Source organism: Mytilus galloprovincialis, chromosome 1 (genome assembly GCF_965363235.1).
Source record: "Mytilus galloprovincialis chromosome 1, xbMytGall1.hap1.1, whole genome shotgun sequence".
NCBI lineage: Eukaryota > Metazoa > Mollusca > Bivalvia > Mytilida > Mytilidae > Mytilus > Mytilus galloprovincialis.
Genome location: NC_134838.1, coordinates 53,723,894 through 53,795,982, shown reverse-complemented (window position 1 = coordinate 53,795,982; position 72,089 = coordinate 53,723,894). Strand labels below are relative to the sequence as shown.

At 31.8% G+C, this 72,089-nt stretch overlaps 1 protein-coding gene and 3 long non-coding RNA genes across 4 annotated transcripts; 1 reads left to right on the top strand and 3 right to left on the bottom strand.

Moving 5' to 3' along the window:
- Positions 1–13,719: 13,719 nt before the first annotated feature.
- On the top strand, positions 13,720–15,123 carry LOC143082227 (uncharacterized). Its single transcript, XR_012980329.1, has 3 exons — positions 13,720–13,855; positions 14,225–14,308; positions 14,802–15,123. It is a non-coding gene; the product is annotated as an uncharacterized LOC143082227 (long non-coding RNA).
- A 3,067-nt stretch (positions 15,124–18,190) lies between these two features.
- Positions 18,191–28,968, bottom strand: LOC143078732 (integrin beta-like protein C). Its single transcript, XM_076253682.1, has 9 exons — positions 28,752–28,968; positions 26,378–26,622; positions 25,158–25,333; positions 24,087–24,193; positions 23,382–23,653; positions 22,448–22,609; positions 21,778–21,911; positions 20,675–20,864; positions 18,191–19,081 (listed from the first exon to the last, which is right to left on the bottom strand). Exons 1-9 carry the CDS (start codon positions 28,857–28,859, stop codon positions 19,078–19,080), a joined length of 1,398 nt encoding a protein of 465 aa, XP_076109797.1. The 5' UTR covers positions 28,860–28,968; the 3' UTR covers positions 18,191–19,077.
- A 19,076-nt stretch (positions 28,969–48,044) lies between these two features.
- On the bottom strand, positions 48,045–48,919 carry LOC143082171 (uncharacterized). The gene is made up of 2 exons (XR_012980312.1): positions 48,878–48,919; positions 48,045–48,480 (listed from the first exon to the last, which is right to left on the bottom strand). It is a non-coding gene; the product is annotated as an uncharacterized LOC143082171 (long non-coding RNA).
- A 663-nt stretch (positions 48,920–49,582) lies between these two features.
- Positions 49,583–51,366, bottom strand: LOC143082111 (uncharacterized). The gene is made up of 3 exons (XR_012980293.1): positions 51,286–51,366; positions 50,300–50,571; positions 49,583–49,739 (listed from the first exon to the last, which is right to left on the bottom strand). It is a non-coding gene; the product is annotated as an uncharacterized LOC143082111 (long non-coding RNA).
- Between the last annotated feature and the right edge of the window lie 20,723 nt (positions 51,367–72,089).

The window sequence follows — 72,089 nt, the reverse complement described above, 5'->3', positions numbered from 1 at the left end:
TAGTACATTACGAAAACATCACTTTTACAGGAAAGACCTTTCAATTGTTTTACAAACAATTGAGATACTAGTTATATGTATTTTTACTGTTTTTACGATGACGTGTTCACAATTCTAAATAGGGGTTATCAATAAATTGTCTGGTGTCTTTGTTGATTATTACCGTGGGAGGTATTGCACCTATTTTCAATGATAAAACACATATGATTATGCCTTTGGCAATATCTATATATCAATAATGAAGTGATATTTTTACTCTGGTTATAGCAAACCAATATTTACATTTAATAAATTATATATGGTGCAAGTCATATAGTTACAAATCCGACGCGGATATATAATAAAAGAAATGTATCATACATGTAATTGAAATTATAAAACTATCCACCATAGACCACATGATGCTGATAAAACCTTCTATGAACATGTAATTGAATGAAAATTCGGAAATCACTCTATAAAAAATAAATCTATTTCATATTGGTTCATACTTTAGTCAAAACAATCTATTAGTAATTAAATTTAGGGTTTATATATCCAACATAAACTCATTCCTGCAATGCTTGTAGTATGAATTTTCACATTGATTCCAAAATACACAGACAAACGGTGTTATGATCAACATGCATTAATTTAGAAAAAAAAAACAACCAGGAAGTGTTGCATTTAAACTATTATATATTAAAGTATAAGTGTAAACTTCACAGTTAAAGAATTTGAGTTGTATATATACCATTTATCCGCATTTATATAATAAATAATATAAACGGTACCAATTGTGATACAATATGATCATATATCGTTCTTATTGCATTATTTTTACACGTTTATTGATAAAAAAAAATCTATTTTGATATTAAATACTATTAAACACAACTTTGTCATTAACAATGATCAAAATAAAATAACAGAGGCACTAAGATTTTTATTTTAAGATAAGAGCGCACACTGTAATTTGACGTTCTTTAGTTAGTCTGCTTCTAATGAAAAAAAAATCATCATAACAGCTTACACACCATTTTTAATTTGGTATTGAATCTTTGGGTTCGTGTTGCTTATTCTTGAGTTTCCTATGTTGTGTCATGTGTTCTATTGTTTATATGTTTGTCTTCTTTCATTTTTAGCCAGGCGTTGTCAGTTTATTTTCGATTTATGAGTTTGACTGTCCCTCGTACCTCTTTCAAACTATTTGATCGCATGATTTTTACTGTGTAAATAGGACAATGCGTTGAACATGGTCAGGTTTACTGGTATGCTTTGTGTCGCGCGGTCTTTAACTTATGCCAACTTATCCTTATTTTTTGTCTCAAAAAGGCAGATATAAGATACAAAGGCAATATTCAAACTAATAAACCCATAGTAAAGACATATTGACACAAGACAAGCAACAGCATACAGCTTAACTCAACACTGAGACATATGAACCCCACCAACAAAAAACCGGGGTGTTATCATGTACTCGTGTAAGATTGGCAGACATTTCTCCACATGTTGAATGCGTCTTTTTGTTCATTTTAGTACAAATCCGGTGATAGCATCATTATCAAGTCATTTAGTTATTTGTGTTGGTAACCCAAGTCACGAGCGTGAACTTTATCGATTGGTGTTTGTTAATGTGAGTTGTATTTGTCATAAACTCAGCTGTTCGTTTACTCAGATGAACGTGTTCACATTTTTTTTATGTCGAAGCCTTTCATGACTAATTGTACGGTATGGGGTTCTCTCCATTGTCCTGTTTATAGCTTTCATCTACTTCATTGTAATCTCTGATTGAAAGTGATCTAATTGGCAATTATACAGCTTATTTTAATACTGTATGGAAAGTATACAATGACGAATATTTGTACATAAAAAATATGAGACTATAAAATACGCCACAAATGATTATTTACATTTTATTAATCTACACTATCATAGATACAATATGCGAATAGTGCAATTTCTATTATTTAAAAATAAACTCATCATAGATACCAGATTTGAAGTTTTGTATTTGCGCAAGACGCGCGTTTCGTCTACAAAATACTCATCAGTCAGAAAATTATTTTGTTGTTTTTCTTGTAGGTAGTTATATCAATCACAAGACATTCATTTGCCACCAAACAAATAATCTTAAGATTATTTTTTTTCAAATCACACACAAAGCAGCAGAACAATTACACAAATAATTTCATTGAACAAATAATTATAGATATTCCGTTATTTAAAAATAGTAAACAGATATAGAGTTATGACGGCATTGCAAAAGGGGATATGATTAACCAATTGCGTCCCATAAGAGCATGCAGTTAGTAAATTTGCAATTGTTTTAATAGTCGATGAATTAATAGCGAAATGTATGAAAATAAATTAAAATGCATTGAGTCAATTAATTCAATAATCTGAATATACATAGTCAAGTAAAAACAAAATACATACTCTCCATCGCAACCTGTTATTTTATATTACATTAGTAAAGGCATGTGACTTGGCTGGTGTTGTACTGACGTATTCACCTTTATAATCTAAAGTGTTAAAATTGTCTGCATTAACATTGGTATTTATCATTGACTTATCGGGTTTAAGACTGCTGGCTCATATCTGAGCTGACTTGCCCAAACCTAAAAATCGAGCAATTGCAAACGCTGATACGCCAAAAATTGATAGTCCACCGACTGCCACACCTGCAATTAACCCATTGTTAACTTCACTAGGAGGTATCACATCCACAACGGAGTCTGAAGAAGACGTGCTATTACCAGGTATATTTGTAGTTAACGTTGTTTTTGTTGATGTTGCTGTTAAGGTTTTTGTTGTTGTATTTACTTTAATGGTCGCTGTTGTTTCTGCAATATTTGCTGTAATTGTTGCTTCTGTAGATGTAGTAGTTGTTGTTTTTGATGTAACTGTTGGTGGTAAAGTTTCGCCTGCAACAATATAGATCATGAGATGAAAACAATTACTTAGCATCAGTAATTGCAAAATACTGACATTTGCATTTATTTTTAAATTATGTTAATTTGAGAAATAACAAATACCACAAACAACACTGAATGAACTTCATGTGTCCACATTGAAAGTATATGATGTTTAAGATTTCAAACAATTAAAATGATGTTTGAAGAAAAGATAAATGATCAGGACAGTCATTTTATTGAAGATGTTTTACTTTGACAAGAACATATTCAATGATATTGAAGAGGTGAGATGCAGGCCTGGCGTACGAAATAAAACTTTTTTGCGTTGAAAGGGTTAATTCTAATCACTATTTTGTTGGAAAAATTGTTAAGCTATAACTTTATTAAACAACTGTCGTGCATGGTAAAATAAATGTTAAAAATTAAACCAGGTTTAATCCATTGTTTTTTTTTCTCGACAAATTAGGAATATTGGATCTGTTTGATTTTCATTTCTCTTTTTTGAAATAACCATGATATTTTTGTTAAACCTTTTTTGCATTTATAGTGCGGCGGCTACAAGCATATTTCAGACGAATTGTGCACATCCTGCTACAAGCATGAAATTTGGCATAGACCCTTCTCAACTATTACTCTTTGATTTCAGATAGGGAAGCATTTGATAAAAATGTCTCACTTCCGGTAAAATTCAAAATGGCGGACATTATACTTAAATCATCCCAATATCGAAGGCTTGTATGTGAATAGGTGTTATTATCATGCTACTATCATAATACTTAGTACAAACCTTTATTTTGTACTACTTTTGGATATATTATATAGATTAGATGTCTTTAAAATCCCTACTTCCAGTACGGACATTGTACTAAAGTAAGCTTATGTTTTAGGGAGGGTAATTGAAGTGTGTTTTAACGTATTGCTACTATCCTTACATTGTGCAGGAACCTTTCTTTATTGCTTCTCGTGGATACAATGTATAAGACGAATATCTTTAAAACCTTTAATTCTGGTGATATAAAAAATGGCGGACATAGAAATATCAATTGATTATTTAAATATTCAACTTTTTTCAACAGGTAAAGTACATGTTGTTTCTTGTGCTGGTCATTAAACTTTTGGCATTAAAACCACTAATTCTATTCTATTGTATGTTTGTATACAAAGTTGACACTTCCGGTATAAAGTATGGCGTAAATTTCAAAGGTAAGTCCTCTATCAATATCTACGATGTAGAGTTTTGGATAGATAGATTGATTTAAACAAAATAAAATCACTAAATTACTAAAACATTTTTAAAAATACTACTATTTGGCCAAAAATACATGTTTATTCACGGTCATCACCACATGCACACAAGGCAGTGCACGGGGGATCCGATTTTCCCCATAAACAACGACCCCGACATCATTTCTTACATCCATGATGTATAAACTTCTAACAAAATGATGAAGCCTAAGAAAGAGCTTTTTAAAAGGGATCCTCTTTGTCCCTTCGCCATCCATTAGCGCCTGGACTGGTTAGCATAAGAGCCTAGCCCAAGCTCGCCCCCCTAAGCACCCGCCTGAGTTTATTGCACGTTTTACATGCTGGAAAAGACTAGACCAGGTTGAGGGAACAGCTTCAAGTAGCCTTCCCCTTTGTGCAATTAGTTATTTTCGTACTTCGTTAACCATGTTAGCCCCATCTGATAAGTTTGTGCGATCTTACAGTAAAACCCCGGTGTTTAGGCTGATCAATCATCATTCTTTATGTTAAAGTCACATCTTCAAATGCCATCAATGTCTCCCACGCAGTCTTTTTTCCTTTTCAATCAAACAGAGAACCGTATCACAACCGGTAAAGGCATGGATCATAATAAGTGTGTGTGATCACACATTACCAAGTGCATTTGAAAGGCCATTGATAGATATTAATCCAAAGTTTTTTGCCTTCCCAAACACAATGTATAGTTCGTCTACCCCTATGTCACGGAATAGCGAAACAGTAATGACAGCATCATCAGTAACGACTGTTCGAATCATGACTCGTTTAAGTTCGTGTTTCACTGCATAAGACACATACACAATGATTCTAGTGTCTGCCCTGCCTCTTAATGTGAACTTAATGCTAAACGTGAAATACATCATGTGTTGGATAAGATAGAATATCCTGAGCATTTGTTTCTACAGCTACCATACGCATCCAAGACTTCATCCACTCGTGTTATAGTTTCAAGGTATTTTTTAAGGTAAAGACAAAATACCCAATCAGGATACTCGTTAGGCCACAAATGGATGTGTATTCACAAGTTGAGAGCTGATTTTCCACATTTACAAAGACTGTGGTATTGTTTCTAACATCCATTATGTCTAACCTCCTGATAAGATGAAGAAGCCTCACAAAGAGTTGTTCAAAAGGGTTCCCATGGATCATATTTGTTCCTTCACAGCACATAAGCGTCTGAACTAGTCAGCATAGGAACCAATTCCAAGATTGTTACTCATTCACACCCGCCATGGTGTATTGCATGCTTTATATGCTAAAAAAATAATAAACCAAGTCGTTGGAATAGCCTCAGTAAGTTTTTCCTCTTCCAAAAACACATGTTTTCTTGCTTTGTTAACCCCATCTGATAAGTTTTTTTTCGATCTTACAACAAAACCACGTATCGTTTTATCAATGACATTATCATATCCATATCTGGTGATTTTGGCTGGTCAATCATCACTCTTAAAGAGGGACGAAAGATACCAAAGAGACAGTCAAACTCATAAATCAAAAATAAACTGACAACGCCTTGGCTAAAAATGAAAAAGACAAACAGACAAACAATAGTACACATGACACAACATAGGAAACTAAAGAATAAGCAACAAGAACCCCAACAAAAACTAGGGGTGATCTCAGGTGCTCCGGGAGGATAAGCAGACCCTGGTCCACATGTGGCAGCCGTCGTGTTGCTTATGTGATAACAAATCCGGTAAATAGTCTAATGCGGTAGGTCACATTCATGAAAGGGAAGGGGATTGTAGTTACGACGTAAGGAACATATCCGATATCATTTGTGAAACTAATGTTAAAGTCACATCTTCATCCATCTTACCAACGCAGTTCCTTTTCCAGCAAACGTGTAAACTCTCGATGCCTGGTGCATTTGAAAGGTCGTGGATAGATATATTTCTAAAGCTTTTCCCATTTCCAAATGCAAACCAAAGTTCGTCTGCCCCAATGTCACGGAATAGCGAAATAGCAATGACATCAGTATTGACTGTTCGACTTATGACTCAGTTAAGTTTGTGATTCACTGCATCAGACACATCCATCTTGATTCTAGTGTCAGTCTCATCATGTAAACATGGTGCTAAACTTGAAACATCAACAAGTGGTGGATAACACTGAATATTCTGAGCATTTGTTGTTACAACTACCTTTTCCTCAAAATTATATTGAGCAAGCTGCTGTGAATGAAAATAAGAAAGTTATTTTTTATTGTCGTCGACTCTCAGAAAACGTTGACAAATTTGAGGATTGTTTTTCCCCCTGGATTCGTCTGTGTATTCCTTTTCCCCTAAATGTAGCTCTTGCTTCTTAAAAGCAGCCTTCAAAATACCAGTATTGTCTATGTTTGCATCCGAGATTACATCCACTGTTGTTACAGTTTCAAGGGATTTCCTAACGAGTTTGCAGATTGAGTATTATGTCCTTACCTTAATAAAATACATGTACTTTGAAACTGTAACAAGAGTGAATGAAGTCTTGAATGAGTATGGTAGTTGTAGCAACAAATGCTCAGGATGTTCAGTGTTATCCACCACGTGATGTATTTCAAGTTTAGCATTAAGTTTACATTAAGAGTCTGACACAAGAACCATGGTGCATGTTTCTGATGCAGTGAAACACGAACTTAAACGAGTCATGATTCGAACAGTCGTTACTGATGATGCTGTCATTACTGTTTCGCTATTCCGTGACATAGGGGTAGACGAACTATGGATTGTGTTTAGGAAGGCAAAAAACTTTGGATTGATATCTATCAATGGCCTTTCAAATGCACTAGGCAATGAGTGATCACACACACTTATTGTGATCCATACCTTTACCGGTTGTGATAAGGTTATCTGTTTGCTTGAAAAGGAAAAAAGACTGCGTGGGAGACATTGATGCTATTTGAAGATGCGACTTAAAAATAAAGAATGATGATTGATCAGCCTAAACACCGCGGTTTTACTGTAAGATCGCACAACCTTATCAGATGGGGCTAACATGGTTAACGATGCAATAAAATAACTATTTGCACAAAGGAAAAGGCTACTTGAGGCTGTTCCCTCGACTTGGTTTAGTCTTTTCCAGCATGTAAAACGTGCAATAAACTCAGGGGTGTGTTTAGGGGGACGACCTTGGGATTGGCTCATATGCTAACCAGTCCAGGCGCTAATGGATATCGAAGGGACAAAGAGGATCCCTTTTAAAAAGCTCTTTCTAAGGCCTCATCATTTTGTTAGAAGTTTGTACATTATGGATGTAAGAAATGATGCTGCGGTCGTTGTTTATGGGAAAAATCGGGTCCCCCGTGCACATGTGGTGGTGACCGTGAATAAACATGTATTTTGGCCAAATAGTAGTAATTTTAAATTTTTTTTAGTAATTTAGTAATTTTTTTGTTTTCATCAATCTATCCAAAATTCTACATCGAAGATATGGATTGAGGACTATACTTTGAAATTTACGCCATATTTTTAACCGGAAGTGTTTGTATTTTAATATTTACAACACAATAGAATATAATAAAGTGGTTTTGGGGATAACTTAAAGCCAAAGTTTAATGACTAGAACAAAAAACAACATTTTCTATACATGTTGAAAAAAAGTTGAATATTTAAATAATAAATTTATATTTCTATATCCGCCCTTTTTGGATATTACCGGAAGTAAGGGTTTTAAAGATATACGTCTTATACATTGTATCCATGAGAAGCACTAAAGAAAGGTTCCTGCACAATGTAATAATAGAAACAATACGTTGAAACACACTTCAATTACCCTCCCTAAAACATAAGCTTATTTTAGTACAATGTCCGCCATGTTGGATTTTACCGGAAGAAGGTTTTTTCGGAGACAAATGCCTGTGGGCACACATCATCAGTAAAAACTCATTCTGTACAGCGTATATACATACAAATGCCAAGTTTACAAATCCAGATTTTGTTTTGATTCTCAGTGTTATAAGATGTGTATCCAGAGCAAAATTTACCCCAAAATCCATGTCTTCTCTATTAAATACAGTAAAGTGGGCCCTCTTGAATCCGTCTTATATCATTTGCATAAAATTGTCTACAGTTTTTTGTTCACAGAATGAAGTAACACAATCACGTCAAAAGTTTTTCAGTTGCTGAAAAAATAGAGTTGGTCAAGCAAATCGTTTTTCTTTTTCTTATTGGTAGATATAGATAATGAGAATAATACATGTATAAGGAAAAGACTAATTTTTTATCATAGTGCAACCTGAATAAACAAATAAATACATGTTTTAAAATACAAAATAATCAGTCAGCCAAATAGGCTTAGGATGCACTTTCTGAATAATACATGTAGTCTATTCTAATTGGATGTTCAGTGGTTGTCGTCTGTTTATGTGGTTCATATGTGTTTCTCGCTTTTATTTAGATTAGACCGTTTGTTTTCCCGTTTGAAAGGTTTTATACAAGTCATTTTTGAGCCCCTTTATAGCTTGCTGTTCGGTGTTAGCCAAGACTCTGAGTTAAAGCCCATACCTTGACCTATAATGGTTTACTTTTAAATTCTTACTTAGCCGAATGGAGAGGTTTTTTTTCATTGGCACTCATACCACATCTTCATATACATGTACGTATCCGTATCATTCCCGGAGAAAAATGAATATTGAACCGAAAAGTACAAGTATATGATTTATATATTTTGGAAGGAATTTTTCCGATTTCGAGATTGAAAAGGACAACCGCAAGTCCGATGGATTTGCCATTTTTTTTTCTATTGAGTGCGATTTTACCCAAATCCCATGCCCAACGCAAGTCCCTAAAAAGGCAGTCAGACGTCAAATCAATCTCGGACGAGCATTATGTATGTTACTTGTTGTTATATCATTTGATAAAATATGTGTATTTCCGTCTTTTTTTTTCGAGTTGATACCCCGTGGTTGATACAGGCAGGTACGTGTTACAATGAGGTTTACATATTTTAAAATTGAAGAAACCGGATCAGGACCAAGATAGTGCCCGTAACCGCTTCCATTCTAAATATTATATGACGTCATTTAGTAAACAGGGGATTCCAGTATGGCAGTAAACAGTATTTTGACATGTGGAAATGAACTTGTAGGCAAACTGTTTGAGCATGTGATCTGTTGGTTACTTGCTGTAATTTGACTGTCCCTAAATAAATTACATATTTTCTTTGCTAAATCTGTACCAACTTCTAACTTTCTCGTCGTGCATTTAATCTAAATGGTCAACCCGTTCTCTATCAACGTGGTCATGTTTCGGCGTCCAAATTGGGGGCAAACAAAATATCGCCTGCCATTTTTTATTGCTTATGAACGCTTAATGATGCCCCCCCTGTGCATCATTAAATAAATTGATTTTTAATGACACTTTAATGAACTTTTACTTCATTAAACTATTTGTACAACAGACTTAATGACACATTAGTTAATGACACGCTAATGACACTTTATTAAATGAGCCGTTAAATTTAATGAAACGTTCGTACAACCGGCTGCAGAAGAAGCCAACGTTAAATTTTAATCACAAAAATTGAAAAAATGTAATGATCAAGTTTTATATTCATATTGTTGTTGATATTACCAATTGCAACACACTTATTTCAAAAATATATCCGTCACTATCAACGTTGAATTGAGAACCAATGGATAAATTTCATAAGATGATCAGAATTTGATTACAATATTGCAATTGCTTGTTTTGTAAATCGTATTAATTGGTAAGTGTTTAGCCTTCATAAATGTGTCAACATGAAAGTAATGCAATTGCAGTAATCAATGAAACATTTAGTTCCCATCGAAATTAATATAAATCACCTATCGGTGAAAAAGATGTAGTTATCTCAAAAACGGTTAGCTTATTTCATGCTGACTGTATCGTATGGAGTTTGCTCTTTAATGAAAGCCGTATTGGAACTTAAATATAATACAAGTTCTTTATCTCTAGTATATAGTTGTCTTATTTGAATCCAGACAGCATTTCCTAAATTATATATTATCATTATTGTGTTTGATTTATAATCTTGTTATCATTTCCTGTACCCCTATATTTGACATTTTTACCTTTTATGTCTGTTTGTCGTCGTGGTCAATATAATTGAATTAAATCCTAGTGTCGTACAAGTGAAATATGGAGCTAGTTATTAAACCAGGTTTAGTCCACTTTTTCCCACTTACTATGATGATCTATGATGAGTTTATTTACTTAAGGAAATATGACAGTTGTTGTCCATTCGTTAAATGTGTTTGAGCTTTTGATTTTTTTCATTTAATTAAGGACTTTCAGATTTGAATTTTTCTAGGAGTTCAGTATTTTGTTTTTATTTTACTTTCCGTGAATTTCATTTTTTTTCTTTCATTAATTAAAAAGAAAAGGACTCGAGGAAGACCCAAGAAATTTGAAAGGGGAATGTAAATGCAATATGGGAATATATAAATCAATATTTTTTTCTGCATGATTTTGTTCTTAAAAGTCTTATAAATCAAGAATTTCAGGATGAAAGTTTAATAATATAAGAATTTTTCAAATAAACACACTTTAAGATTTTAATCTAAATAATAACATGTTTACCAAGGTAGAATATTGGGATTGATATTATTTTTGTAGCCTATTGTACTTATATTGAGGAGATGTACCTAAGAATTGCCTGTTTAAGTAGGTAAGATGTACGGTGGCCTCATTGTTTCCTTAAGGTATTCAGAAAGCATTGTATTAAAAAACTTTTTTTCTATTGATTTCCAATTTTATAATTAAGTTTACCTTCTACATGTTCTATTTAATTTTGTCTCTTTTCTCAGTATAAGACATACACAATGTGTGATGTTTGTCATATCATGTATCTTGAAAACAAGTTGTTTGACTCATCAGTCTTATTATATGGTCAACATATCACAATATAAACTGGTACTACATTTTAGACAGAGTATTGAATAATCCGGATCACTTTTCGTTTATTATATCATACCAGTGATTCGACCATCACGGATAAGTCTTGTTTAGAAGAAATGCGCGTCTAGCATATATACTGTAACGTGTCTGGGGTCCGTACCCGAGTTGATTCTCGAGATCTGAGACTTGTATATATAATTGTCTTCTATTTATAATTCCTCTTAAACTCTCTCGGCTCATTAAAGCTCCTCCAGCTCAATATATTATTCAGCCTACTGGCTTACTGACTCTATAGGTCAATTAAATAGCAAGATCTACTTGCTCACTAGCTCTGTAGCTCTTAGCTCTACAGACTCACTAGCGCTGTAGCTCCACTAGCTCACAATATTGTCGCTCTTTTCGCTATATCTCAATCAACAAAGCTCTCTTAGCTCTCTAGCTCTTCCGTTTCTCTCGATACAGCTCACTTATAGCTTAAGATAATTCTTCTACTAAGTTTCAGTTATTGGAAAGACTTGAGCAGTGAATCCAATGTTTTCAACAATAAGCAGGTATTTATCCGTGTGATCTGATCGTAATACCGACCCTGACTGACTGCTGACGGCTGTTTATATACCCCTGAATGATTGGGATATACCACTATTGGACAATACCATTACCCTGTATTGCCTAGTAATGAGGGTGTTTCAACCCTGGATGAGTCAACCTTTATTGGACTGTGCCATATTGAGCATATCATAGTAACAAGGGATGTCAAGTAATGAAACGATAATATCTTATCTCAAGGAAGATATTACGGTACCCGATGACCATAAAAATACCATTTATATTGTTATTACATCTCACGCTGAAGATTCTTCATGCAAGTTAACTCATTTGCCAGTTTATGAAATAGTCAGAGATATGCATAACTACTTGAATTGGAAAGTAGAATGTAGTCCGCAATAATGCAAGTTATCAAATGATTAACCTCACTGTAACTTTAATAACATGTAACTTATTAATACGATGAAGTTTAAGGTAAGTATTAAGTCAGATAAAGAAATTGTAACTGTACCTTTTAATTCTAATGTTTCGTTGTTTAGGGTTCAAATAGGAAAGGGAACAGTAACTACTGATTTCGCCCTTTTTAATGCATAGTCGTCCCAAAGCTTTTCGTCACAATACTCACAGTCTTAGTCACATATATGATGTAAAGTTTCTCAACCAATAATTATGAACATCTAGTTACAAATGTCTTAATTTTTGTCTAAAAATAACTTTTTCATAGCAAAAAGTAAAATCACAAAAATACTGAACTTAGAGGAAGATCAATTGGGAAAGTCCATAATCACATGGCAAAATCAAATAACAAAACGCCTCAAAAACGAATGGACAAGAACTGTCATATTCCTGACTTGGTACAGGCATTTTCAAATGTAGAAAACAGCAGTAATACGCAATCATTTAAAATTAAACATTATTTTTGGGTCTGCCTGGATGGAAATCAAGCTCAATTATCTACTGACCAAATGACGTAGATCAACCACATTTTTCACTGTAATCAAATGGACATTAACCATTAATATAACGAATACCGTATAGTCAGCTTTATAATATACTGTACTATGATAGAAGTAAATCTCTTATTATCATACGAGTATTTAGAATATTATCTGAAACCTATAATAATCAATAACGGTTTGTTTAATTTTGGTTCATTTATATGTATCTGAGTTTAGTGTGCCGTTCATATTTACTGATCAAATGAACATTTGTGTTTTGGGGTCAACTGAAACCCGGCACCGGGTTAGGATACTTCGCTCTTAGGAAGGCAAAGGAGTAAGTTCGGTAAGGGCCAGTTTTGTCCCCGATTTTAAACTTCGATGTTACAAGACAAAACATGATTTAAGTTGGCCTAAAGACATGTGAGAAAGTTAAATATAACTATTTTTGTCAAAATCTAATTCTAACTAATTAATTTTTACATCCCAAAAAGGTCAAGATATGAGAATTTATCGATATTTGGCAAAATCGACTGGATTTCAACCAATTTTTGGACCAGAAAACATAGAGCTCAGGGGTCGACAAGCTAAATATTCAAATAAGATATGTGAATTGTCTCCACAAACATTCTTTTAAAAGATCTTTGTTGTCGACGTATGCGCTCTATATGTTTCCTGTCCAATAATCAATGGAAATTAACCCGTTGTCTTTGATTTTTTCGTGGAAAATCAATATGAATACAACTTATGACGTCATAACAAAACACAGGAACGTAAATTTTCAACAAAATGGCTTATTTCCTATATAGTCAGAGTTTTAGCTATAATTTATTGTGATATTAGTCGATGAATTCAAATTTGAAATATACGCTAAAAAAGGGGCCCATTTTAGGACCTTACCGAACCTACTCCTTTGGTGACCTAGAGATGAATTCTGCTCTTTTGTCGGATTGTTGTTTCTTTGACATATTCGCCACAAGTGTTTATATTTATTTTTATATGTTTTTATTGAAAAAAGGAAAATAAACCTTATTTGCAGTACAGTAAAAGACACAAAATCATATATTTGAAATGACCTAAACTGTTTAAAACAACAAATATTGAAAAATTCCAGATATATAGCGTGTCATGTGTGCCTGCGTAGTTAATTTTCAATAACATAACACTTTTCGTAGAAAATCACATGACAAATTGACAAGGACACCAGCTGTTACTGTTTGTACCTATATTTTAACAAAAAGATGTCACGCAAGTAGCTTTTGTAAAATTGTTACCAAAAGCAAGATGATGCCAGGACTACTATACTTCTGTTTCTGTTGTATCTTTGTTTATTCACTTGCCGATAATTGTGGTAAGCATCAAATTAATTGATACATCATTCTTAGTTTGAATATTTAACGTTTATTTGAACAAATGAGCTTATTATCAAATAAATAAACAAACAATAAACTACAGATAAATGAACTAATTAATTTTCATACAATAATTTTAAGACATTTTTACAAGTGTTCCAATCTTCGAAGAAAATTGAGTCCTGACAATTTACTCTATATCTTAGTTATCAATTAGTAAAGGACTGTATATCTTTTTGTGGCTTTCTATGTTTGACATAGACGCAAGAATAGGTGTGTAGATTATATAAACATAATAATACTGACATGAATAAACAAATTAAAATACATATCCTTTACTTATATTAACTCATGTTTGACAATTGCAGGTAAAACATTGAGCATACAAGAGGACATTCTCCATGCATTAGTCAGCATGCAAAGACCCTCGTGTGGAGGAAGCAAAACAAATGGTACGATGAAGATTTAGATTTGTTACTCAACTGTTTAAAGATTTGTCGTGTTTAATCATACTGTTTAACCCCATCTCATTCTGAATTTGGTTATATGAGTGTTTCGTATTTCATAATGTATATCATACTGTGTTTTTTCGGGATTTTGTTGGTACACAAATGTGACTGTTTGAAGTGTTTACGGGACCTTAAATAGCAAACTATGCGGTATTACACTTTGTTGAATGTTGTTTGTAGACCTATAGTTGTTAAATTCTAGGTCATTTAGTCTTTGAGGTAGAATTGTTTCATTGACAATCATATAAAATGTACATTTTCTTTTTTTTTTTATAGCATGTCAAAAGCCTCTTGTAATCTTGTTTTTCTAATTTGTTTCAACTGAGATAAAAATAAAATCAAAACCAGGAATTATTTGAAGAATATTATTTATGCTAAACATAGAATTTTGAATTTTAAATCAAATGTGTAACATATTAACATTGTTTAGTTTTAGGCATCACAAACGTCATTGTTTGAGAAGCAAAGTATGTCTACCTCCGTTGTAAATATCCATTTAAAATTAAAATAAAATCCGCTATATATGGACGATCAGAGGGTAAACACATCTGTCCTGAAGGTCCTGTACAAACAACATCTTGTAAATCGAAGACATCTGATTCAAAGATTAAAGCACAGTGCAACGGGAAAGAAATATGCAGAGTTCAAGCAGACCACAGGCAGTATGGTGATCCATGTGGGGGTACATACAAATATCTCGATGTGAAATACATGTGTTCTTAGTCTGTACCGAATGCAATAAAGTCTTAAAAATTTGATGTTTGTTATTGTATTTAATTAAACACAATACATCCTTTTTATTATCTTTGGTGAGAGGTATATGTGCTTCATAAAGAATCATAGTTTGAGTTTTGGCAAGGTATGTGTACAATCCTGCATTTTGATTTTTTTGTTTTTGTTACCTATTAGTTATGTACAAATAAGAATTCTTTGCTTATGATGAAGCATATAAAACTTCATGTTAGGATGACATACATAGATAGCCCACATTCTAAATGAAAGGAACATGGAAGTGAGTGTACGTTAACAAAACGGTAATTCATCGATGAAAATACGAGAAATTATCCCAACAGTACACAATATGTCAAGCTCTTATTTAAGTGGATAACAATTGCAACGAAATTAATCAAAGATCTGCCATTAACTCGCAATTATCTTTTAATAACGACAAACATTTGGAAGATATGACATACATGAACGACAGCAATTGGCAAGGTTCCTAACTGAGGAAAGACTAACGAGTGTGTGGCGTAGTTTATTTTCTGATATATTAATTCGCTTCCTTTCCAAATAACATCTATAACGGTAATCAATTTTACTGTATTTTTCAATATCAGTTGTGGATTTTGACAATTATTGTCTCATCTGTTAAACTCGAGCAAAGAAAATGAAAAATAAACGAATAATGTGTCTAGGAGACACATCTGAGGCCTTACCTGCATCTAACGTTATAAACGGATACATGCATAAATAAAGGCAACAGTAGTATACCGCTTTTCAAAATTCATAAATCGATAGAGAAAAAACAAATCCGGGTTACAAACATAAACTGAGGGAAACGTATCAAATATAAGAGAACTACGACACAACAGAGACACAACAGCGAAATGTAACACACACAGAAACGAACTATAATGTAACACGAGAATGGTAAAAATATTCATAGAATAAACTAATTTCTAATAAGATGCAGTTTACACTTTTTGTATTAGAAGCATACATGACAATTCGAACTTGATCTGTGTTTTGTGGTAATAAGCATTGCATAGTAGTTAATAACGTTTGATCAACTTTCAAGAGATGATCAAACTGAAATGAACGTTAAATATAACCAATTCATGGAATTAAATCCTAGCTTTGCATGAGAGATAAGTTCTTTAATTCAAGTTAATCTCAAAAAATCAAAAATCAAAAACCAATACAAGAAGAAAATAAATACACTCGTAGACAACGGAATAACAACAGAAAAAAAACACTAAGCCGTATCAGAAAAGCTCAAAGTAAATCAGATTAGACTAAAGCCGCATAAAATTACTGACAAGAAACCTTGCAGTCCTACTATTTATCTGTTGTTTCGGTTTTTTTATTATATAAAAGGACAACCACATCCCCACTTCATACTAAAATAAAATAGCTAAACGAAAACCAGTAATTACGGCAATGATACTAGTACTCATAATATAATTCTTATGAGCTGACAAAACAATAGTCCCGCATTATAGGCACTTCATAAGATTCCAATAGAACATAACAAAAATAAAAATCCACAATAGGACACCAAAAATATAAATGTGTTATTGAGAAAAAAAATAGATAAATACCATCGCATAATTAGATTCTGGTTTCACATTAAATAGTATACAGCATCTCCTTATTCTTTTATTTGATTTATATCATCGAATTTAAAATTAAAAGGCGTTATTTAATTGCATGTCCAATGTGATCATTTTTTGCATGTTAGTTTTAAATAAAAACAAAGGAAACAGGGGCGGATCCATGGTTTTAGAAAGGGGATAAGTAATTGAATCTATGATTTTTGAAAGGGGGAATTGACTGCTGAAAAGGAAAATTAATATAAATACTATTTGTGTGCTATTTTTTGCTGAAAAAATCATATAAATCGTGAAGAATTTAATTTTGTTTTGCAAATTAAAAAATAGGCATTTGCCGTCTACGCACCTTTGGATTCACAATGGGAATTGTAATGATTGTAAAAAATATGAACCCAGATTACTGTGTTGATCATTTTCATAATTACCATCATATCCACACTGGCCAACTATCACAATGAACAAGCAAACGCTATTTATAAAGTCGTTAAAATTTCGAAAAGAATTATATAATATGGAATTATGAATAAGTAAAGAATAGGGATTTATTAACGAATAAGGAATAAAAAAAAGAAATAAGGATTATGTAACGAATAAGGATCAGAGAATAAGTAACAAATAAGGAATATGTACCCAAATTGGCGACTCTTGATCGTGCGCATTTTTTTGAAGCAGAAACGCTTCATAAAACATGCGATTCGGTCAACGCTTTTACACTCTTTATAAATTTATAAAAAGAAGCATCTAATTGTCAATTAAATCAAGACAATTTCAACCAAAATTGAAGAGTGACTTGCCTACATACGGAATATATATCTTCCAATGGATACCATATCCCCGGGCTTGAGTTTCCTATTATGATTTCCTTGATAGAGGATTGCTGCTCATAAGGAAGCTATTAAACCAAGAGTTTCAAATAGTGAAATTGAAATCATCCATTCGAAAATTTTACGGACGCCATCACGAGTTGGTTGACTGTTATGGGATAACCGTTTTACAGATGTAATCGGATATGTTTCTTATGTCGTAACTACAATACCCTTCCCTTTTCACGAATTTGACCTACCGAATAAAGCTATTAACCGGATTTGTATTAACATAAGCAACACGAAGGGTGCCACATGTGGAGCAGGATCTGCTTTCCCTTCCGGAGCACCCGAGATCCCCTACAGTTTTTGGTGGGGTTCATGTTGCTTAGTCTTAAGTTTTCTATGTTATGTCTTTTGTACTATTATTTGTCTGTTTGTCTTTCTATTTTTAGCCATGGTGTTGTCAGTTTATTTTCAATCTATGAGTTTGACTGCCCCTCTGGTATCTTTCGTCCCTCTTTTACATAATTGTTTCACCATATTTTGTTGCTTGTTTTCTGTCTCACTGATTGGTGTCCTATTTTTGCGTGATTATAAAATTTGACATGTTTTACGTTTGAGCGCACAAACAGCCTTTTAATTCTGCATAACACATGATCTTATTTGATAAAATTAAACAAGTCATATTGATAAATATATACCAAAAGAAGTCTTTATTCGTATAAGTATATAAACAAAAGCACTACATGTAATGAAAAGAAAGTCTTGAATATATTTAAATACAAATATGTTTGTTTTGGAGTATATACAATAGATCCATGATAGTCTGTAAAATACGCCGTAATATGTTCTCGACAGGAACAATTGATGATTCGGTCAATCCCAGCGATAAAGGACAACATGCATGGGTGTGATATTTCCCTTGTTTGAAGCTGAAACTATTTTAAACAGTATCTTTACCTTGCTTTGCACTGCTTTCTTTAATGTAAAACTCTGCTTGCATGATCTTGTAGCATTATCAGTACACAAATTTGCTGTATATCTAATTTCCATTTATTTTTCATTATTGAATTTTAATGTCCCTCGAAAGCAAAATTTAACATTAATCAGCATTGTTACCCCTCGACTCCTGTTCGTGTTCGTGTTCAGTATTTTTTTTACAAGATATGCTATGTGTTTGTTAGCAAATTCAAAAAAAAATCATAACGTCTACAATATACATGTATCAGCATTAAAACCCAAAAAAATATTTATAGTATATTCAAAACGGGAAACAAATTTATAATAATATGTTGTTTAAACTTGTTGTATAAGAATCATACAGAAATAAGAAAAGATACATTTAGAAATAATGGTCGGTTGACAAATAGCAAAAATATTATGCATATAGTTCAATGAAATCTGAATATATACTTGAGACACGCTTAAACATGTTAGATTAAAAAAAAAGACACACGCGTTAATGTTTCTATCTGTCATTAAATGATGCATAATGATCATTAGATTAGTCTAGGAAAAGCAGATATGTATTTTAACAAAAACAAAATCCGAATATATTGACAAGTCCTCTTCTTTATCTGAAAAATATTAGAAATATTTCACTGTTATTTGTATATGTTACGTATTTGGCATGATACTGCATGAGTATTTGCTTATACATATTTTCTTAATCTACCTCAAATTTATTGACTGTTACATTCTTATCTTAGTTTTAAATGAGAAATATTTTCTACGATGTCAAAACATGTTAGTATTATTGTTACAGTCACAATTAGCAACAAGAAACAGAGAACACATTCATGTTCAACTAGTGATACGTGTTATGAAAATAATTAATCATGTTAACAATATTATAACAAAACGAGAGAAATCAAAGAATGTTGCAGTTTTATCCAATACCGCGTCAGGATAGTGTTTCAAGCTTTCATCACTTTACTGACTCTTGAGAATAAACTCATCATAGATACCAGGACTAAATTTAGTATATACGCCAGACGCGCGTTTCGTCTACAAAAGACTCATCAGTGACGCTCCAATCCAAAAAAGTTAAAAAGGCCAAGAGAAGTGCGTAAGGCAAGGCAAAATATATATTCATATTCAACACACCTTCATTTTTTCGGTTACAGTCAAAAGATTCGCCATTTTGTCCTACTTAGTTAAGTCAAATTGCGTTTATTGTTAATATGTGCTCGTTCCAAATATTCATAAATACTTGCCATTGACGATGTAAGGCAAACAATAAAAAAATTAAATTGGTAACTGTTTATCTCGCTCTCCCTTAATTTTTATTGTTATTGTAAAAGAATATCGAAATAACTAATGGCTACTTCTACAGGAATAATACTATTAAGGTAGCACTCCACAGTTAGGTGTGTAGTTTCGCATTTTGGCCCCTGTGGATTTTTCAAATATAAGAGATAGTGTGCAATAAAATTCATTTTTGGATAGCGGAGTATTAAAATACCCTTCGTATTGGGTTTATATGAACATCATGATTATATAATGTATGTAATATAGGCTGTTTTCTGTATGACAGTTCGTATTTGTATGTCCATACCATACATTGGTCCGGCAATTATTGTAACGTTTTTTTTCCAACTTTGTGTCGCACGAACTTTGTGATTAGATTTTACGAACAAATGAGGCGAAAGACACCCATTTTTTATTTGATCATTACGAAGATTTATGAAAACAGTTTCTAAAAAGGTATCACTCAAAGGCATTGAAATTCTAGTTTGATCCAAATTTTAGGGATATGTGACATGTTTACCCCCCTTTTTGCAATATTTTATGGTAAATAAATGCAGAATGTTGCCACGGATACACATAAAAGGAATTATTTTTCACCCTTTTAACTTTTGAAAATCAAATCTATGGAAGATACTAATTACATACATATGCACATGTATAACACAAACATATAAGGTTAATGTATTAGAAATCAAGGAATAGGAGATGATAAAACATTTTTTGGCTCATTTTTAATTTTATTTGCTAACTGTGGAGTGCTATTTAAGCTTTTCTCCCTCTGTCTATATCCCTCTTTGATTTTCACAGGAGACAAACAGAATAAATTTACGACAATGTATATCATACATATACAATTAATTTCATTCTACATAATTTACTTTAAATCCTTAAAATACCAAACTACGAGAAAAAATACTCACCCTTCAGTCTTACAAGATCCTACGTGTACACATGTTAAAAAATGCTGGCACCATTCAGTTCCGGGAGCACAGCGCATTATATATCCAGTACCAAGCTCGGTACACTGAACGAAATTAGAAGAGCAGCTGGTTGCCAGGTAAAAGAGTTTTGGGTCGCCTGTTGTCGCTTCAATGCACTTAGTATGCACTTCTATATTTAAAATAATCAACAAAATTTATTATCAAAAGCAGTGTATAATTTCAAAAATAAAAGCAAATTTGATTTACGATATGCAAATTTTGAAAATTAATTTCTTGTCATCAAAGTATCTATGAAAGGGATTAGGCTGCGAACTAAACACAGTGTGTAAATCATTTTCCTAGATTTAAACAGCCTAGACTGAGATATAAAAAGGCACATCATTTATGTATAACTGTTTTGTTAGCAGTTTACTCTTACAACATAAATAAAATAAAAAGAAAATGTGGTATAATTGTCAAAGAGACAACTCTCCACAAGAGCCCAAATGACACAAAAATTAACAAAAATATGTCACCGTACGGCCTTCCACAATAAGCAAAGTCCATACCGCATAGTCAGATATACAAGGCCCCGAAATGACAAATGTAAAACATTTCAAACGATAAAATAATGATTGTTCTTTGAATAATTGATGCAATAGAAGTTCATATCCAACAACAGACAATGTCTGCGATTTGCTAAAGCTGAAAATCGTGGCACTAAATCGTCCTGCACTTCGGCGGTCGCGCTAGATCACTCGACCACATTAGCTCGACAAAAATCAAGCTTTCGGTGCATGTACATTATATATAAGGCATGAAAATGGATTATTACAGATCAGCTGAATGCTCTATCGTAGAGGATCTTACAAATCTATGATATATTATGATCACAGATTTGCCATAAGTTAGGCATATCAGTACATTTATCACCAATGAATGTTTGATGTGACAAATTGAATAGATAGAGATGACAAATTTTAATATGATACTTTTTCCAATATGTTGAAAGATGGATAAATAAAATAATTGATTGAAATGAATCGAGATACAATTCAAAACATTATTTGAGATAATATTTTCAAGACCAAAAGTACACTTACTTTGCGGTGTTTTGAAAGCATTGCATTCAGGATTTAGAACAATCAAATTATCGGGTTCCGGGGTATCAGTCGAGACATCATCAGCCACCTCACCGTCTACCACGAGTGTAGCGCATGTCTGATCTGAGGTTTGACTGAAATAGAAAATTCGAAATTTAAATCAGCATCAATATCAGAATTTACAATTAGTACATTGAAAAATATCAGAATATAGTGATTTACAACGTGCAATATACTTTGGCATATGTAGAAAATACTTCATACTTTGGAGCAATATGTCTTCCATAAGCTTCATTAGCATTATTCCTTATCAAAACTCTATAAAGTTCATGTATGAAATTTTTTGCTGATTCAATTGAAAATAATTGTACATTAAATTGTATGCATTGAAGTATGATTTTAAGACATTAAGCTAGAGAATAAACCTAGGAAACCAAAGAGAGGTTAAAAAAGGAATTTACAGGAGCTTGTACGGCAAATAAAATACTAAATAATCGTCTAATTGATAAATGCAAACATGTCCTTGAACTGAGAAAACAAATACTCCAGAACTGTAAATTTAAAGAATGTATAGTCAGTTCTGATGTTTGATTCTCACTCAAGAATAAAGTGATGCCTAACACTACGAGTTTAATCAAAATCTCACGTTAATACATAAAAATATGCATACCCTAGATTATCAACTGCAGTGTAACAAAACAAATGGGTGCCTATCTGGGTTTTCATTGGTTCCCAAGTCACAGTAACAAACCATTCTCTTCCAGACGTCCCATATGGAAATATTTCAGATTTGATCATTCCAATTGGAGAAACAGTGTCAATTGCTGTAATTCTAATTACATGTAATAAATCAAAAAAGAAAAATAAATAATACAATTTTTGACATATGAGTTTGAATGTCCCTTTTTATCTTTCGTATCTCTTTTATATCGTTTACAATTCTGCTTGATATACGATACAAATATATTTTGTTTTCAAAGAATGATTTAAAAAATCATATCAGGGTTTATATTTATAATTTAATGATAAGACAAAAATTATGCATTTTGCCTAATAGATACATATAGTTTATGACTAAGTAAAATATATTATGTCGATGAAACGAAGTTTGTACTAAAAGTACTATGAATATCCAGCATAATTTTTAAAATGATTATCATGTTCTGGTAAAAGCTGAACATTAATAACCTTGCAAAATACAGGATAAAAATTAATATTCAGCTATACAAAATGCAGTAAATAATTGTGTACAAAAGTGCAGATAAATTAAAAATAAGCAAGCGTAGCAACGGATGAAAATACATTGTCGATCTGCAAAAAATACAAATAATCGAAAGTAAGTAAGATTTTGAATAAAAATTTAACAATTTTTATGTATTTTATTTTTTGTTTCAATTATGGAGTTTTCAAACTTGAGACTACACGAGGTTGCATTCATGACGATTATATTACAGAACTGCTTCCTTATGATTGTTGTATTCACTGAAATTCCACAAATATAGTATTTTGCCCAAACAGAAGATACATACTAGTATTAATTTTTTGTACTTAAAATGGTCATTTTCTTTAGCTGCTCCATGTAAAGCTTACAAAATATTGCATACCTTAACGTTGCCGCACCACTCCTAGCAATAATCGACTCATTAAAAATCTTGTAGTCAGAAATATGATGAATCGAGCCATCAGTTATTATATTCGGTGGTAGAACTGGTCTGGATTCGCATGATGCGCTTGAATTAGTAACGACAATCAAAAACTGCAAAGAAACGCTGCTGAGAGGAGCTCTATCAGCAGATTTCTGGAAGTCTTCGATTTGCAAAGCTACAGCATACCAACCCATTGATCTTGTTGCATTATAGCTCAATACACAGGAACTCTAAAACATCAAATGAAATGTGTCTGTATTAGTGAATATAAAAAAGAGACACTCTAGCTGAAAATTTCTGTTGATTCAATACATTATATAATATAACTTCGTTTATAGAAAGACACGAAATTACATTAAAAAAATACATTCAAGTCTAGATTTCCTGTATTGTTCTTATTGCGTCATATTTTTTTATATTAAGTGCCTTATTCAGCTAGGTGCTATAATACGGAAAATTAATAAAGAAAGTTTATTAACCCAATGTAAGGTTTTTTGTCCGTGTTTTACTATTTTCCCCAACTTTTGATATCATTTGAATGATATCAGAATGCTCTTCAACTTTGTACTTGTTTGGCTTTATAACAATTTTGATCTGAGCGTCACTGATGTGTCTTATGCAGACGAAACGAATGTGTTTTCATCTACATTTTATAATATTTACCTCATCTAAATAAGAGCCACTTAGTGTTTCACAAACACCTCCGCATTCATCAGTTGGAGTTAATTTAGACCATCGACACTTTACAACATCACCGTCATCATCAGAAACTACAAAATGAATATAAATGTTATGCATGTAAAAGGGTATTAAAGGTACCAGGATTATAATTTATTACGCCAGACGCGTGTTTCGTCTACATAAGTGACGCTCATACCAAAATAGTTCATTTAAGCTTTGTTTGAAACTAGTTCGAATTTTCTATTTTTATAATTTGAGTCATAACTCGAAATATCCCTCGTTGTACATTTGAGTTTATGAATGATAAATAATCGGTGTGATAAGTTTGAGTCCTACCTAACGGTAGTAGAAACAAATCTGTCTAAGTGTTACAATAATTAAATTTTCCTTAAATTCTATTGTGCATTGATTGGTTGTTTATGTTAAATTGTCACTCTGTACAATCATTAATTTTTTATGTTGATATTACAATGTTCCAAGGTTAACGTAATTTTTGGGTATTCCAGATTTTCCTGACATGTAGTTTTTCACTTAATACTGCCATGTTTTATAACCGAAAAAAATATATATTTAGCAGTTTTATATGTACTTTCCAAAAATATAATCACATACACAATTATAAAATGTTAAGAACGCAGTAAAATGATTTCTTTCAAGTTTAAATTGGGATTTCTTGAAATCTTGAATGAAGTATTTGTAAGTTAATTTAGATAAAAATAGTGAAAAGGTCCACAAGAACAAAAATAAACAGCCATACTTCTTGAAGGCGTCACGCTTTACAACTCTTTTTTATATGATTTGTTTATCATAAACAATGCTTAAACTGAGAAATGATTTAGAGACACCAAACTCAATTTTAAGGACAAAATTCTTTTAGAATTCGATCTATTTTCTAAAGGTAAAAATCCATATTGTGATGCTATACGTGTACTCAATGCATTTATACCTCTATTTCTGCAAAATTGGTTGATTGTATATCTTTAAAGGTAAATGATAGAACGAATAGCGTATTCAATTTATAAAAAAAAAATGGAATATATAAGATTAACTTACCAGGTATTTTGAGTGTATAGTCACATCCATAACTGAATCTTACTACAGGCTGCATCGCAGAGATTGGAGAGGAATTTATTTTTCCAGTGTCTTGTCTTACGGTCAGATTTGCTGTAGTCCGCATCCTCCAATCTGAACCGCCTTCAACTAAAGGTATCCAACAACAGCTTGAAAAACTTTAAAGAAAAAAAATATATTACAACTTTTTTTAGGACTTAATTCCAATCGGCCATCCTCGGGTGACTCCGCTCCTCTCTGTTAGGAGAGGTACGGAATCGGCCGAGTTGTGACGAATGACTTAATTCATAATATACTCCGTTAAACATCTGATTGAAACATTTTAGCGATATCAATATGTATGTTAATATTCATATTGAATGATTATACATACCACAAAATATCAAGTTCACTTGACGACAAAAACGGCAAAGTTTACTTTTGAACGCTACACTATTTTTCTTTGACATGATTTTTGTTAGGGTCTTGAGTGGCATGGGTTTAGATATTCTCTGATGTTTTTTCATATTTTCATATTTCACAGCCGATTGTGAAAAAAATGTGTCTTTACTTGTTAAATAACTGTTCTCGGCAAACGATTGGTCGAAACTTAATTTTGACGTCTTTGACGTCAAATTGTCTTGGTTTCTTCTAAATTTACTATTGGGACGTCATGAAAAAATCATCAACTGTTCAAAAAGCTCGGCAAGCCTCTCGCTTTAAATATTAAAATATAACAGTCTCGACTAACGTAACGAGCTTGTTGCAGTGGCAGCTAAAGTGAATTGTGGGTAAATTGTACAGATAAAGATAACCAAAAAGATAAAGAATTTTCCCCTCATCATCTAGTTCCCTTTTAATTTAATCATAGTTCAAGTCTGAAGTGGTGTCTTCGTTATTATTTATGTAACTGCATTGTTAATCTTGGAAATCATCTACTGATAGCGTAAAACACGTTAAAGCCAACTTTGATCATCGATTATTTCTCAAACTGATGCTTTATCATCAAATAGTCTTTAATTTTTTCGAGTTATAGTCTAATTATATTTAATATATAACCCTGTAAGTGATAAAACAAATGACGCAAATTAACATATGTCCGTAAGTACATGTTAAGCATTAATTTTGTACGAATTTCTATTGAATACCATTATATTGATTTGGTCCTCTATATATCATTTTCCCGCTTTCCAACTTTTTCGACCAATGGCAAAAAAACATACCCAAAAGTAAACAGGTTGTTACTTGACGCTGACAGGTTATACTTTACGCTATTGGTTCCTGATGTCCAGTCTTCAGTAGCACTAAAATCAGTGCAGTAATAGGACATTGTGGTAATGGTATCACTGCATCCTTTTACACATTGTAAAGAACCTTCGCCAGATAGCAATGATCCGTTCCTTATTGTGTTTGCATCGCATGTGTGTCCAGAACTCGCACGAAAGGCAACTCTATAGTTAAGCTCTATCTGAAATACGAATACAAAGAAATTAGAAATATAAGTAAATATGACATCAAGCAAACTACAAATCGTAAGGTCATTATGACGTTGATGTAATAAACTTATCATTTATAGGAGGTTTAAAATTGTTTACACAGAGGTGCGTTTTGTGTAGAAAAGGACTTAACAGTGACACTCATATAAAAAAAATGTTATAGACCAAGATAAACTATGCGTCGATACGCTGTATTTTTTTTTGCTCGAACAATACACAAACTATGGAAAAACGGCAGGTTTTGTTACTAAAAATGTATGCTGCATAACAACTAAAACAATATATACGATCATGCAGTAAAAAAGACCTAAAATTCAGTTGAAAAAAATCGTCTTTCTTTTTTCACTTAAAGAAAAAGGAATATTTTTAAAGGATCCGTCGTGCAGAAATGATATTTTCCACACTTTGTGAAATGTGAATTTGATCATCTGGATTTTTTAAAAACCTTATTGGATAAGTTTTCGATTAAAAGTAATTACAATCCTGTATCATCCATTCAGAAGCCGTACAGGATCAATTCTGAGCACAATCTGGGGTCAAAAACAATGTTGATAAATAATTGCGCTCTGTTTAACCTCTATAATAATGTTAGGGGAAATTAAAAAAAAGAGAAATTTCTTTACAATGATAAACGATCATATCGTAAGAAAGATTTTTTTCACTTTCCTATATGGATGTTGTTTAATTGACACTTAAATTATATTTATGATTTTACAATTACACAAACGTCAATATTTTTAATTCTATACATTTATGAAAACTTATTGTACGACTTCTTGTCGAAACTTTTCTTATAGTTTGACAATATGCAAAATTTTGCCTTTCGTATACTGATAATGAGATTTCAAACTAGGTCTGTTTGATGTTTATAATTGATATTGTAATAAATACACTAACCATAGATACCAGGATTGAAAATTTGTATATGCACCAGACGCGCTGCGTTTCGTCTACAAAATACTAAAAAAAAGTTACAAAGCCAAATAAAGTACGAAGTTGAAGAGCAATGAGGACCAAAAGTTCCTACAAGTTTTGCCAATTAAGTGTGAGAGATTCACTCATAAGTTGCAATTATATTTGGACAAGGTTTCAGTATCCAGAGGCACTCTCAGATCGGATTTTTTTTTCTTTCGTCCTAATGTTAGTTACATTTTATACGCGTCATGCTTATTCGATTAATCAAGCTATTTTTAACTTAACTTGTAAGTGTATTCTTATTTTTGGCGTGAACACCACCTGTCCAAGTTGAGAGGAGGGGTTGTTGTATGCCTATAATAAGTATGGATTCTGTAATTCAGTGGTTGTCGTTGGTTGCTCTTTGTCATTTTAAATGTTTTGAGGTTGAGATTTCTCTAACTTCTGTCCACAGATTGGTTAATATGGGATATTCTATTGCTGTTAACATTTCTGCGAAAGAAATAGGAAAATATTCAGGGTCACCGGATTCGGTTTTGCTGTCTAAATAATTTTAGCTTCAGTAATGTCCGAAAATATACGATTTTGCAACGAGAGAAGTGCTTTCACGTATTGTAACTCTCAAATTGTCCATTTGGTTTTCTTTAGTTCTTCACATCTGAACAACTTGATTTCATCTGCATACTGTGATTCCATATATAATTGAAACGGATGATCTGAGAAATACCATATAATTTTTTTTTTAAATTCTGTGTATGGATAATCGAAAAATGAAAATTATATTTTATACAATTCATTGCGACAGACAAAACATATTCGATCTGTAAAGAATTACAACCTCATGTTGCAACAACCATAGATAAAGCCGACGACAACAGCTATCACTAAACTAATGAAAGCTGAATTTTATAAGGCATAATGAACCGAAATATTTAGGTCGAGAGAAATTGTGAGACAGACTTGTCTCGATAATACGATACAAAAGCATGGGTTCAAATCCAGCTGAGGGCATTGAAATTACAGAATATGTAACAACATAATTTCCAAAACTTTTATTCAAGCTGTTTTTTGTATAATTTTAATCAGTTTTTTATTATCATTATTTGTAAAAAAAAATGTTCTTTATTAACAAAAAACATACATTTTTTATCAGAGTTTTTTTAAAAAGTTGAATCTCTCCTCTCACCTGATTATTTTCTGTTGGCTTCCATGATATAATGCCTCCACGAAAATGACTGCTTTCTACCAAGTAGAATAAACAGGTATACAAAAATGTTGAAGGAAAAAGCATCATGATTAAAAGCTGATGTATTTCATATGGTTAGCCAAACCTCCGATGTCTTGGTGGTACACGTCTGTTGTTTTATATGTTCCTTTTACAACACATGGTGCCGTATTGCCAAATTGATTGGCTAACAAACCAGTTAAATATTTCATGAAAGCAAGTGTTAACCATCCTACGAGTTCCAAGAATCAAACTTGATCATACAAAAGATTTTATAAACAAGTACCTTAAGAGTATTTCACAATTCTCAAAACTGCCATTTCTTCGTAAAACTTTGTTTTTCTTAAATACGGTAACATAATTACCTGCAAATTTGCGCTTTTAACCATTGCAGCTAACAGTAATCAAATATCACAAAAGTCAATCTTTTTTAAAATTATTATGTAATAGTTCAGCCCATATCATTTGTATTCCTTTTTTAACCATCAGATCACTTTTGTATAAGAAATCAAGAAAGAAAAAACTTAAAAGTGACTTTTTTCTAACGATTTCAAACCGGACATATATATAATATAGTTAATTGCTATTAATTAGTATTGCAATGTGCATTGTGTTTAAATGTAATATCAGTATTTAGTTCTATTATAATCTTAAATCAATCCTATTTCTATCTTATTTTTTAGATATAAATTTTTAAATATGACGTCATTTGTCATTGTGCTGTTTCAGAAATTCAAATATCTGCGTGACGTAATATTGTGCCTTTTCATCACTTCGCATGTGACGTCATTGTTATGACTTTTTGCGTTCAGGCCTGGACTGAGTCGGGTGTGTCTATTTTCTGTGTTGGTCTTCAATGTATTATGTATTCGAGTTTTGTTTTCTGTAATTAGTTAAGATTTAGTTGTATCATGTAAATCTTAAATATTCATTTGATAAAATTTACTGTTTGCAATAGCATAAACTGTTCTATATAATAAGGATGTTCTTATCACAAGCATAAACCCCAGCCGTATTTGGCACAACCTTTTTCAACTTTTGATCCTCAGACCTGAACAACTTTGTACCCCCCTTGTTTTTTTTTTTTTTTTACTTTACAACTTTTATATCTGGGCGTCACTGGTAAGTCTTGTGTGGACAAGGCGTGTTTTTGACGTATTGAATTTTAAACCTGATGCCTTTTGTTATCTATTATTCATGTGTTTCTTTGCCTAATACGTTCTCCTATTTATTTGTATTGTAGTCCTGTATTATTATGTTCTCATTTTAATGTTATATTTAACAATTATTTAACAATGCCATCAAAGTGTGAGGTTTGGCATGCCACAAAACCAGGTTCAACCCCGCATTTTTTCCTTTAAAAGTGTCCTGTACCAAGTCAGGAAAATGGCCATTGTTATATCATAGTTCGTTTCTGTGTGTGTAACATTTGTACGTTGTGTTTCCGTTGTGTCGTTTGTTTTCTCCTATATTTGAGTGTGAATTCACATTACTATAAGACGTGTCACGGTACTTTTCTATCCCAAATTCATGTATTTGGTTTTTATGTTATATTGGTTATTCTCATCGGATTTTGTCTAATACTTGGTCCGTTGCTGTGTGTGTAACATTTTAATGTTGTGTCGTTGTTCTCCTCGTATTTTTAATGCGTTTCCCTGAGTTTTAGTTTGTTACCCCGATTTTGTTTTTTGTCCATAGATTTATGAGTTTTGAACAGCAGTATACTACTGTTGCCTTTATTCTATACCGTTCATTTCCCCCCATTATGACTAAATAATATGAACAGTATTAAAAAAAAACTTTTGAGTCTTTATATGAAACCAGTCTATTTAGACTCATATTGTATACCACGATAATTAGTTTTGTTTAAACTAGAATTTGGGTATGCTTGAATTCAATGAAACAAAATAAGAACATAGTGTTAAACATAAAAACAAAATCAATCAAAGTCATAGGTTTGATCTAAAATGGAGAAAAATCTCTCGACCCATTACAAGTCAAAAGCAGCTCCTAGCTAAAAAGCACACTCATAACAACATATTGGTAAGACAAATCTCATGATTGCTTTGAAATATAAATATATACTCTTAATGATTGGAATACAATCAACATTTATGGTTAAAAAAATATTGTTGTATTAAGTACTTTGAAGCTTTTAGAGAACGTTATTCAATTATGTTGTGCATACAAAAATGATCATATCATGTTTATTGTTTTCAAAACTTTCTTTAAATCAGTAAACATCATGACACTGGATATAATTTGTTTTAAATTTAGCTGCAGAAATATCACACCAATACACGTTTCTTTGTGATGAGCAATGAAAGAGTGCCAGACTTATTAAATTCTAAATTATTAAGTCGCCAGGATAAGATTAGTATTTGTAAAGATTAATGTATTGTCATGTCGAAACTTATTAATCATAAAACACAATATTACCAAAAACTATTAAAAGAATATCAAATTACTTTAAATGATTAAATCAATAATGAGGTTTTCACTCGAAAAGTTGATCTAATCTTGCTCTTTAAAGTGCCAACGGTTTAAATATGACACTTTTTTATTTGAATTGTGGCATTTTAAAATTATATAGTTTATTGCCTAAGAGACCAAAGTAACAGATTTCAGTTGCATGCATATCGGGTGTTGCAAAAGTTAACCAATCATTGACTTTAATGAGATTGCAAGTCATTTATCAAAAAATGCAGTGTAACGATACGTCTCAATACTCTTTATAAACAGATTTTGTGTCGTTCAGATTTGTTTGCAGACTTTGCAAATGAATACAAAGACTCATACATAAATAACTAATTAAAATACTTTTTGTCAGAATAAATACTCTTCTTTTTTATTTTGCATAGATATTGACGAATAACTAAATCATTCTTGCAAAACAATAAAAACATATAACACATTGGTATTGAAGGGTTTTGTAAATAACTTAAGATGTTGTTAAATAACGTGGCTTATGTTACTATACTTATTAATCCCTTTCTAGAGTTGTATTTTGATTTGATATTGAAAAAATATTAAATAATCGGATCTGTAAAACAATACCACTAGCCATCTGAGTTGTCACCAACTATTATGTGAAATACCTCCTGTTTTATTTTGAGGTTCTTTTACTGATCTTGCTGATATAATAAAAATATGATGAGATATACAACAAAATAAATAAACAATCATATGGCCATACTCATTCAACAGGTATGTAGTATACAAAAGTGTGCTAAATTTGATTATTTTCGAAAAGGCTAATCTAAGCATTTCTGTTCAATAATGGAATTAAGATAAAGTCATTTGATACTTTTAAAAATTAAAAATGAATTGCTGATGTTAACTATAAAGCAATTGTTCATGCGTTATTTAAAGACACTTAGCTTAATCTTATCAAAATATTCAGAATTGTACTGCAATACAATTATTCCCTTCCCGTACTATAATTCGCCGATTGCTTTTTCATATGAAGTGACCATAGCCATCTGACCACTATTTATTTCATCGCAATTGCGAGGGAAATCCATGATAAATAAGAAGGTCAACAAACGTGGATTTTAAAAGTGTTAATTGATTATTAAATAACAATTTTAATATACAAAAATATTAGACAAATTCTATGACAAAGTTTAATTAACAAATGGAAAATGTACCAAAAGTAGCATTGCGTTTTATTATGAAAAAAAGAAGATGTGGTATGATTGCCAATGAGACAACTCTCCACAAGAGACCAACATGGCACATAAACTAACAACTATAGGTCACCGGACGACCTTTTACAATGATATGGCATGTCTATAGTTTCAATCTTTTGTCATCTGCTTCACGATTCTTTGGTGATTGTAATATCATGCTCGGTAAACTTTGGCTATAAAACACTCACTGAACGAAATATGTTTTGACGATTACGTGTTATGCATTCTTTAAAAATATAAAGCAATCGTGCATAGAGAACTATGATTAGAATATATAATTGCATTGCTTTAAAGATTTCCTTAACATTATAAATTCAAGAAACTAGTTTCATATGACTTGTAAAACTTACCTTTGATATTTTGTATTATTTGCCAGAATTTGAAATATCTTCTTTAAGTTGGAAACGTATAGATGACATCAAACATCAAAAACATTGCAGAAACCTCTTGGCTACCAATTGTTTGGTCAATGTTTATTATATATATCGCAATATGATTCTTTATTACGATCATTGCACGTTTTAAAAAAAAATCTTCTAACTATTTTCATCAAATGTCACTATTTCAAACACATTTTGAATTTTGGCAAACATAGTCTCAATAATTGAATACCTTGTCTCTGAAAATTGATTAAAAAGCTTATAAATCGTGTAGCAATTATTTTCTGTGTACTCGACTTTATTGGTGATAAATGTAAGAAATAAGTTTAAGGAGGTATTCAAATATCGCTATCATATAATGTCTTTTTAAAATTAAATTTGCTTAACAAAACATTCAATTTGAATTTTCAACTAACATAATATTTATTCGAGGCTAAATAAATGCATCTTTTTAAAATTTTCATAACGGAGCTAAAATTGAAAGTATTGAACAAAACAGTACAGTTTCAGCCATGTTTTCTACTGAATTTTAATGCTGGCATTTTTAAAATGGTTCAAATTTTTGAATTGTCCTGCTGAATAAATCAAAATCCCTAGGTTTAACAAACCATTTTTAGGTACGAGGCAGTCGTTTTACACTTAAACTGTTGATTAGTTTTATCATTTTATTTGTACTTCCCGATTTAGATTTTGCTATGGGGTTTGTTATTTTTTATATATTTTGTTTCATTAGCAATGAAGTCGATTTTTATTTGTTGTTTCAAAATAATATTTGGATTGCAGCCTCTATACATCTTTCATTCTGAATTTTGTCAAATACATTGTTTGATCTTCAATGGTTTAAGCGCTAAAACTACTTTTTGTGAAACCCGGACCATGACACATTCAGCTATGTTAATATTTATTCTGAAAAAGAACTAAATATATATAACTCGAAAACATCACACACATGAATAGCATCGTTTATCGAGTTTTTAAAAGCTTCAAAATACCAATAGAAGTATTAGGTCCAACGACGGTTGATCAATGTATTGCAGAAGACGATTATATCCAATCGAATCACTAAGGCTCTCAGTCATTGGAATACAAAATGTATGCTAAAAAACACCAAAGCCAGTATTTTTATATTGGTAGATTTTTTAGACTAAATACGATAATCATACTCGAAGTTATTATGACCGCAAGGAATTTTTCTTGCTTCTTATTCTTCTCTTTTTCGATAAGACACCGACTAACTGGAAATTATGTCTTTCCTATGTTATCAAATGCTCATCAAGATTTAGCATTAGTGCGATTACAGGATATATTGTACCACTCACCCATTGTGCTCCTGGTATCTTTTTAACGAACTGATGCTTATCTTCTGCTTCTCAAACACATAATGAAACATAAAGTAGATATCGGTTAATTAACATTATGATCTTAGGAATTGTCACTTTGCATCAACTTTTTTGGTTCGGTACATGTAGTAGGCAAAATCAAATCTGCTAAACACGATAAAAATTCTATTGTATTTCAAATGCAATCAAATAGGCAGATAAAAATCTGCTATATAAAAACAATAACTTCAATAGTAATCGCGAACAGATTTTAATGAATCTGCCGTACTGATAGTCGATAATAGGGTCTGTCCCTTTAATATATATGTTCTATATGGTTTTAAGACTTTCCTTAACACTTTCTGTTTATCAATAAAATGGTAAGGCAACATATGTTTTGGAACACTCAAAACTAAAGTAAAAGATAGATGAAAGAAACCAGAGGCATACATGTATTCCTGAACCAAGTCAGGAATATGACAGTTGTTAACTGATCCATTCGTTTGATATGTTTGAGCTTTTGATTAAGCCATTTGATTATGGAATTTCCTTTTTGATTTTCCTAGAAGTTCGTTGTTTTTGTCATTTTCCTTTTTTTCAAACTCATAGATCGAAAAGAAACTGACACCGCCTTGGTTAAAACGGAAAAAGACAAACAGACAAACAATAGTACACAAAACACAACTACGTCAACGTAGAAAATTAAAGACTGACCAACAAGAGATGAAAGTCAAACTTATGTACTAACAAAATAAACTAAAAACAGAAACTCTGCATCAAATTGGCTTTGAAACAAATTCGAATGAAATAACCTTAATAATGAACATGTTTTGGCACATGATTGGTGTTAATACAGAAAAGGTAAAAAATAACTATAAAGTTTTGAAAAATGGGCCTTACTTTTCAATTTATCTCAATTTTGAGCAAAACTCTTCAGTGAATCGATTAATATATCATGTTTTGATAAGGTTCGAATAATCAAATCTGATATGAAAAGTGCTCTTTAAAAACACTTGATTACATATAAGATATTTTCACTGTGTGAATATTGTTATCTCATTCCGAATGCGCATAGAAAACCACTTGTCATTCTAAGTCTAATCTATTAGCAGATTCTCCCTCTCCGTCATACACAGGATTATAAACGAACAGTTTTTCAAGGTTAGATCTTGATCATCTACATACATAATTGCAACATTCACTTTTTTCTAGATGGTGAACATAAAAAAGAACATTTTCGATCATGTTAGCCATTACGGAGAAATCGCCATCACCTTCTACCTCCATGTATCTGACGCAGTGATAATTGGAGTTAAGAAAAACCTTTAAAGATTATGGATGGATGAACATGGCCTGACTCGATTCTGACATCATATGTGGTGTGACGAATTTTAAATGTCTTACATGTATGTAACTTTTCCGTAACAAATATAACAATATGGCTTCTAAGCTGTTGATTACAGCACCACCTCCTGATGTATTGTAGGTGTGTTTGTGTGACTCCACCACCCATTACAAATGATTCTTTTAAGTATCAAACTTATAAACTAAAATAATCTCTTACTTCCTATCGTATTGTAAGGTAAACTAAAGGGTAATAATTACATTAGATGTATGTTTCATTATGGTACATTATTCTGATTCAATTTGGCTAACTGCACATCACGTGTTATTCCTTAAGCAATTGCATTACACAATAAAACTTATCATTCATGATAACACGAGGTCCGACAATAAAGTGCACAGGTGAATTAAATAAAAAATTGATAAAATTCGTGTTTTCATGATCCTAGCTAAATAATGTAATTATAAGTATTGAATGCTTCTTTTTGTATCTTCATAGGGTTGTAAGAGCGTTGACCGTGCGCACATTTTTACAATAAAGCGCTTCCGCGCTTCATACAAAATGTACTTCGGTCAACGCTTTTACACCCCAATGAAGTTACAAAAAGAAGCATTCAATTCTTAAATGAAAACAACGCCAAGATGATTATAAAATTTTAGATTATCCCACTTTGATTTTTAAATGAAAATATTTCCGCAAACTAAAATGTCTGGATTGCTTTAATGACTGTTGTTTAAACTAAAAACATAAATGTTTTTTTTTTATACAAAAGACTATCGTATGTGTTCATTTTATTCATATAAATTATGTTGGCTTTGAATAAAATACTTTTCTGTGTTTTAGTTAGTGAAATGTCTGCTAGGGGCCTCGGTCGTCGAGTTGTTACTACGGAAATCACTAGCCAGTCAACACTGAGGTTGTGAGTTCGAACTCCGCTTGTAAGGGTGCACTCGACTCCAATCTTAATTGACAAGGATTGTCAGTTTTCCTATCGAAGGTCGGTGGTTTTCTCCGGGCGCTCCGGCTTCCTCTACCAATAAAAGTTGGCTGCCACGAAATATTCTAAATGTGGTGCTTTAAAGTGCCGTTAAAACATCACAAATCAGTCAAGCAATCTTTGCCGTTTCAATTTCTGGTTCATGATTTCTTTTGATAAAAGATTTGTAAAAATTGAAGATATGTCTTGTCAGAATGACGATGTGCCGATTGTTGATGGAACGACATACACACTCTTCATGCCTTCCCATGGTTAATTAACTTGCAAATATTATCATTTTAACATAAATTGATATATAAATCTTCATATTGTAGAGCTATTTAAGGTTTTTTTTTATTTGTTAGGATTTATACAAAAATATAGACTTAATTTGGTTAAATGATGAACGATGGAAAACCATAGTATAAAAAAAGATATTATGAAGGCAATAGTTATCTTAGATAAAACCTATCTTTGTATTATCTACTATCAGAAGAAAAATACACGAAAGAAATATTTGATAAGTCAACCTATACGATCGACATAGATACCATGTAAAAACTATTTTTTAAATTTTTATGGCGCGCTCCAACATGGCGGGTCCCTATTCCATTGCCTGCATAGTTCCGAATCTTATTGATTGTTGTATGACAATTTGATTGCTAAAGGCAACTAGTTATGTTGGAACCCTTTTCAATTATTTTTTTTACTGTCCACTGGTTCACTTCTTACTTAACATTTTCTTTCTTGAACTATGTTAACTTTTTGGAAGGAGCAAATTTTTACAAAATTTAAACAAAAGTGAAAATTTAAAACTTGGACAGTACAGAGATGCCAAAAAAAATCTTTCTTTGTTTAATTCATTAAAGAATAAATTTTACATTAAAATGTATTGTGTTGCCATTTGGTAATTTAAGTTAAACATAAACCTAAATAAACACATAAAATTGAGTATGGAAATAGGGAATGTGTCAAAGAGCCAACAACCCGACCATAAAGCAGACAACAGCCAAAGGACACCAATGGGTCTTCAATGCAGCGAGACAATCCCGCACCGAAAACGTGATTCAGCTGGCCCCTTAACAAAAATGTATGCTAGTTCAGTGATAATGGACTAAACTTCGAAATATATAAAAGAAACTAAAATTAAAACCATATAAGACTAACAAAGGCCAGAGGTTCCTGGCTTGTAACAGGCGCAGATATGCGACCGGGTTAAACATTCTACAAATGTTTTGTATTTTAGATCTCAACCCTCCTCATACCTCTAGCCTATGTATAAAAACAAACACACAACTATACGCACAGTAAAACTCAGTTTAAAAGAAACTAAACACAATGACAATGATACATAAATTAACAAAGGACTAATACAGTTGCTGAAATGCAAGCTTCAGACCTCAATTAAACTGATTGAAAGATTATGTCTTCATCATATGAATATCAAGCACAATCTCTCCCGTTAGGGGTTTAGTATTGTACCATCATAAAATATATAAGAAGAACATAATCCGTATCATGCCAACAACTGGTCTTAGAATAAACGTGTTTATTACCGATGCAAAGAATTAACAAGTGAATCAATGTTATGATTGAATCTAGCATATAATATATCAATGTTTAAAAACGCCTACTGCCTACGAAGTGCAAATTGGACACAAGATTGATTTCTTTAACATGTTTAACTTGCAGTAGTGTGTTATTATATATATTGTCGTCGACAAGCCAAGTTTTGCTTTACATTATGGGAATATATAGGCAATGATATCTTATTTGAACTGTTGTTTCCACCTAAGTTTATGAAGGACGTTCATGATTTATACTTTAAACACAGGCTGAGAGTTATGCGAAAATGCGTATGAATATACTTCATTTGGTTGAATAATGGACGATCGAAAACTAAAATGTAAACAAAGATATCTTTAGGGCGATAATTATCTTACATGATTAAGGACGAAGTGAACCAGTGGACAGTAAAAAACTAATTGAAAAGGGTTCCAACATAACTAGTTGCCTTTAGCAATCAAATTGTCCTACTCTTTTATCAGAAGAACAAAATACGAAAGAAATAATTAATAAGTAAACATATGACCTATAGTGTGTAATTATATGTATCTTCATCGATAAGCGAAGTTTTGCATTACTTATTAGGAATATATAGGCAATAGCATCTTTTTGGAACTGTTGTATCCCCCCAATAGTTTACGAAGAACGTTCATGATGTGCATTTTTAACACAGAATGAGAGATAGGTTATCAATCAAAGTCTTGTCTCCAAGTTAGATATGTCAGACATCAATCATCAGTTAAAACATCCATAGAAAGTGCTATAGAAATTCGAATGGAAGAACACCGGAAAAGGATTAAGAACGAACTTTCTAACAACACTACAGACCTGTTGCAATTACTTGCAGAAGAAAAGGCGACTCGATTAAATGGTAACTAATTCATTTGCACTTATTTTGTTAGAACATATTAATCTTTATTAGGGCCAGAGGGGTGTTCATGTTGAAATTGGAATTACAAGACAATAATTATAGATTATGAAACCTCGAACTCGTTCATCATAATCGCACATAGCTCTAGGAAAAAATAGAAGAAAAAGTATTCTAGTTTGACTTACTAGTATTCTGAATTACTAAAATTTTACAGGCTAGTACACCAGTGTATTTATTGTATATGCAAAAGTTATCTGTTATATTTTGTGCCATTTTATTTTACACTTTTCGTACTGTTTGTTTATGTAAAAGTTTATTGAAAATGGTGTTTTTGTTCCAACTTGCAAACCATCTTATATTTAGTATATTAGGACTAAATGATCAGCAATACAAAATCAACAAAACAGATTTTTTTTCATGAATTCTATTCTCTTCTCAAATGTTGGAGAATGCCCGTTGTTGAATATGCATGTACAAACACCAAATTGAGCGAAACAGCATCTTAAAAGAGCCGGTTATTTGATTTTTAAAACTGCTCTTACATATGTATGTAAGACAATATTAAGAAAATGACAATTTCAGTCGTCTGTTTAGCCTTTATATCAGATATTGAGACCAATACTGTAGTAAAATGCATAATGTATAGATAAAAGTCCTGTAAAAGGGCCAGAATTGTTCAACCCCTTTTATAAAGTGCTTACAAATAGGTCATAGGTTTGGAAACTGCTCAGTGACACACAATTTTTTCTATTTTCTTTTCCAATGAATGATATAACGGTTTAGGGTTCTATTACAAGATATACGTAAGGACATTGCTGCCCCTATTTTTTTCTATTTTGGAGCCTGCACCTTTATTTTCCTAACATATTATTACTAACTACCGTTTATATAAACCTTTATGATAAGCTTAAAATAGACAAACCGGTATTGTCTTTTTTCTAGACAAACATAAAAATAATGAACGTTTTGCTACGCTCAACACCGTAAATAAATTCATCGGTACTGTTCAGAGGCAATATATATGACTTGAAAACAAAAAATAAACAAACGTAAGAAGAGCTACGTTTATGTAATATTTTGAGGATTCAATTCAAGTGTATAGCACGTGGTACTAGTACTAGTATATAGAAACCATTCTTGTATCAAGTTTTCTATTGTTTATATAAAAATTATATGCTACTTATACTTTAATTTAGTGTTTGAAAAACATGTTTGATAGTTACTTTTCTACATCTTCTTTCAGAAAGCAGATCATTTTCAGAACTTAAAAGTGAAATTCAGTGACTGAGGATGCAACAAAGAAATGTAGTGTCTAGTTTGCATCAACGTAACAGGGATCAATTACTTTTATCTTCCCGAGTCAACACTGTTTTTGACCGCAATGCTACAAATGAATCGAAAGGTACCTGTAGGATAAGAATTTAAAAACATACTTATATTAAATAGATTACTAGAAATAGAAAAAACGCGCGATTGCGGCTTTAAGACTTCTTGAAATGTTTATGGTGATACACACAGCTTGGGTTCGTGTTTTTCAAACTGTGTGTATGTATTGATGCATTATAAATATAAAAAAGACGATGTGGTATGATTGCTAATGAGACAACTCTCCACAAATGTTTGTCATTTCTTCTTCCATAGGAGTTTTAATGTCCAATTAGTATCGTCTATCTCAGAGTTACACAGGTGCTCTTAGTACGGAGGAAATAACTCAGAGAAGAAGACAACCTAGCACACTGATGATTAACACATTTCACAGGGGTGCTAGTTTGTAGTATATCTTTTTTTTTTCGAAAGGTGCGAGTCAAGCTCTGTCTTTGTGTAATACAGGTGATCCAAGAACAGAGGAATTTAAAATAAGAGAAGACAATCTAAAACTATCTGGTTATTCAAAGCATTTCTTTGGTGGTGCGAGTTTGTAATATTATCTCTCGTGGGGTACGAGTTCTCACTCTGTGTGACACAGCTAGATAGTATCATACTACGAGAAGGAGGAACTAAGCGAAGAGGAAAACAATCTAATGAGAAAACCCATTTCTTCGAGTTTTTTTATAGTTTTTTTCTTTATTTAGTGGTGCGAGTTTGATAAAGTGATGCAAGTTGTAATAATTAGTGAATGTTTATATGGGGCCAGTTTTCTTTGGGCCGTGTTGTCATAAATTGAAAACAAATTACTTACAAAACCATTTACGCCTGCTTAAAAAACGAAGGCGATAAAGAGCCAGCTACGAAACTTTATTTGGGGTTTTATTGATTAAGCTACGCTAATTAAAGCAATTACTATATTGATATACAGTACATTACATAAACTAACTATTTATTATTTATTAATACTTCAAACGATCGTCAACTCGGAGACAAACCGCCTAAAATAATGTTGGTCTCCAAATTTACTAGTATATATATATCTTAAACTTATAATGAAAAACACAGAACGAGTCACTCATTTTCCTGTCATCACTTGTTTCCAGTAACTCCGTCTTCCGTACTGGCTTTAAAGTTTGAAGATTTTTTTAAAATACCAGTTTAAGTTACAAGGCTCCATTTATTTGGGATGGATGTATAAGTACGGAGCCACGTTCAATTATTTTACCTTATTAGATAAAACTTATTTTTCTAATTATTATTAAACTGCTATTCGTTTGGGAGGCTTAAATATGTAGTTTCTGTTGCAATTGCCCTACCGTTGTCAAATTTGAAATATTATACCAACTTGGATCGGTTAGTCCATTTTTGATTTGTTTTGTTTGAGGACTGCCCTCCATGCAGCTATAACATCTAAACTGTCACAACCTTTGAAAATTTAGAGTTGTGCCAATTCACATTGCAAATAATTATTTTTATTTGGCATATCTTTGTAATCTTTCCGCCGTGTACTGTTTGGAAATTTTAAAATTGTACCAGCGTCTGTGGTGTTCGCTTAAATTGAATAAATTTCAAGATTTTGATAGTTTCTCAGTTTAAATACATTGACATGATTCATTTGACATCGTGCTACTATTGAAGAAGGATATCTGTTATCCGAAATCTCTAATATTTGTTCATTTTATAGTTATTTTATGGTGATGTTGTACCCTTTTTGACTTAAATATATATCATAAACTTATTACATATTTCTTTTTATGTTCCCCGAAGTAATTGCGAAATCCTATGATAAATGCGTAGAACATCTGTTTTTCCGTCCTTCGGTCTGTGTGCCATCCAGACAGTAACTTGAGTTGCCTTTGTCTGATCATAATGCAACTTTTGCAAATAGAAGAACGTCGGAGGTGTCTATCGATTTGGGAGTCAATAGGTCAAATATTTCTGAATTTGTATACTCTCTGGAGCACACTTTCCTTCATCTTCGGTAGCCAAGGGTAACGATCCACGCTCCTCCTCTCCAGTGAGTTGACCGTAACCTTTGGCTAGCGAAGATGATTTTCCCTGTTTAGCCAATACTAGTTTGTTGAACAATTTAAGTACAAAACAGACCTTAAACATATTGCATTTATTTTAATCTTCTCTCAATACGTTTGCTGTTCCGTAAGCATCTATTGAGTGCCCTGAAGGTTATTACCAGATGCTTTATTGTTCTTTTTTTTTTCTTTTGTTTTATAGTTGGTTTTATTGTATTTGTACATGCTAACGCAGCTAAAATAGACAGAGGAAGCCAAATATTGTTTGACCCCGTGAGAAGCAACTATGGAGTTGATGTTTCAAGTCTGAATACATCAGGACATTTTACCTGGTCTATACCTTACATCAGCTACTATAAGGAGCGAAACAAACAGCGCTTACTTTGCCATTTTCCAAAATGATTATGCAATAGTGTATGGATATACAGCTGAACATGACAAAACTGACACGTTTCAACACAGTGGTACTATTCAGTGTGTCATATCGTTAAGTCAAGGGGATATTATTTCCGTAAAACCGCTTAACTATAGTTATGGTGAAATAAACACAAAAACTTGTTCTCATTCCATTGCATTGCCAGCTAACATCTAATTTTATTTTACTTATTTTTTTTTTCATATAAAAAAAACCTTTCAACTTTCTTGGAAACATTTTCATTAAGGGCATACAATACAGTTACAGGGGAGGTAATGACGTTGCTCATGTTGCTAACGTAAAATATTATTTTCGCAATGTCAAACTACGACTTATCGGGAAAACATTCAGTTTTTTGACTGATTTTTATCATTCAAACTTATTTAACTTCAAAACGAGTTCAGGGACCCCTCTTTTTTATAATGCCATTTGGTTTGATTACGTAAGACGATAATGTGTGCAAATTTTCATGAAAATGTAAAAAGTTTTATTTTTTAAAATTAGTTAAATATACAGCAAAAAATTATGTTTTTTTTATACATTTGTGAAGATTTGATAAATATGAGTTTCTTTTAAAAAGCAAATTGCACAAATTTAACTACATTGATATTAAACAGAACTTACGAATAATTTAACAAAAAACAGCTTGTGTTTATCTTTTAAAAGAAAAAAGTTATGTGTTTCTGTAGAAAGGAAAAATACATCCACAAATCCGAATTTTGAGCAAATGTATATATAAAATTTCGACCTCATTTTACTAAAAAAAAGTAGCACATGAAGGTATATGTTTTATTTCATATTTGATTTAATCAGGCAAAAAATTGCCTATGTGCAAATTGTCAACAAACTGTAAATATGGAATCAAAACTGTATCGTATGCCCTTAATAATTGAATTCCTAATGACTCATAAATTACCTGTTCAGGGGAACCATTGGCTTCTCTAATTATTGCAAAAACGCCTTATGCTTTATAACAGTGTAGACGATTAACAACAGTCCAAAACCACCAATAGTTCGACATACCAACATATCGAGAAAATCCTGCACGCTTAGGCTGACCTGAGCCGGCCCTCAGAAAAAATGGATATAAATTCACCGAAATAGATACCTAAACTCCGAAACATACAAATGAACCAAAATTTAAGAACAACGACACAAAAGACTAACAAAGGCTAGATGATCCTGACTTGGGACAGTCGCAAAAATGCGGTGGGTTAAACATGTTTTCTGAGATCTCAACCCTTAATGGAAAAATTACCACACAGTAATACGCACACAGTTAAAACAATCCGAGTCCTATGTTAGAATAGATAACAGAACAAACTAAGCAAATTGACAATGATACATAATTTAACAAAGGGCTAGTAACAGTAACTGACAAACCAGTCCCACACTTCAATTTAACTCAAAAACTGATTGCAAGATTATGTCTACATCAATTTAGAATCAACCATAATCTGTTCCGTCAGGGGTTTAGTATCATAGGGATTTCATGTCATCATAATAGCATAATCCGTATCATGCCAACAACTGTTTTTATGATAAATGTGTTTATTTCAGATGCAAAGGCGCAAAAAATAAATAAATATTACTTCCAAAACATCATATACTCGCCAACAGTATTGAAACTTTCATTATGAATGAGTCCATTTACAGGATATGGTTTTTTTTTATGAATAACGACATTTTTGTGCGATGTATAGAGTATTGCCATTACAGATGAAATTTGAAACGTATTTAAAAGATGTCAACACGTTAATTTATATATATTAATGATGATGAAACTGGGTAAATATTCTGACAAGTTTGTGATATCGAAAACCCTTGTGTATTAATTTTTCAGTAAGAATTTTATTTCATTGAATCAAATACGTTGTTGGATGGGAGTTCCACATACATGAGCAAATCCAAGTTGAAATGTATAAATATAAAAATTATACGGTGGTTTCAAGGAAAAGACACCAGTGTAAAACTGAAATCGTAATTATTGAGAGTCAAAATATTATCCAAATATCTATAATGCTCCTGACTTCGGACAGGTGCAAACTTTCTACTGGGTTAAATATATTTTGTGGGATCTCAACCTTCCCCTATACCTCTGGCCAATGTAGAAAAACAAACACAATGTAATTACGCACAGTAAAATTCCGAGAAGTTTGTGATATCGAAAACCCTGCTGTAATATTTTTTCAGTAAGATATTTCTTTCGTTAAACTCAAATACGTTGTTACATGTGGGTCTTACACACATACATAAAAATCATACGGTGGTGTCAATGGAACATTCAAAAGTAGTCCGAGTCCGATGTCAGAATAGGTACTGGTAACAAAAGAAACTTAGCAAAACAATGGTGCATAAATTATTTTTTACAAAAAAAAACCCTGATCAACCTCATTGTGTATGTTTACATTGTACAACAATGCCGTGTCTCTGGTCATATTTACCAAAAACTTGTGTAACTTGTGTGTAGGGTAATTATATACAACCCCGTGGTAACATTACTCAGTTACATATCTTGAAGTCCCTTGAAGAAGGAAAACGTTGGTTCAATGTTGCTATATTTTATTATCTACTTACCTATTTTTTGTGGGTTTTTTTTCAAAAATATACGAATCTGTACACGACCTGATTGAAGATTTGATTTATATTTTTGGCAACAATCAGCTGTCAATTGGCACGGATCAAACGGGAAAGGTGAGTAAAGGCGAGATGGTATGTTAAAATAAATGGAACTATTTCGCTTCGCCTCTTTTGTTTGTTCTGTAATATGTCTTTGCGGCTGTTAGTGGTAGCACGTGCAAACCCCTTATCTATATACAGTGTAACCTGTGTAACCCGACACACTGGGGGACCAGAACAAATGTTGGATAAAGCAGGGTGACGGAAAAGTCAGGTTTTTTCTGCAAGGATAGGCATCTTTTGGGACCCAAAAAATGTGTCAATTGGATCAATACTCGCAATTGTTTCTCCATAGGCGGTAATATTAACGTTTTCCATATCGTAAACTTGGATATGTGTGATTGCTCATTTCTGAGCTGAGACATTTTCACATATCTGGTTAAATTTTCGGGGCACGAAGTGAGAGTACTTCTTCCGTAAATAAGCATACCCCGAAAATCCTTTCGTGATGCGGCTCCTCGTGGTAAAAAATCCCTTTTTTAACATCATTATTATTTTGAAATTTAATACTTTGAACACATCTAATAGCTCCATAGTTTTAACACTTTAATTCTATGTTCCTCTACTTTCCAAATCAACACAAATGGTTAAGCTCAGTCACTTGTTAAAAACAGAAACATGTCCAATATCTCTACACATAGATTTTTTGTTTACACACAACTTGTAAGTTCCTCATTTTGAGGCGCATTATGGATATTGACTTAGTAAAGCAGGATGTTGGAATACTCAGGTGTCGGATTAGGCAGGTTATACTGTATATCCCATTCCTTATAAACTTTGTTTGATAAAAAAAGCCATCTCAGAGGAGCAAATTTGCTTTCAGCTCAGAACTTGACTGAACGGGATTTTTTGTACTATATACATATACATATTAATTTTGACGTCATTAAAACTGACAGATTACGCAAATTATTCACTGTGCAATATTGCTGACACATTGTTTTAGGCTACACAGCGGAATTCTTATTTTTGATTCAATAAAGACTTTGATTTCGTCAACTTAATTGGATTTATATAGCATGTTTATCTATTATCATAAAAAATCATAATATCTTATAAAATTAGTAGATTTAACTAACAAAGTCCTTATATTTGAATAAATGACATTTATTTTCAGTGGAAAATTGCTTTAACGTTAATTAGGCTTCCTTTCCAAATTCGTTTGCTATCCCCTCTCTGTGATTAAAGTGAGATAACTCTGGTCAATTTTTCTAACAAGGAGATGCTATATTTCTGTTTTCATTTATAGTCTTTTTCAGAAAAGTTAAACATGTTTTGTGTAGGTTCCAATTATAATTTTTCACTATAGCATTCGGCGTAAGTAAGAAGTCTCTGAAATAAAGTGGTGTATACGGTGTTAAGTATTTATGTGTTTGTGTGTATGTTTGTTTGTGTTAGGCGGTACTTCACTGTCTTCTTTCATGTATTTGTCTAGGGATCGAGTAAAGCAGATACATCAAGACAGGGTGTCTGTTTCATTTCACATGTTTCAGTTCTGACATAAATATATACTCCATATCATAGAAATAATTTCATTTCAGTTCTGACATAATTGTATACTCCATATCATAGAAATAAAAAAAACTATATGTAAAAGACGAAATTATAACCCTGTTCAAGGTAGAAAATCAACACATTGACTATATGAAATTTAACATAGTTCAAAGGAATATAACTCTTGTGAAATTTTTGTATATACATTGAACGACAAATATGTGTGACGTATACAAAATTTCTGACGTCAGACACGCGAATCAATGAATGTGTTTGTAGATAGATGTTTTTGTGTTCTGTTAAATTGTTCCTTTTAAAATTGTTACACGATGATGACTGATGTACCCATATTTTGACTATTTCATTTAGTATGCCTGTTTAGTTCACGCATCATTGTAAATATAACGGAATTTGATAAGACTGTCATCAAAGGGAGAGGTTTAGCACTATAAAACCAGGTTTATTCAATCATTTTCTACATTTGAAAATGCCTGTACCAAGTCAGGAATATGACAATTCTTGTCCATTCGTTTTTGATGTGTTTTTTCATTTTATTTTGCCATGTGATTATGGACTTTCCGATTAGATTTTCCTCTGAGTTCAGTATTTTTGTGATTTTACTTTTTGCATACAAATAACACATCAATCGAATTAATGAACTGCGCATTCGTGCTCCACCTTCAAGGAAGATTCTAAATTATCAATATAACCACAAGATGTTAATCTATAGGATAGTGACGACTAATGAATGCTATCAACAGTAAGGAATATCTGTTTGAATTTTATTAAATCTTACTCAGAAAAATGCTCGAACTACTTGACTTTCATAGCTCATAAGTATTGTGTTTTAATTGTTTACTCACTGATATAATATGGTTGTTAAACATTATAAACCTGTAAAAGTATAAGACGCTACACACCTCGTGCGTTGGCATTAACTTTTCCAAATAGATCTTTATTTAAATCCTAAACATTTCGACATATTCTTTACATTTTATAAAGTTTGGAATTATAATTTAATCACAAATTCCGATTAAGATTTGAATAGATACCGATATCCGGATATCGTAAGGTAAGTATACTAAATTTTATATGGCAAGTACTGAATAGAAACCATGGTTTCTTCAATCTTTTATTTACCATATACCCATTTAATGTACAATGCATTTTCGTTTTCTTCTGTTTTCTCGTGTATATTATCTATTTTTCTCTATTCAATATACAACATTAGAGAAAGCATGCGACTTTGCTGGTGTTGCACTGACGTATTCACCTTTGTAATCTAAACAGTAAAAGTTGTCGGCATTAACATTGGTATTCATCTTTGACCTCTCAGGTTTTTTACTACTGGCACATACTTTTGCTGACTTGCAACAACATAAACAAGGCGCTATGACAAAAGCCGTCAATCCAAATAGGACTAATCCACAGACTGCAAGGCCCGTTATTAACCGTTTGATTGCTTCACCATGGGGTATTTTAGTTGTCAATGGGTCATCCGGTATAGGCAGATTGGTTGTGCTGGTTATTGTTGTTGATGGTAATGTTGCACCTGCTAGATAAAAAGATGAAATTCTAAATTGTTTTTGTTTTAATCTTTTTGTTTCCTGATTATTCGGGTTGAAGTGTATTACAAAACTTACTTTGGATATTATCGTTGCTATGTAAATAAAACTGTTTGGTTAAAAAAAATCGACACCTAACTCCATTTTAAAAAATGTGTCCAGTTGAAAAAGTTTTCTTAAAGCGTTTTCGTTGTGCATTCGTCCACGCAGCAATTCAACAAATACTAGTAGTAATTTAAAATGAGATATTTTATATAGTAAAAAGACAATACTTAATATCTGATTGAAAAAACAACAAATCTTTCTCATAGTGAAAGCATCATATATGTATTATGTAGAATTTTATTATATATTAATATTTGTGAAATTTAAAACAATTGTTCTTACCATGAACTACAATTGTCCCACATACTTGGTCAGAAAATTGCCTGAAAGACAAAGGAACCATAACACATGTTTTATTAATGATTATTAGTAGGATAAACATAAACATACATTTAAATTAAGACTATTTACCGGATGTGTAATCACATAAGCAACACGACGGGTGCCACATGTGGAGCAGGATCTGCTTACCCTTCCGGAGCACCTGAGATCACCCCTAGGTTTTGGTGGGGTTCGTGTTGTTTATTCTTTAGTTTTCTATGTTGTGTCATGTGTACTATTGTTTTTCTGTTTGTCTTTTTCATTTTTAGACACGGCGTTGTCAGTTTGTTTTAGATTTAAGAGTTTGACTGTCCCTTTGGTATCTTTCGTCCCTCTTTTTTTAACAAATTATATAATATATGTATATTGATTTTAAGCAAATATTGAACAAATTTCTTTATAAAAAAAATTAATGTTAAGTCAAAAAGAAGTGAAAATATTATTTTTTTAACAATGTCATAAGCAAATTATTTGAAATACATGTTGTTTGTTGTTGTTTTCTTAACGTCCTACATTTTAAATGTATAAAGTAAATATTACATACAATTAAAGAAAATAAATCTTTTTTTTTGTATCACTTTGTCACAACAGAATAGTGTTTGTTCCTCCAGGCAATTTCACTAAAAGAATAAGAACAAAACAACTGGGATAGAATACACACCCAATATTATCAACGGCTGTAAAACAAAACACGTGGCTTCCAGTTTGGCTTAGAGTTGGTATCCAGGTTACAACAACACCCCATTCTCTTCCTATCGTGTCATGTTGATACAGTTCAGATTTTATCATTCCGAATGGCGAAACGGTATTAATTGTTCTTACCCTGCAAAGAAGTACAAATCTGACAAAATATATATATATATATATATATATATATATATGTGTGTGTAACCTGATTTAGTGTCTGCGTATTGGTTAATAAAATAATATATAAATGATGAATACAACTTTTTCTGTTATATACTAACAAATGTATGTCTCTCATGTGAATGTTCATCACATTTAAACTACTTAAATAACGATGTCTAATTTGTTACCCGGTATGACAGAAGACTAAACTATTTAAATAACGATGTCTACTTTGTTACCGGGCATGACAGAAGACGACAAATCAAACAATTTAACTTTATTAAAAACTTTATATACAACTAATCTAGGAAAATTACACAATTACAGGCCCTTTTGTTTTCCACTTAAATTAATATTATCAATAGTAACAACTTTATAATCAGCATGACTTTAAATATCACCTCATTTTTTTCTAGAATAACTGGTTCCAATATAAAGTGTAATAACGTACCTCTGATCAACTCATATGAAATTGTTGAGTGAACTGTTGGATAGTTTGCTTTTACACACCCTTGAGATAAAAAAAAATCTTACCAAAGTGTTTCTGCACCACTTCTGGCAAAAATTGAAACATTAAATATATTGTTGACAAGAATATGATGTACCGAACCATCTGTGATAATATTGGGTGGGAACAATGGTCTCGACGTACAGTTCTCCGAAGAGTTAGTCACGACAACTAAAAACTGTAAAGGTACACTGCTAAGAGGAATGGTGTCCAATGGTGAGAGAAAATCTTCTATTTGTAAAGATACTGCATACCATCCAGTCAGGCCAGTTGCGTTGTACTTTAAAACACATTCAGCCTACAAAGTATACAATCAAAATTAACTTGTTTTAAACTTCAAGCTTATTATTCTTTAAAATATTTGGCTTTGAGCGTTCTTGGTGCAGGTAATTAGATATAAGATGTGGTATGAGTGCAAATGAAATAACTCTCCTTCCGAATCACAATACATGTATGTGGGAGTAAACAACTATAGGTCAGAAATAGCGGATATTTTCCACATGTCGTCACTACAACCCCATCCCCTTTCCCCCGAATGTGGCCTTCTGATTTAGACTTAATACCGGGTTTATAATTACATGAACAACACGACTGGTGTCACATGTGGAGCAGTAACTGCATACCCTATATGGTACATAAGATCACCTGGTATTGGTGAGGCTCGTGTTGCCCAGTCAATAGCTTTTTACATGTTCTGTTTTGTGAACTGTTGTTTGTCTTTTGGTGGTTTTTTTTACAGCATTGTGTCGATACCGCTGCTGGTATACTATACAACTTCGAGGGTATCATCAGCTTAATAGTCTGTACTGCAGTACAGACAGGATTTATATCAAACGTTTCCTAAACTGTTTATATGAAAATTCATTAACCTTTAAGAAACTTGGTATCCAAAAATTCTATCATTTGTTCGATTATACTCTCATACTATATACAGCAAAAAGCACTTACACGCTTCCTGTAAAATATGCTTCATTCGTTTACATGAAAACGTACTTAATCACAAATATATCACCTCATCTAGATATGATCCGCTAAAAGTATTACAAACGTCGCTGCATTCATCGTAAGAAGTATTTCTAGCCCAACGACATCGTCGTCAGCAACTACAGCAAATAATACAAAAATATCTATTATTTCAAAAAATAGTTATAGAAGTGGAATATTGTAGCAGATGAGGGAAAAAATCTAAGACAATTAGCAAACGCTTGCGATCAGCATTGGTACAACGAAAACAGTTTTTTAATTAGAACTGTTTGCCTCTTTGTTTTACTTAAAGTTAAAACAAATTTTTACATTTGATATACCTTTACTACTATCTATCAGGAAACTGAAATTGTTTTGCCTTTTCAAATCGGATATCCGTGCTTTGTCTATACAGTAGTCTTTCAGTAATGTGATGTGGGTTTAGACATGCATGTGTTTTATTTGATTTGAGTCTCTGATGCATGATTTTTTATTATTAATTTGTTTTGGCTTTTAACTAGCTTTAAACTGCGAGTACTCTCAAAACGTATTTTCTTGTTAATTCGATCTGTTGATACTGTTTATAATGCTTTTTTGTTATTTTATATCAATATGGATCTTGTCTATATACCAGCTTTGATTATTTGGAATATCTTTTTTATTTTCACTTCTTTGTACTAAATTTGTATAAACTTCAAGATTTACCTGTATTAACCGGTTTTTTTTTTTCAAAAGTGATTATTTTCGAAGGGTTAAATATTTCGCAGTGGTGTCTTGCAATGGCTTTGTTTGGACTTGTTTGTTTGCCTTTTGGCCTTGAATGTTTGTCCCTAATATTTTATTAACTATGCATTTGCATTCAGATATCGCAGATCAAATTTATTCGTTCATAGTTTGCTAATTTACGTTTTTTGATTCAGTTAAGTCTCCTAATTGATATTTTATCGTGTGTTTTTCTATGTTGTGATGTTATGCTATTGTTTCAGAAAAAGGGAGAAGGTTTGGTACCATTAAAACGTTTAATCCCGCTGCAAATGTTTGCACCTGTCCTAAGTCAGAAATCTGATGTACAGTAGTTGTCGTTTGTTTATGTTATTTATACGTGTTTCTCGTTTCTCGTTTTTTATATAGAATAGACCGTTGGTTTTCCCGTTTGAATGGTTTTACACTAGTAATTTTGGGGACCTTTATAGCTTGTTGTTCGGTGTGAGCCAAGGCTACGTGTTGAAGGCCGTACATTGACCTATATTGGTTTACTTTTATACATTGGTATTTGGATGGAGAGTTGTTTCATTGGCACTCACACCACACCTTCCTATATCTATACAAAAAATGGCAACTTTTGCAAAATCATCTAGTATTCAGAAATACCACTTAAATGAACAAAAGCAAAACAAAGCTACAGATTTACTTTCTGAGTATATTGCTAGAAGTTATTCTCTCCCATTTAAACAGTTGCAAGTCAAAACTTTAAGAATATTATAGAAAATCTAAACACAAAATTTCAAACTCCAAGATAGAACCATCTCACAGCTGGTAAATGATACAGACTAAGGCCGAGGATGGTCGTCAACAAATAGTATGAAATTTTTTTCAGAAAGATGATCACATTTGTTTGACTGTTGATATTTTGTATCATAGGGTAATGAAAGGATTTTTAAAGTATCTATTTGATAGTCACGAAGATTTCAGAATAAATGGTGTATAAATGTTTTTTTTATTGTAAAATCTAAAAAAATGTATTATAAAGCAGTTCTTTGGCAAAGTAATTGTAATGTATAGCATCATTTTCCAAAATACATGTAAATGTAATATAATGCTAGTTTTGTCCAAGAAATTGTAATGTAATACATTATATTGCAATTTATTTGCCCCATGCCTGATATAAAGTAATGATTTACTATATTGTAGTTACTATTAAAATAACACTTTTTTGTTGGCGTCTATTTATCTTTTGTTTGTTATGTCTGTTTGGAATTTAGTTTTTGCCTTGACTGCTTGATCCTTACTTTTGGGAAAGTGTATTACAAAATTATATTTCACAATACTTTATGTACTATTAAATACGAAAAACTGTCTTTTTGTTGGCGTCTTTTTCTGATTTATTTGTAAGTCTGTTTGAATTTTTAAATCAGATCTGTATGCATGTCTGTGATGTATGTTTACACAATTTATTACTCCTGTATATCAATTGTTTTCATTGTTACACATTATGTCTGTTTTGGTTGCTCAACGAATGCTCTAAATATAATTGAACTATAAACAACTTTCATACAAGTGGGAGGTTGAACTAGCTATATAAAGACCCGGTTAAACCAACAGTTTTGTTAAAAAAAATGTCTGTTTCAAGTCAGGAATATGGCAGCTATTTTCCATTTGTTCCGTTCGATATTTCAAGTTGTATAGACGCCTCTTATTTTGATTTACATAAGAATATTTTGTATTTGTCTAATAATTTTAAAGAAAAGTATTACAAATCTGAGATAAATTTATAGTTAATCAACAATTTACTTACCTGGAATTTTGATGGTATATTCACAACCCTGGTTTAATCTAAAAACAGGTTGCATGGCAGATATAGGAGAGGAATTAATGCGCCCCGTATCACTTCTATTTGTAAGGTCTGCTCTTTTAAATTAAATTGATTTACAATGTTGACTAAGAAAATATTTTACCCACCAACCCCTATTTTCTTTTCAATTATGTAGTTTAAACAGTTATTTGTTTTGAAATCCTTGTAATTTTTATATTGAATTTTAGAGAGAAAATGAGCCTAATAACATTCGCTTGTCACCATCTTACGATGTTTATATATCCCAACTTGTACGATTCGCTCGTGTATGTAACAATGTTTTAGATTTTAACGAGAGAAATTTATGTATTACTGAAAAAGTATTACACCAGGGTTTTCGATATTACAAACTAGTCAAAACATTTCCTTAATCTTATCATCGGTATTAGGAAATCATTAGTAAATATAGCTCAACAAGCAGACTTCTTATACATTCAGGTATTTCACATCAAATATTTTATGGAAATATTCTTTATAAAGCACAAAAATGTCACCTCAGTCTTTGCATCGGAACTAAACACATTTATTTAAAAACCAGTTGTTGGCATGACACGGGTTATGTTCTTCTCATATATGTTATGATGGTATGATACTAAATCCCTAACGGGAAGGAAGGGTTGTGCCTGATATTCATATGATGCAGACATAATCTTTTAATCAGTCTAATTGAAGTCTGGAGCTGGCATGTCTGTTATATAAGTATTATTGTCATTTTGTTTATTTTCTTTGGTTACATCTTCTGACATCAGACTCGGACTTCTCTTGAACTGAATTTTAATGTGCGTATTGTTATACGTTTACTTTTCTGCATTGGCTCGAGGTAAAGGGGGAGGGTTGAGATCTCATAAACATGTTTAACCCACCGTATTTTTGCGCCTGTCCCAAGTCAGGAGCCTCTGGCCTTTGTTAATCTAGTATTATTTTTAATTTTAGTTTCTTGTGTTCAATTTGGAGTTTAGTATGGCATTCATTATCACTGAAATAGTATATATATTTGTTTAGGGGCCATCTAAAAGACGCTTCTGGGTGCGGGAATTCCTCGCTGCATTGAAGACCGGTTGGTGACCTTCTGCTGTTGTCTGCTCTATGGTCGGGTTGTTGTCTCCTTGACACATTCCCCATTTCCATCCTCAATTTTATTAATGTCTGAAAGCTGGAGAAATTATTTCCCACCAAATTTTAAGTTCTGTTTTATATAAACTTTTATATATAACAGTGTTTCAAAAAAAAATTTTCTCATTCAGAGCAGCAAACATCCATCCTGAAAACAAAAAAGTGGGCAAATATTCGAGGGTTTATAAGTAAGTAGTCATACTCGAAACAGTTCTGCTAAAAAAAACAATACCTGACAGTAAATAAGATGGATCAAATATGTAATGAATGTGCTGTTTCGTTAATCATTCGAAACAAAGATATTATATATTTGGTATTTTGATTGGTAGACGCCACTACTACATATAATGAAATTTATTGATTAAATTACTGACATATTGTAATTAGCACATAATTTAATTCATTAGCTTATTCAATCATGTGAAGGCGATTATATCAATTTAAGTATTTGTGTCATGCGCATGCTAAAATTAGAAATTTATCAAAACATTTTATTTTGATTTTTAAACACTCAATAAGATATATGTAAAATATCCGTCAATAACTTGAAATATTCCCTTAAATAAAAATGTTATCAAGCAACATGATACCGTTGAAGATTGATGTTGGAAAATGTTAAGTTATTTATGAAGGACATCTATAGTACCAAAATACATTTACTTGTATATAAAAGTATACTTTAAAATCGAAAACGTCCAATAAATTTCAGTTTTGAGCCACCTTGAGACATTTGTAAGTTGTAACTTAAATTTATGTTTTTTAAAACCTTATTGGTTAGTACTTCAAACATTATGTATGTTCTTTGAAATAAGCCAAACTGTTGTTCTTTAAGCAATGGTCTACATGTAAAATTAGTTCAGGGGGTTATGGCTCTGTCGCTTTTCAAGGTACATATCATCGTAACCTGATAAATGTTTTCCTTCATATTAAATCATAACATAACATATTATTCTTGGAATTGATGTCAATAGGACCGTTTATAGACCAGGTTATAATATCTCTTCAAGTTCTGACTGACATTAACTGATATGGAGCTTTAAGAAAGCGACTGAACCGCCAATATATCTATTTAGGCGCTCCAGGAAGGTTACGGTTAGTGTATGCTCTTGTATTGTCATACTTTGAAACTTTAACAAGAATGACAGACACTCACGTATGATTACAAAAAAAATATTCATAGAATGACTCATTCATAAACAAATTGAACATACCCAAAATGGAACGATTTTATGTTTGAAACTGGAAAATTGTACTTGACACTCCTGATGCCTATTGTCCAATCTTCAGTTTCACTGAAATCTGTACAATAATAATATACATTTGTTATAGATCCGACACACCCAGATTGACACTGTATAAATGCTCCGCCACCTAATAATGTTCGATTCTTTATTGTATTCTCGTCACAGAAAAAAAACAGCATTACTGCTTCTAGTGAAAGCAAATCTGTAAGTAATTTCAATCTGCAATATAGATATATTAATGAAATCATTCCGTACTGACATTTAAAACAAATGTAATTCGTTAACATGTTGTAATGGAAACAAATGTGTGATATACATGACTGTTCTAGGAATGTAAGATGAACCTGAATTTATATAATCATTGTTTGTAAAATATTTATTTAAGCGTATCTACATCTATTAAGCAAGCGTAATAAATATACTTAACCGTACAATAGTAAATCAACCCTGTATTAAAAAAGTCAAGTCCATATGCCTTTCATGATCAAAAGATTTACTGGTTTTAATAGGTGCCAAAATTTAGATACGTGAAATCTGGATCATTTGATATAAAAAGTACGAAACTCATAGGTAAATTTAAAAAAGTCAATAAAACATTACAAAATTAAACAAACGAATGTAACCTATACAAATCGTAACACAATGAAATCAATGGTCATATTTCTGACTTGGTACAGACATTTGATACAGAAAAAGGTAGATTGTTATAGCTAACTAAATCACCCACTTGGTTGTTAGTTTTCAAATGTTTCGCTATATTTGCTTGACCAACCCACATATACATAATGTATCAACGTTGCAATATTTGGGATCTCCTGCTAAAACGGTGTTAACAGACATTACTGACATACAAACACAACTGATTTAAAAATTCAAAACAAACATACAAAAAAATCATACATAAAACACAACAAAAAAAAAAAGTTTTTTCGTAGTTGATAGATAGTACATACAGCATAGAAAAGAATATTTTCATTTATACTCTCCAAATAATTGGTATCCACCAGATGAAACTGTGTAAACAGAGATCTCAAACATGCCCCGAAATTTGTCTTAAGATTTAAAATCATATACAGATAAATCTTCCAAATGCGCAAACATTTGTTTTGGGTAAAAGATAGTACAAACAATTTAGTAACATACTTCTTTATACACTTTTCCGACCAATTAAGTAAAATATAAACATACAGGTTACAAATATTTAAATAGTATTTTTATTTATTATTAAATAGAAAGCATATTAGTAGTCTTTCTATGGAAAAGGTAAGCCTAGATCTTTTACTACGAAATTATGTTTCTTTATGAATATTACTTTTACTGTTTATTCTGTTTTTATTGATATCCATTTGACGTGGCTCGGTACTTGTACATCCTGTCATTGTGTTATTGTTCCATGATATGCCTTTTAGTATTTCTTTGACACATTAGACGTGGCCCTGTACTTATACATCCCGTTATTGTGCTATTGTAAAACATTTTGGAATTTTTGTCTTTCATTTCTGCTAATATGCTTGGTCTATATGCCTCTTTATATTTCTTTGATATATATACTACATGGCTGTGTACTTGTACATCCCGTCATTGTGTTATTGTACTAAGGTAAAATTGAGTATGCTTGTCTTTAATTTTTGCTAATATGCTTGGTCTTTATGCCATTTTGTGCTTCTTTGTTACATATTTGTTTGTTTTAATAGTGATTAAGATTATAAAACAATGTTGACTGCTGACAATAACTATTGTCCCTATCATATATTTAAAATTCGAATACATGCTTACACTTCAAATATCAAATGATATAAAGTTAGTGCAGTTATTTTTATATTCGTACTAAAATTGTCTGCTGAAACATTGTTTAGTTAGTCTAAAAATATTTTATTGTTTAAATATGACAAATGGATTAGACACAAGTTTTTTTTCAATTTAGTAAAGTCTTCTTCATGCTATCATATACAGTATATTAATACATTTTTAAACATCAATGGAAACAGAATTGTTTCCATGTTTGTATGAAAATTAAAAGAAAAAAAAGTCATTGTACACTTCACTTAGTCGATACCTCTGCTTGTGGACTATCAGACCCCGAGAGTATCATCAGCTCAGTAGTCAATACTTCGGTATTGACATGATTTAACAAACTTTTCTAAAATTGTTCGTTTATAAGTTTTGAAATTATTCAGAAACTAAGGTTTCAACTCCCTCAGGCAAAGTTGACTTAAGACGAATCGCATTGAAATTATTTAACGTGTTGTTTTCAATTTTTTATTAATTACGACTCCTTAACCAGACTTGTTAAGACTTATAAGTCCCCATCCCCTAATCCCCAGGTTTCTCATTTTTATTGAAAAAAACCTCAAATATGTTTACATCTCACCTGACGATTTTCTGCAGGTTTCCAAAATATGATGCCCCCTCTGAAATGAGTGCATTGCACCATGAACATTGAAGCCAAAATATAAATTATGAAAGAAATTTCACACAGTGCCATTATTGACCAAACGATGTTCTATTGTAACAACAGGTACAAAATTGTAGTAAAACGATTCATTGAAAAATCTAACAAAGTTTCTTCCTTTTATAAAGAAAAGAAGATATCATAAACCTACTTTTAGAAAGTATTACGGAAGTTAAATGATTGGTGGAAAAGACATACATATTCCGTCATTAACAAACCTTATCCTTTTCCACTGTGTCATCCTGTTGCAGAAAATATAAATATTAACCAATGATCATGATGATAAATGCAAGCAGTGCAGAATTAAATTTCCCGTTATTGTTGTTTATACACAAAGGTATCACAAACTATATGTCTGAGGCATAATCATTGCATTTTATCAAACAACAATAAATTAAATGGTTTAAGTGCAATGCATAATCTTTTTATTATTTGATTTATTTTATTACTTTGCACTTCTTATTTACTATAATGGGAAATAAAGATTTCAATCAATATTAATTTGTTTTAAGCTAACCTCTTTATTACTGTTAATCTATTGTTCAGACTTTAAATTCTGTTGGTATTACATAAATTAACATAATTAATATTTGAGAATAAATACTACATGCAGATATGTAGAATTCTTATATCGTATATGTTCATGTTGTGCTATTCTGAGTAATCTTAGTAAAATTTTCCAGTTTCTCGTCTTAAATGTTTTTACTGTTCCCTTATTTTGGTGTCTACCACCTCTTTTGACAACTTTCTATTTTTTTCTGACTCTGAATACGTTCTTGGGAATGATTTAAAACTAATATAAATCTTTTCGAATGTTATTCTTTCAAGACGGGAAAATGTGTTAAATCTTATACGAATCAGTCTGAATTGTATTTGTTCATCATTACTTCGTGTTTATTAATAGAATTTTTTTTTTTAAATTTAAAAAATCAAACAGTCATAATTTACGTTGAAAACAATTTCGCAGATCATTTGAAAATCCAACATTTTCGAGATACTGAGCAAAAAAAGAAACCAACCCGAAAGCTTGACGAGGAACCAGATATATGGATTGCTGCATTTAATTGATTTCCAAAATTATGATTATGGGCAACGATTTAATCGATTTAGAGAAAACGAACCCGGCTTACAAATTAAAATCGAAGGAAACAGATCAATTACAAGAGGAAAACTAAGGAACAACTGGAACAATAAATTACAAGAAAACAAACATCAATATACACAGGCACAAACTATGTGATACCAACTTCCATATTCCTGAATTTGTACAGGACGTTTAAAGAAAAATGTTGGGTTGAACCTTGTTTTAAGGATAGCCTAAACTTTCGCTTATATGGCAATGTTTAAAAAAAATGCTACAATGACAACATAGTGTGACAGAAATACAGCATAAACACACACAAGAACACCCCTCTCAGAGAAACGCACAAACAAATTTTTAAATCTTCTGGGTTTAACAGCAAATTGCACTACTGCATGAGATATGCTGTTTTTTCATGACAGTTCCGACTAACAAGCTTGAAGCTGTTGTAACTTTGAGAACTTAGACATCAGAAAAAGTCTTGACGTGGTGGTAATTTAAAAAAAAAATATTGCGTTTGATGAACTAAGTGACAATTAATTTCTGTGCACATAAAAACATTCTGTGCACAAAAATGTCAGTATTCTCCTCAGAAACTAACAAAACCTTTAAATAGACTTATTAAAAGGGGATATAGTTACGATACTGTTGTCAGGTCATTAAAGATTGCATATTTTGGCTTTAACATTGATTCACTGATAGGGTCTTTGCATCGGAACTAAACACATTTACTTCTAAAAAAACAGTTGTTGGCATGACACGGGTTATGTTCTTCTCATATATTTTATGATAGTATGATACTAAACCCCTAACGGGAGGGATTGTACCTGATATTCATATGATGAAGACATAATCTTTCAAACAGTTTAATTGAGGTCTGGAGCTGGCATGTCAGTTAACTGCTAGTAGTCTGTTGTTATTTATGTATTATTGTCATTTTATTTATTTTCTTTTGTTACATCTTTTGACATCAGACTCGGACTTCTCTTGAACTGAATTTTAATGTGCGTATTGTTATTCTTTTACTTTTCTACATTGGCTAGAGGTATAGGGGGAGGGTTGAGATCTCATAAACATGTTTAACCCCGCCGCAATTTTGCGCCTGTCCCAAGTCAGGAGCCTCTGGCCTTTGTTAGTCTTGTATGATTTTAAATTTTAGTTTCTTGTGTATAATTCGGAGTTTAGTATGACGTCCATTATCACTGTACTATTATGCATATTTTAGGGGCCAGCTGAAGGACACCTACGGGTGCGGGAATTCTCGCTACATTGAAGACCCATTGGTTGCCTTCGGCTGTTGTTTGCTCTATGGTCGGGTGGTTGTCGCTTTGACATATTCACCATTTCCTTTCTCAATTTTATTGACTGCTCAAAACCAAAGTACTAGGCTCGTGATGCTTTCGTAGACATATATATATACAGCCTGTCAGCAAAGGCATCGACTCAGTAGTAGTTATTCCAATACAACATTACGGTACAATTTTTACTAAATCATATCAATTTTTTTAGTTAATAACACAAAAATGACGGTTTAAGCCGAATGATTTGAAAATTCAAAATCTGATACAAACGTGGAAAAAAGTAGATAGCATAATCCGGACAAGAAAAGTCGATAAATACAATAATAAAATATGTTTCAGAATTTGAATGATTTCAAAAAAAGTTTTTTTTATGAAAAAAAAAAAAGTTCATCGTATCAACTTCACAAATAATACACGATGGTCTTAAAGTATGGATTATGTGTATGACGTTGTCATCATCTTAATACGTGTTATAGTGTTCTTTCATTTGTCTTTATTATTTTTACTTTTACTGCTTGTTCAGTTTTAGTGATATCCATTTGACGTGGCTCTGTACATATGCATCCCTTCATTGTGTTGTTTGTATTATCTTTCATATTTGCTTTGTCCGTGTGACTTTTTTTGTTTCTTTGATTCATATGGCGTGGCTCTGTAACTAAACATCTTGTTGTTGTGTCATTGTTCTATTATTTTGGTCTTCCATATTTGCTAATACTTTTCCTGTTTATCCTTTTGTGTTTTTATACATAATGACGTGGCTCTTTTTTAGAAGAAATACAAAATTAACCTATCGACCTATAGCTATAAGAATATGAGGTATGAGTGCAAATGAGACAACTCTCCATCCAAATGACAATTTATAAAAGTAAACTATTATACGTCAAGGTACGGCCTCAAACACGAAGCCTTGGCTCACACAGAACAGCAAGCTATAGAGGGTCCAAAAATTAACATTTTGGACTATTATTTTCATACTTTTATATCTCTACCGGTGTGACGTTTATAGTCCGACGTCTGGCGCGCGATTCTGCGTTAGAGCCATGCTTATCTGGCCATTCGGTCCCAGTGCTTAGAGTCTTTCAGTCGATTATAGATGGTTTCAACATATATAAATGAAATTCAAAAATAAGAAAGCAATGAATAAGGTTGTTTAGTTTGATATATGCTTTTTTGTGCTTCTTTGTTAAGTATTTGTTTGTTTTTATTGTTATTAGGATACTTGTGATACTGGTACGTACTGTCATTATTCTTTATGATATTCTCATATCTTGTCTTTCAAGTTTGCTTATATGACCTGTTATACATAATTTAGTGTTACTTCGATAACTTGTTTATTGCTTTTCTTTCATTTTTGCTTTGACTATTTGCCTTATTATGTTTCTTTGTAACATATATGACGTGGCGCTGTACTTATACATCCCGTCATTGTGTTATTATACTATGGTGTATTCTTGTCTTTGATTTTGCTTATAAACTTAGTCTTTATGCCATGGTTTGGACTTATTTAGTGATTAAGATTATATCATAGTGTTGACTGCTGTTCTTTTGACTTTTTTTTTACCATTAACATGTATTATGTCTGCTTGTTTTGTACAAGCATCGTTGTCAATATAATGAAATTTGATGCAACTGTCATACAAGTGAGGGGTTAAGTTAGCTATAAAACCAGATTCATTCAACAAATTTCTACATGAAAAAATGCCTGTACAAAGTTAGGAATATGACAGTTGTTGTCCATTCGTTTGGTGTGTTTGAGCTTTTGATTTTGCCGTTTGATTATGGACTTTTTGTTTTGAATTTGCCTCGGAGTTCAGTATTTTTGTGATTTTACTTTTAATAGCAAATTTCAATTAAAAAATATGGCATGTCTTTACTAATTATGATCTGACTACATTTATTTTCAAACGGAAATAAATAATAGATAAATTTAATTTGATATGCTTTTTTTAAAGCGGTTACTGTTTTAAAGCTTATGAAACTTAAAAATGGTTTAGGCGTTGTAGTTTCCGTTAAAGAAAATGAACATGATTCAAATTGAAATGAGACTATAAAAATTAAATAAAAAGTATCATAACAATATTGTCTACAAAATATATATAAAGCAGTAAGTAGTGTGGATATTATCAATTACTGTATATTTTATCTACATTTGAATATTCTTCTTTGTACCATTTATCATTGAAATGAAATGTGCTGTAATACAATTGTGAAATAAATTTGAATTACGGCATTTGTCTCTCGTTAAGGAAGCTCTGTGTTCTTACACGGATGTACTTAAGTTTTTTTCTTAGGCAGCAACCATTTGATTTTCGGGGGGGGGGGGGGGGGCTATGGATTTTTTTCTGGACAAACTATGGATTTTTTTCTGGACAAACTTTTTTTTTCGCCTGTGGCGAAAAACAATCTATTTTTTCGCGACAAGTCGAAAACAATTTTTTTCTTTCAATTTTAGCATTACATATAGTGGCAGCTGAGGGGGAAACAAACAATTTTTTTCTCAGAATTAAAAACAAATTATATTTTTCTCCAAAAACTGGAAACAAACTTTTTTCCAAAAAAATCGAATAAAACTTTTGTTGATGCTTGTAATTAAAAAACAAATGACCAGAAAGGAAGATGAGACGGGAAGATGTACATATGCTATGATCACAAGGACAGGAACGGCAACATTTAAATTCAAAAGAGAGAAAACCAGGCCAATTTCGACTTAATTTCTATTTCAAGAATTTCATTAAGAAACTTGATAAGAACAAATATACGGTTTGACAGATTAAAAAATTACATTTCAAGACACATTAAATGTACACAAGAAACTAAAAGTTAACATAATACAAGACTAAAAAGGCAAGAGGCACCTGACTTGGAGACAGGCGCAAAAATGAGGCGGGGTTAAACATGTTTGTGAGATCTCAACCCTCCACCTATACCTCTAGCCAATGCAAAAAAGCAAACGCATAACAATACACACATTAAAATTCAGTTCAAGAGAGGTCCGAGTCTTATGTCAGAAGATGTAACCAAAGAAATAAACAAAATGACAATAATACATAAATAACATCAGACTACTAGCAGTAAACTGACTTCAATTAAACCGATATAAAAATTATGTCTTCATCATATGCACATCAGGCACAATCCTCCCCGAGAGGGTTTAGTATCATACCATCATAACATATATGAGAAGAACGTAATCCGTGTCATGCCAACAACTGGTTTTTAAATAAATGTGTTTAGTTCCGATGCAAAGACCCTGTAAGTGAATCAATATTAACGGCAAAATATGCAATCTTTAATGACCAGACAACAGTATCGTACCTATATCCCTTCTTAATAAGTCTATTTAAAGGTTTTGTTAGCTTCTGAGGTGAATGCTGACATTTTTGTGCTTTATAAAGAATATTTCCATAAAATTTTGGATGTGAAATACCTGAACCTTTAAGAAGTCTGCATGTTGAGCTATATTTACGAATGATGTCCTTATACCGATGATAAAATTTAGTAAATGTTTTGACTAGTTTGTGATATCGAAAACCCTGGTGTAATAATTTTTCAGTAATACATAAATTTCTCTCGTTAAAATGTAAAACATTGTTACATACACACAATATATATATGTAAATGTACTCATTTATAAGAATTTCTGACAATTGAAATTAAAGTTTTGAAATCTACAACAGGCAATTGAATGTAATATTTATAGTATGTCAGATTTTACTTTTCACAGGATGTTTACTCAATTCTAAGTAGGGGTTATAAATTAATAGTCGAGTGTCTATGATGATTGTTCGCGTGGGAAGTACTTCACCTATTTTTAATGATTAAAGTTTTGTCAACACATATAATATATGACTTTGACAATTTTGATATATCAATAATGAAGAGATACCTTTATTTTGGTTATAGTAAGCCAATATGTACATGGTGCAAGCCACAAAGTTCAAAATCGAACAATACAAATCTTAAAAGTCCGACGCGGATATATGATATAAGAACTAACAGTTGTAGCATAAATTAAAATTACTATATTACAACTATCAACCATGGACCACATGATGCTGATATTAAAATAAGCTTTAATGAATATGACAGTGTATGTAAGTCTGAAAATCACTATGTAAGAAATACAAATTATTTCAGATAGGTTTAAACTATAATCAAATAAGTTTATATAATAATTTTAGTCTTAACGTTTAATATATCCAACATAAAGACACTATTGCAATGCATGTAGCATGAACTTTTCACATTGAATCCAACATACACAGACACAAGGTTCCGTGCTGAACATGCATTATATGTACACAAAAAAAGTGTTACATTTAAATTATTACTATTAAAGTATGAGTTAAAAGCAATGCAAACTTCACAATAAAGAATAACAGTTATATATATATACCATGTTATCGCATTGATAAGTATATTTACATATCATATAAATGGTACCAAATGTAATAAAATACGATTATATGTTACCCATACAGGTTCGTTCGTATTACAACATTTGTGCAGAAAAATTAGTACCGTTTATGTTATTATACACTGTTTTTTACAAAAATAAATACATTCTGATATGAAATACGTAACACACAACTGTTTCATTAATATATGGTATTGTGACAAATAACAAAGGAATTGATAATTTAATTTAAGAAGAGTGCGTAGTGTAATTTGGAGTCCTGTACCATGTCAACTTCTACTGTGTTTAAAAAAACCTAGCTCGCAATTATAAAATTGAGAATGGAAATGGGGAATGTGCCAAAGAGACAACAACCCGACCATAGAAAAAAACAACAGCAGAAGGTCACCAACAGGTCTTCAATGTAGCGAAAAATTCCCGCACCCGGAGGCGTCCTTCAGCTGGCCCCTAAATATAGCTTATCAGACTTTTTTTTATTTGCCATTGTTTCTCTCTATATACTTAATTTAAGGTGGTACCCAACACTTTCACTAAAATTTATTTGTCTCGTTTAATTTCCATAAAATTTTGACAAAGTATCTACTTTGACCCTTTAACAAAAATATAAAAATTTCAAAAATTTGAACCAACCGTTCTGTCAAGAATTACACTGGTTATATAGCAGTTTGACAAACACCAATTTTGATCATTGAGAAGCTTAATATTCCCTTTATAACACAACGTTTTTTAAAACGTTTAGCTGACTTTACAGAGTTATCTCCTTGTAGTGTTAGGTACCACGTTTATTAATCTTTACTGAGTAAATAGGACAATTTGTTGAACATGGTCAGGTTAATTTGTATGGTTGGTGTTTGGTGTTACTTAGTCTTCAATTTTTGGATTGCTGTTTATTTGTTTTTCTTTTTTAGCGATGTTTTTGGCAGTTAAGCCACTCGGGAGGGTTTTGAATTTCCCATTTTGTTTTACCTTCAAACCCTAATTTTGTTATTTCCAAAGTCGTATTTTCACCCAATATTTCAAAAAAAGATATAAGAACTTAAAATTCAATAATTAATACGGTCTGCTTAAAATTTTGAATGCCTTTATGGAGATTTGAATACATTTTTCACATCTTCGAAATTAAGTGCTGAGTTTGGTCATCATTTTCTGCCAAATGAATTTGACCACTGTGGTCAACAACTCGGAATTTCTTATGTTCCAATTTTGCTAGATTCTTTTAACCATGTGTGTTTGCTTTGTAAATGTTTTTCGTTGGATAATTTAGCAGTTGTTCTTATATAGTATATGATAAATTGGAGTTAGTTCAAACTTGTGTATCGTTTCTTTTGTTGACTAGTATGCATCAATTTGTTTTAATATAATTGTAACTTTATGAAAAGTATGAAATAAGCATACCACGATGAATATTTGTAAACATGGTGTAATATGAGGCTATCAAAAACGCCTCAAATAATTACCAATATTTAATGAGTCTACAAAATCCTATATAAAATACTTGAACAGTGCAATATTTATTATTTAGAATATAGTTATGTAGGTTTTTTTTCGGGTAGGTGGTTAAATTATTCACAAGACAGTCCTTAACCTCCATACAAACAATCTAAGTATTTATTTTTTTCAAAAATTAAACACAATCAGTAGAGCAATAATAGAAATAATTACATTGTCAATATAATGTTATTTAAAAATAGTAAACAAATGAAGAGTTATGTGGCATTGTAAAAGGGGGTATGATAAACGCATTGTACTCCAGAAGAGCATGCAGATAGTAAATTTGCATTTGTTTAAATAGTCGATGAACTACTATATAAATGTATGAAAATAAAATATAATCCATTCAGTCAATTAATTCATTAATCTAAATATACAAAGTCATGTAAAAATACATCCTCTTCATCGCAACCTGTTTTTTTTTTTTTTTAAAATAACTTTAGAAAAGGCATGTGACTTGGCTGGTGCTGTACTGACGTATTCACCTTTGTAATCTAAAGAGTAAAAATTGTCAGCATTAACATTGGTATTTATCATTGACTTATCGGGTTTGAGACTGCTGGCCCATACCTGTGCTGACTTGCCCAAGCCTAAAACACGAGCTATTGCAAACGCTGATACGCCAAATATTGCAAGTCCACCGACTGCCACGCCTGCAATCAATCCAGCGCTTACTTCACTATTAGGTATCTTAGAAATTAAAGTATCGGTGTCTGAAATTGTTGTTGTTTTTGCTGTAATTGTTGATGGTAATGTTTCACCTGCAACAATAAGAATAAAAGGAAACTTAATAAATTCCAATTAATTGCTATTACAATAACCCCCAATGACACTATTTCGAGTTTAAACTATTATAGATAAAGTCGTGTATTGTGAACTACAAACAACTACAAGATGCTATTTGATAGATGTTGAGTTCATGAGGCACGTCAATAAAGTTACCGGATCATATGTTATTTGTTTTAAAATGAATTGTTATATTTGTTTTATGATGGGTTTTTTTTTTATTGCTTGGCAGATTATGGTTAAAAAATACCTTAAAAAACATTAATATGTTTTTGAATATATAACTTACCATGGACTACAAGTGTGCCACATATCTGATCAGAATTTTGCCTAGAGAAGAGAGAGAAAAAAGCTCAAATTCAACAATTAAAAGATCTTGGTATTCTGATATGAATAGATTATTAAATGGAATAAATAAAGCAATAAACAAATTATAGAATAGCGTTAGCGAGGGATACCATTTACAAATATGTCCAACAAATCTATGGCTTCCATGAATTATTTGGATTCTAATAGGACAAAAACGGTCTATTCTAAAAACTGAGGTAATATTGCCATGTATATGGCTGTTCTAGCTTACTTTATGTAAGATCAAAGCTACAAATTCCAAATGATTCTGAATCTTTTGTGAATTATTTCTTAAATAAGCATTAGAAAAAATATGTTAAATAATCATAGTTCTTTATCCTTACATTTGTTTGTTGTGGCTATTATTTTCTGTCAAATCAAAAGTTGTCATGTTGCAACTAAGGCGTGAGATGCCATGTTGATTTGATGAAATCCACTAACGTGCGAACAATACAAACAAATAGAAAATGAGACAAGACCTACCTCAAAACTCTTTTTAAGCTCTTGTGTATAAATTCATTTTATGATGCATAATAATAGGAATAACGATTCTGTACGTAGTTTCTTTTTTAATTTCATTTCGGAATCGACAAAGTGTTTGCACATAGGTTACATGTTGATTTACGTGGGAGGTAAATAGTCACAGTCACAAATATGTTCATCTCTCAGCCTGCGCCAAGTATAAATATATCGAGAATTTTATCACGGTGTTGTTTACAAAGTAAAAGAAACACGTCATATTATATTTGCAAATAAAAATTCAGTCGTACCCAATATTATCAACAGCCGTAAAACAAAATATATGACTGCCAGTCTGGCTGAGAGTTGGTATCCATGTAACGACAACAAACCATTCTTTTCCTGATGTCCCATGTGGGTATAGTTCCGACTTTGTCATTCCCATCGGCGAAACAGTGTTGATTGCTGTAACCCTGTCATTTAATCATGAAGAAATATTAATGGGCAAAAATTAGGGTTTTTTTTTTTTTTTTTGCTAAGAAATATAATATGCTATTCCTTAAAACAACAAATTATTTGTTAATAAAACTTTGTCTGGTATAAAAAGATATACATATCAAATCAAAAATAAATCGCAATTTAAAGAAATATGAATCATTGGTTCACTCTGATAGAATAACGATTGAGATGTGTAAATTTGGACACTTCGTCTACGAAAAATTATTTGAAGATTTGGAGACATTAACGAGAAATACTATACTATGAGCTTTTGGGTTGGTAAAGCTGAAAAGTAATTTTCAACTTTGCATTAAGGATTCTCGTGTAACTGTGTTTTGAATAAATTTTAAAATTATTATTATCTTTTTGTCATTCTCAGTAAATAAATTATATATGAATACTTACCACTGCAATTATAAAAATAATATTTGATTTAATGCAATATTTTTCCAGTGTGATTGTAAATTAATATTTTAAAATAACTAAATATTTTCATACCATAATTTTTCAGCACCACTTCTTGCAAATATCGACACATTAAAAACATCGTTGGCAAGAATGTGATGAACTGATCCATCTGTTATAATATTTGGAGGAAACACAGGTCTAGATGTACATGGCTCGCTAGAATGAGTTACAAAAACCAAAAACTGTAAAGACACACTGCTGAGAGGAACGGTATCAGTTGGTGAAATAAAATCTTCTAATTGTAGCGCCACTGCATACCAACCACTTGAGCCTGTTGCATTAGTATACTTAAGACTGCATGCAGTCTACAATTTATATTCACACATTCTTTACATTCATTATATTTATATCTGTCTAAATTTCTAAATTTCTAGAAAAAAAAATCTATCGAAAAACATGGCGAACTTTTAAACTTTTGTTGTTTCTTTTCGTAAAGATTATATGGTAAAAATGTTTTTTATCTATTGACCTTTAAAATTTTCTTTTGCATGTATTTGGTACGCTGGTATTGTCGATCACATAGATTTTACATAACCAGTACGTCATAAAAAATATGGTGTAATCCTAATTTCCGACTAGTGAATATCATTGGACCCTTGTCGTTGCCATAATGACAACAGATGTTGCGGTTTTATCAAAGATGGATTTATAAAATCATTTTATAGAGCTAAGCTTTATTTTCTATTAGTATTTTAAAAGCAAAAAACGGATTAACGCATGTCCAAATGTATATTTTAACAGTATAATGAACAATTAATATAAATTGTACACTCTGCAATCGATCAACACGTAAATTTATCGAAAAGTCCAATTTGAATAATGGTATTGGATCATAATAACATTTTATTGCTTTAAGCTTATGAAGCTGTTGAAATGCAGTTGAGTTGATTTTTTTTTAAATACAATATCGAGAGGAATGTTTTGATCTGACTTTTTCCTATTCAATATCTTAATAAAGTAGTAAATTAAATCAGCATTGTCATATCAGAATATCAGACATAGAATTTTTGCTAAATCAAAACAACAAAAACGATGACACTTTAGAAATAAGTTGAGTTTTCATTACTAAATAAATAAAAGTTTCACCTCGTCCAGATATGAATCATTTAGTGTATTACAAACGCCGCTGCATTCATCGTATGGTGTATTTCTTGCCCATCGACATCTCACTGTATCACCATCATCGTCAGCAACTGCAGCAAAAAATGTCCAGATGTTAATTCAAAGCAAAGTGTAAGAAGAAATCGTTTCAAAAGCAAGGTCGAACTATGAAAACAGTTATCAAAAGGTAACAAATACAACAAATTATATAACAACAGTCTACAGATTTTAACATTTCATTAATCGATTAAGCAGATAAAAATTAAAGTAACACACAAAATCTGAGAGATCGCATGTACTTCAAAGTGAGTAGACCGGGTGCGTCGACAGGTCAGCTTTTCTTTTATCGTAAGATATAAGACGACAAAAACATGTCGCTAGTGGGTTAACAATGACATATTATATCGGTCAACCTTTTCCTGACGATGATCATAAAACTTATTAAGATAGATAAACTGTATTTCGACTTCTTTGATTGTAAAATAGAGGTAGACGATCGGTATAATGTGAAAGACTGTTTGTTTTAAACGTGAAATAACAAAAATACCCAACTCCGAGGAACATTTAAATGGAAAGTCCGTAATCAAATGGCAAAATCAAAAGCTCAAACACATCAAACGAATGCTTAAAGAAGCAATATGTGATTTATTGCATTATTGAGAAGGGTTTAACAAAAAACACTTATAAAAAAGAATATGTGGTATGATTGTCAATGAGACAACTCTCTACATCAGACCACAATAACATAGAAATTTACAACTATAGGTCACCGTGCGGCTTTTAACAATGAACAAAGCCTATACAGCATCGTAAGCTATAAAAAGCCCCGAAATGACAATGTAAACCAATTCAAACGAGAAAAACTAACGGCCTAATGTATGTACAAAAATTAAACGAAAAACAACATAAGCAAAAGACAACCACTGAATTACAGGCTCCTGACTTGGGACGGGCACATACATACAGAATGTGGCGGGGTTAAATATGTTAGCGGGATCCACAACCTTCCCCTAACCTGGGACAGTGGTATACCAGTACAACATAAGAACGAACTATAAAAATCAGTTGAAAAAGGCTTAACTCATCAGATGAACAAAAATGCAAGTGGACGTGGACGGGTAGTTGTACATCCTAACAACAAAAAAACAGTTTTTACAGATTTGAGAGTACTCGCAGTTAATTGACACTAGTTCAAAGCCTCTAACAACTAATGAAAAAATCATGCATCTAAGACTAAATTATCAATCTGTACATAACCAACATACAATGGCTTTCGTGTAAGGACGTCATAAACAGTCAGAAAAAAACATGACCTTTTGCAATGCCAAGATACAGGTATCAACAGATTGTAGATACATGAATGTGTTTTTGTATATAACATACAAGTAATATTTAGTTTGCTTTTAATTTACTGATAACAAAATCAATATTTATACCAATAAAATCAATATTCAATGATCTTATTACATTGTTGAATTTGTAACCTTTTAGATAAGCTAATTTAACGGATCGACAAGTTTAT

Coding starts and splice junctions, on each gene's coding strand:
- LOC143078732 (XM_076253682.1), bottom strand. CDS start 28,859: ATGATGCTTTTTCCTTCAACATTTTTGTATACCTGTTTATTCTACTTG. Junction 25,334..26,377: donor AACAACCTGTTTACTTTTGG/GTATGTTTTTTT, acceptor TTTTCTTTAAAG/TTTTTCAAGCTGTTGTTGGA. Junction 21,912..22,447: donor ACTGCAGTTGATAATCTAGG/GTATGCATATTT, acceptor TTTCTATTTCAG/TCAAACCTCAGATCAGACAT.